The sequence below is a fragment of the Schistocerca piceifrons genome, chromosome 5, assembly GCF_021461385.2.
Source record: "Schistocerca piceifrons isolate TAMUIC-IGC-003096 chromosome 5, iqSchPice1.1, whole genome shotgun sequence".
NCBI classification, from domain to species: Eukaryota; Metazoa; Arthropoda; class Insecta; order Orthoptera; family Acrididae; genus Schistocerca; species Schistocerca piceifrons.
This window is the reverse complement of record NC_060142.1, coordinates 130522169-130594257: the sequence shown is the minus strand read 5'-3', so window position 1 is coordinate 130594257 and position 72089 is coordinate 130522169. Positions and strand designations below refer to the sequence as shown.

At 46.0% G+C, this 72089-nt stretch overlaps 2 non-coding genes and 1 pseudogene across 2 annotated transcripts; 2 read left to right on the top strand and 1 right to left on the bottom strand.

The window, feature by feature from the left end:
* The first annotated feature begins 2895 nt into the window (after positions 1-2895).
* On the top strand, positions 2896-2970 carry Trnas-cga. Its single transcript has one exon. It is a non-coding gene; the product is annotated as a tRNA-Ser (tRNA).
* Positions 2971-46619: 43649 nt separating this feature from the next.
* Positions 46620-46692, bottom strand: Trnaa-cgc. Its single transcript has one exon. It is a non-coding gene; the product is annotated as a tRNA-Ala (tRNA).
* Positions 46693-70615: 23923 nt separating this feature from the next.
* LOC124799544 lies at positions 70616-70733 on the top strand (annotated as a pseudogene).
* Positions 70734-72089: the final 1356 nt, after the last annotated feature.

The following is a 72089-nucleotide window of genomic DNA, read 5'->3' as shown; positions in this document are numbered from 1 at the left end:
GAATCACGTTCGTGTTCAATTGTTTCATGAGGATTTTCGAGCACCCATATACGCACATTATGACGGTGAACCTTACCGCTAATAGGGAAAGTTGCCTCATCGCTGAATATCAACCGTGACATAAAAGTGTCGGCTTCCATGTCCTCTAGAACAGCATTGCTAAAGTCAACTCGCTTCACTTTGTCTGTATCTCGAAGAGCTTATACCAGTTGTAATCCGTATGGTTTGAAGGCTAAACGACGCCGTAACACACGCCCCACTGTCATGCGCGGTAACGCAAGATCTCGGCTAGCACGACGCGTAGACTTGCGGACGCTCCGCTCAAATCCTCGTCGGATTTGTTCCACTGCTTGTTCAGGAACGCGCGGCCGGCCACGAGAGATTCGAGCGCGCACGGGGGCTTTTCCGCAGTCGTTCTTCCCCCGAACCATACGCGACTGGAACAGGAAAGGGAGGTAACGACAGTGGCACGTAAAGTGCCCTCCACCGTTGGGTGGCTTGCGGAGTATAAATGTAGATGTAGATGTAGATGTAGAACTACCGCAACACGACGTGGCATGGACACGACTAACGTCTGAAGTAGTGCTGGAGGGAATTGACTTCATGAGTCCTGCAGGGCTATTCATAAATACGTAAGAATACGAGGCGTGTAGGTCTCTTCTAAACAGCACGTTGCAAGGCATCCCAGATATGCTCAATATTGTCATCCTCTGAGGAGTTTCGTAGCCAGCGGAAGTGCTTAAACTCAGAAGAGTGTTCCTGGAGCTACTCTGTAGCAATTCTGGACGTGTGGGGTGCCGAATTCTCCTGCTGGAGTTGCCCAGGTCCGTCGGAACGCATAATGGACTTGAATGGATGCAGGTGATCAGAAAGAATGCATAGGTACGTGTCACCTGTCAGAGTCGTGTGTAAACATGTCAGGGGTCCCATATCACTCCAGATGCACGCGCCCCACACAATAACAGAGCCTCTACCAGCTTGAACAGTCCCCAACTGACATGCAGGTTCAAAAAAATGGTTCAAATGGCTCTGAGCACTATGGGACTTAACTTCTGAGGTCATCAGTCTCCTAGAACTTAGAACTACTTAAACCTAGCTAACCTAAAGACATCACACACACCCATGCCCGAGGCAGGATTCGAACCTGCGACCGTAGCTGTCGCACGGTTCCAGACTGTAGCGCCTAGAACCGCTCGGCCACCCCAGCCGGCCATGCAGGTTCCATTGATTCATAAGGTTGTCTCCATACCCGTACACGTCCATCCGCTGGATACAATTTGGAACGAGACTCGTCCGTCCAGGCAACTTGTTTTCAGTCATCAACAGTCCATTGTAGGTGTTGACGGGCCCAGGCGAGGAGTAAAGCTTTGTGTCCTGCAGTCATCAAGGGTACACGAGTGGGCCTCCGGCTGCGAACGCCCGTATCGATGATGTTTCGTTGAATGGTTCGCACGCTCACACTTATTAATGGCCCAGCATTGAAATCTGCAGCAATTTGCGAAATGGATGCACTTCTGTCACGCTGAACGATTCTCTTCCGACGTCGGTCCCGTTCTTGCAGGATCCTTTTCCGGCCGCAGAGAAGTCAGAGATGTGATGTTTTACCGGATTCCTCATATTCACGGTACATTTGTGAAATGGTCGTACGGGAAAATCCCCACTTGTTCGCTACCTCGGAGATGCTGTGTCCTATCGCTCGTGCGCCGACTATAACTCCACATTCAAGCTCACTCAAATCTTGATAACCTGCCATTGTAGCAGCACCTAACCGTTCTAACAACTGCGCCAGACACTTGTTGTCCTATATAGGCGTTGAAGACCGCAGCGCCGTATTCTGCCTGTTTACATATCTCATTATTTGCATACGCATGCCTATACCAGTTTCTTTGGTGCTTCGGTGTATATCTTCCTTGCTCCTGGAATAACAGCTTGAGATGTACATGCATGTGATTCATTTACTGTAAATTATCAATCTGTGTTTACAATAGTCATATACAATATGTACATTTTTGGGCATATCATGGCTTACACTTCTGTGAAAAAGATAACAACATCTGCTAAAGCAATACCAAGTAAGTTTCTGTAATACCCTTCCAACACTTAACGTAAATGTGTAGCCAAGGTATAAAGATTTATAGTATCTTGTAGGCTTCTGAAGGTGACAAATTAATTTGTCGAAACCGTTAAAGCGAAATAAAAAATGTTTGCAACTGAGGACTGAACTGTATTCTGAGAAATATATTTTACAATTTGCTGAAAAATAGTAGGTATGAATAAAACTGAAGACAACTGTGACGGAAGTGGAGGACCGGGTATTAATTGTCGAGGCTGAATTGAATGAAATCTCATTACTTCTTCAATCAGTTCCCTGCTCTGCCGTATCGCCGCCACCCAGAGGCAGATGGGAAGGCGTAAGGCGCCCTCTCGGTCCTGCTGGTGGAATTCTGAATCTCGGTCGAATCTCAGGGAGGCATCCCCCAGCACCGGCTAGTGAAACTTGACCCTGGCCGAAACTGCAACAAGCTGCGGCAGGACCCCTGAAACTACCACCTCAATCGCTGCTTTCGTCCAAACACGGCGACAACGAGAAGGAAACTTAAAATTCCTTTATCATAACTTACGCCAAACGTCTTGCACTATCCGTATGGTGATTATTTAATTAACCGACGCCATGCGTACCATGCAAAGGAACCAAAAAGATCACCAGTGACATCTATATGCGACTCATTGCAAGCATCTACTTGAGGTGAAACTTCCAGGCAGATTAAAACTGTGTGCCCGACCGAGACTCGAACTCGGGACCTTTGCCTTCACGCAGGAGAGCTTCTGTAAAGTTTGGAAGGTGGGAGACGAGATACTGGCAGAAGTAAAGCTGTGAATACCGGGCATGAGTCGTGCTTCGGTAGCTCAGTTGGTAGAGCACTTGCCCGCGAAAGGCAAAGGTCCCGAGTTCGAATCTCGGTCGGGCACACAGTTTTAATCTGCCAGGAAGTTTCATATCAGCGCACACTCCGCTGCAGAGTGAAAATCTCATTCTGGATCTACTTGAGGTGTTTACAATCGTTGGAAGTTGTGTAATACACATAGCTGTAGTATAATCATATAGCTGGAGCCTTATTTCCTTTTAAATGTACTCACATTTTGACAACAGAAGTGTTTTCAGATAAAAATATTTCGAGAGCTGTACATTCTCGTAGTAAAATGTTTCAGACGTCATTTGCTGCGAAAGCGACTCACAAGGCAGTAGCCGTACTAGTTTTATCCGTGCTGGCACTACACGCGGTGAAACGAAGTCATCTTCGTTTCTGAATGAGACTTCTTACTTTTTATGGTATATTATGATCCAGTGGTAAGAACTGAATAACTTTCCTTCGAAGTTTGTTTCCATTCCCTAGGGTCATCGTCAAAAATTTGACGAACATTTTTAATATATTTTCGCTATGTGCCATGATTCTATATAATAAGTAACCAGGCTCGCGTAGAGGTCCCGGCGGGCCATTCAGTATCTCTCGTCGTCCTTCTTCCTCCCCCCCCCCTTCTCCATGACGTCACTCGTATCCTGTAAGAAGGGGTAAACAGTTAGGACGCCGGCCGTTGCCAGGTTCACAGACCTAACGGTCTACTTCTCACCCAAGTAGCTCCGAAGTTACTGTCACGAGGCTGCATCCATCCTGCTCAGCCCCCTCACCGAGGAAGAATTCCTGACCGTACCGGGAAATGAACCCAGGTCATCCTTGCTGAACACTTCGCTACGGAGGCTGTCACCAACATAAAAAATCCATGTAAATAGTGTTTTGTGGAACTAAACTTTTTTAATGTCGTGACAATTAGAGTGAAATTAACTTGATGTGCGCAACAAGAACCTTGTGTGTACACTTCACACGCAATAAACAAAAAGGGAGGCAAAGAAAAGATCTAATTTTCAACCGATTACAGCTCCAATGAGGATGAAACTAAAACCATTACCTTGCGAGCCAATTCGTTCCTAATACGTTTCGCGTGAGACATTTGTTGTAGGATACGGAATTCTAGAGATATTATCCTACAAAGGTTAAAGTTTGACATCCATTGTAATGGTTAAAGTAGAGTTTTACTCAGTCCGAAGGGCGATGTGAGCAGCACACCGCTTTGCTCGGTATGTTCCTGTTGCACGTGGTATGCCCTTACCTTCCTACTACCTTTAAAGATTCCTAAAATAGCAGGACCGACTGATGATGGAACCTCTTGATCTAGTTTTGTGGTTTTTGTACTCTGTCTGTCACTCATATAATGCTACTGTTGACCTTTACTAAAGTAAAATTACGACTACAAAACTTCTTAACAGAGCATTATTCAGTTTAGATCTCATAAAAAAAGCTCAAGATCGTTAATAATAGATGTACATATTACTTTATACACAGAAGAGACAAAGAAACTGGTATAGGAATGCGTATTCAAATACAGAGTTGTAGAAACAGGCAGAATACGGCACTGCGGTCGGCGCCGCCTATGAGACAACAAGTGTCTGGCGCAGTTGTTGGATCGGTTACTGTTCCTATAATGGCACGTTATCAAGATTTAAATGAATTTGAACTTGGTGTTACAGCCGGCGCACGAGCGATGGACAGCATTTCCAAGGTAGCAATGAAGTGCGGATTTTCCCTTACGATCATTTTAGTGTACCCTGAATATCAGGAATCCAGTAAAACTTCACATTTCCGACATGGCTGCCGCCGGAAAAAGATCCTGCAAGGACTGGGCCAACGATGACGGAAGAGAATCGTTGAACGTGACAGAAATGCAACCCTTCCACAAATTGCTGCAGATTTCAATGCTGTGCTATCAACAAGTGTGAGCGTGCGAACCACTCAACGGAACATCATCGATACGGGCTTTTGGAGCCGATGGCCCACTCGTGTACCCTTGACGACAGTAGGGTAGTGTGGTTGTCACTCAACTTTTGATATCAAACTGAAACACAAATTAATTAAATTGATCAATTAATCAACCCTGCCCACAACCTCACCCATCCACTCCCGCCCTCCACCATGCCCGCCCCCACCTCCAGATGACGTCACGTGTTTTTCTCAGCCTGCACATAAGCCTCACCACCCTCCCTCAACCTTCACACTCTCAAGCTGCCCTATTGGGGGAAATTTCGAATTTTGGTGGGAATTTCTTTGTCCTAGGGCTGTGCTGACGTCTTACCCCACCCCCTTCAAGGAATTGGCGAGAAATTAAAATTGGCGGTTCAGGGACTCGAACCCTGGTCCTCCCAGGCTGAAAGCCCAAGTGCAACCCTATAACACAATTAAACCACCAGAGGCGCTTGGAACTGACAGGAAATTAAAAATGGCGGAGCCGTTTCCGGGACTTGAAACCAGATTCTATGGGATGGAAAGCCCGAGCGCACCCCGATAACACAATTATAACACCAGATGCGCTTGAAATTGGCAGTAGCCAATAGGAACGTAGCATCCGATCAGATTGGCGATACGAGGTGCATTCAAGTTCTAAGGCCTCCAATTTTTTTTCTCCGGACTGGAAAGAGATAGAAACATGAGCATTGTTTTAAAATGAGGCCGCGTTCATTGTCAATACGTCCCAGAGATGGCAGCACCTTACGGCAGATGGAATTTTACGCCCAGCGGCGAGAATGAGAACTGTTTTAAATACTTAAAATGGAGACATTTTCCTTACTTGAACAGCGTGCAATCATTCGTTTTCTGAATTTGCGTGGTGTGAAACCAACTGAAATTCATAGACAGTTGAAGGAGACATGTGGTGATGGAGTTGTGGATGTGTTGAAAGTGCGTTCGTGGGTGCTACAGTTTAATGAAGGCAGAACATCGTGTGACAACAAACCGAAACAACCTCAGGCTCGCACAAGCCGGTCTGACGACATGATCGAGAAAGTGGAGAGAATTGTTTTGGGGGATCGCCAAATGACTATTGAACAGATCGCCTCCAGAGTTGGCATTTCTGTGGGTTCTGTGCACACAATCCTGCATGACGACCTGAAAATGCGAAAAGTGTCATCCAGGTGGGTGCCACGAATGCTGACAGACGACCACATGGCTGCCCGTGTGGCATGTTGCCAAGCAATGTTGACGCTCAACGACAGCAAGAATGGGACTTTCTTTTCTTCAGTTGTGACAATGGATGAGACGTGGATGCCATTTTTCAATCCAGAACCAAAGCGCCAGTCAGCTCAATGGAAGCACACAGATTCACTACCACCAAAAAAATTTCGGGTAACCGCCAGTCCTGAAAAAATGGTGTCCATGTTCTGGGACAGTGAGGACGTAATCCTTACCCATTGCGTTCCAGAGGGCACTACGGTAACAGGTGCATCCTACGAAAATGTTTTGAAGAACAAATTCCTTCCTGCACTGCAACAAAAACGCCCGGGAAGGGCTGCGCGTGTGCTGTTTCACCAAGACAACGCACCCGCACATCGAGCTAACGTTACGCAACAATTTCTTCGTGATAACAACTTTGAAGTGAATCCTCATGCTCCCTACTCACCTGACCTGGCTCCTAGTGACTTTTGGCTTTTTCCAACAATGAAAGACACTCTCCGTGGCCGCACATTCACCAGCCGTGCTGCTATTGCCTTAGCGATTTTCCAGTGGTCAAAACAGACTCCTAAAGAAGCCTTCGCCGCTGCCATGGAATCATGGCGTCAGTGTTGTGAAAAATGTGTACGTCTGCAGGGCGATTACGTCGAGAAGTAACGCCAGTTTCATCGATTTCGGGTGAGTAGTTAATTAGAAAAAAAAATCGGAGGCCTTAGAACTTGAATGCACGTCGTATAAGGCGGGCCCAGCAGCCCTGCAGCCTCAGTTGCAGTCAGTCACCCAGAATGAAGCGGCAGTCAAGATCGTCCAGCGCCGTCCAACCACAGCAGCAACAGAATTCGAAGGAGCAGCGAATAAGTAGCCCCTGCTTAATGTGTGTTTACTGCCGTGTGAGGGTCTTTGTGCTTCTATCATCGCTTTTGACGGTTTTTCTTCTTTGCTCATCAGCGGATGCGACGTCCTCCAGCCTGTCGAGGTCTGCAACAGTGGTGTGTTCCAGCCCGTCGGGACCCGCAGCAGCGGCAGCATCCTGGGATCATATCGCGTACCTGGCCAGCTTGATGGAGCAGGACAGTCAGCTGCTATTGTCGGTTGAAGACACCCAGCCAGCTCCTGACTCGCTGACGTCCACCGGGGGTCGTAATCAGCATGACGCAGGTTGGTACTGGCCTCCATCATACGCGCCATCGCAGAATATTCCAGTGATACTGCATGGACACAGTGAGGATGTAGTGGATGAGAAGATATCTGTTAAGCCCTGTGCACCATTACTCTTCTCTTCAGTAGTTAATTTAACCGCTAGTGTTCAAAATGTTCAAATGTGTGTCAAACCTTATGGGACTTAACTGCTAAGGTCATCAGTTCTTAAGCTTACACACTACTTAACCTAAATTATCCTTAGGACAAACACACGCACACCCATGCCTGAGGGAGGACTCGAACCTCCGCCGGGACCAGCCGCACAGTCCATGACTGCAGCGCCCTAGACCGCTCGGTAACGCCTAGTGGTTCAAAACATTTGCATATTGGTATAGAAGCAGCCACAGACAGAGAGTGGCGTATTGTGACAGAGATCGATAATGCAGCCTCAAGTATTAAAGTGCGGTTTACGGAGGTGGAGTGAGATGAACTCTGTCGTGCAAAAGCGTGTATCATGCAGCTGCTGACCGCCGAGTATCACCCGAGCCGACCTCCTCCGGACATTTACTGTGCTGCTCTTATTATATCAATTACAACAGTGTACAATGACTCTGCACTCCGTGTGAAATCAGGTAACACATCACTTTATCTACAGCACTCCACCGTTCAATACCTTTTCGCTTTATAGATGGTACTATCCATTGTGTTGGAAAAACTGGACAGATGGCTGCCTTGTGTTAAAGGAGTGTATAGAGACATTGCAGAGTATCTTAAGTATGAACAGTGTGCATGTAGACGACTTCGAACAGTGGGTCACTATCGCGCCGGCGAAAACTAATGTACTGCCAATAAGTTTGAGAGAAATATATGCTGGATTCTGTGTGAACAATATTCTAAGATAAAGAAAGAGCCAGTTGATGCAGTGCATCCTGTGTATGATTACTGAGTAAAAAAATGTTTATCATGTACGTCTGTTTCATTTCTTACCTCTTATTATATTGCAAGTACTACAGCTATTCCCGCAGTATTTTCACTGGAAACATGCAACAGCAGAGAATTCTGTCATTTAACTATTCTCCGTAAAAGCCCATTGCACGCCAGTACCTGAAATGGTCGGTATCAGGGAAAGGGCATAGTGTTCATTATTTTCCATAAAAACCCGTTGCACGCCGGTGCCTGACGTAGTAGGTATTGTGGCAGGGTGGGTTCAGCATCAAGACTTTGTTGTAAGCGACTGGAGCTGTGACGGTGTGCAAGAAGACTGGAAGAAGAAGAATGGCACACTCCTTCCCGACAACGTAAGTGCAATAATCGTAGGTCCATCCAACTGCGGCAAGACAAATGTTATCATGTCGCTGCTAATACATCCGCATGGAGTCCGCTTTGAGCACGTATGTGTATTTTCAAAAACACTGTTTCAGCCGAAATACCAACTATTACAAGAGATTCTGCAGGGTGTAGACTGTGTGACATATACATACACGACATTCAGTGAGAGCAGCGATATCCCTCTAGCGGAAAAAGTAAAGCCAAACACAGTGCTCATACTTGACGATGTTGCTGTGGAAAGCCAAGATCAAATTAGACGATATTTCGGTTTCGTTCGCTATATGGCTGTTGATGTATTTTATCTGGGTCAGATATATTCCAGAATATCAAAACAGCTAGTGAGGGATAATGCAAACCTAATTATAGCATTCAAACAGGACAATCTGGATTTAAAACACATTTACCAGGCTCATGTAGGAACCGACATGTCGTTCAATGATTTTGTAAAGATACGTGCAGATTGCTGGAATCAGTCACAGTATGGGTTTCTCGTTATTGATAAAACAAGAAAACTGAATGATGGCAGGTACAGACAGAACTTCCAGGAATTCCCATATATAGCCACGCCAAGAGGCGAATACATCAGTATACGCAGCACCATGGATAAATTCGCACGCATCCCGGGAGCTCAGTTTGATAGGAGGGATGTACGTAGACAAAACATTCTCTTGTATGTGGATGCGAAAATTCAAACTCTCGAATATAAAGTTGGAGGTGTGCGCAAGGAAGTGGAGACGTATTGTGAAACCCTTCAGAGACTGAGCAATACACTGAATGATAGGGTCAATACAATCGAGAGGAAAGTAAACGGTTTAACTGAAGCGGAAATAGCTGTCGTTGAGAACGGGACACTGAACGAACGGGTGAACGCAATTGAAAATTAAATAGGCAGCTTAACTGAAGGGAGAGCAGCATAAGAAGAAGAGCGTATATATAAAATCTCACGCTGCATAGGTGTACGATTAGTATGCAACGAGATGTTGACTAAGCATAAAATCATCAGGGCACTGAAGGCCGTTCGCGAGAAGTTTTTGAGGTTAGGGCATTTGAAACGGGAGCAGACACAGCGAGAAATATTTAAACCAGTTACTGAATCTCTCGATGAACTCTCCGCGAAATTCTGCAGCGACGACGATAACACTATTGCCGATTTCATTAACCGTCACAGCGACGCTGGGATAGACAAAAAATTCGGTGTTAGTGGTGAGAAACCATACATGTTAGGTACACAGCCTATGACGTTAAATGAAAACACGATACACATCGGGGATAAACAATTTCAAGGAACACCTGGTCTGCTGAATCTTATTTTCCTACTACCCACAAAAAGTGTAAATTATTAGCCTAAAATCTGGAAATGTATCGTGAAATATTGCTTTTAACTGATCTGCATTAGAATGCAAAAAATCGAAGCAATGTGAAATACAAATCCATTATAAGACCTATTTTAGATGGTGAAAAAAATAGCGTTGGTGATGGTATTGACATTCAGCTAAAATAGTGAGCAATGGACTCCCACAGTATATTGTTCAAAGGGCTCTGAGCACTATGCGACTTGACTTCTGAGGTCATCAGTTGCCTAGAACTTAGAACTAATTAAAACTAACTAACCTAAGGACATCACACACATCCATGCCCGAGGCAGGATTCGAACCTGCGACCGTAGCGGTAGCCCGGTTCCAGACTGTAGCGCCCAGAACCGCACGGCCACTCCGGCCGGCCACAGTATATTATTAGACGTCCTCAATGAGCTAATAGACCGGCCACGATTGCTCATGGCATCAGCTGCCGCGGGTAATACAGCTCATTCGAATCAAGTTGTTTCAGTAATTTCTGAGCTTAGAGAGAGAGAGGCATCACCGAATAAGTTTGGAGACTATAGTTCAAGAACCGCACAAACCAGCACGCAAAACATATCCTCGAAGATATGATTAAAGGTTTGGACGACCTGTGGCAGGCGGATATTGCCGACATGAGGGACTGCTCACGTGTGAATAACGGATTCAAATGTATTTTAATGGTCACTGATACTTATTCTAAATATGCCTCGGCATTACCCGTGAAAGCGAGAACAGGGAAGGAAGTCGCGCGTGTGTTTGATGGATTGCTGCAGACGGGGACGAATCGAATCCCAGACACCCTTCAAACAAATCACGGCGGTGAATTTTATACTGTAATAAATATTTCAAGGCCATGATGGAGCGGTATGGAATAAATCATTACTCGTGGAATCTGAACACAACAGTGAAAACCCAGATGTGGATGCAATTCAATCTTCGTGGCTCACACAGATGGATCGCTATCCTCCCGCAAATAATTGCGCAGTGCAATCGAACCAAACGTCGTACAGTAAAAAGGAGACCAATCGATGTTCGCGATACTAGACTTCGAGATACAGTATACAATCGTATTAAAATGGTAGATCTGAGCAAACAGCAATTTAATGTAGGTGATTTAGTACGTATTTCAATATACAAGACAACATTTGAGAAGTCATATATGCCAAACTGGTCAACCGAGATAGTCACAGTATCCAAAGTGCAGAGAACGAATCTTAGAAGCTACCTCTTAAAGGACAGCAGTGGTACTGAAATCAGTAGTGGGGTAGCGCCACTTAGCAAATGACGATGGCTAAAAAGGTAGTGTCCAACACGCAGCCGAGTTAAAATAGCCTCCCAGTGCGAGGGCCGAGAGGAGGTCGTCGAAACCGCTGGGAGAGGCTTAATAAGACGGAGTTTATTCCCGTGAACGTAGGACCATTAGCGATGCCAAAGGGACAGCACCTACTGACAGACGCCAACACAGAGATCATCGGAGGGAATATAGGAACTCGCAGGCTGAGGTACAAGGACTGCAGCTTTGGCAGCAGCGTCAGCAGCCTCGTTTCCTGGTAGACAGACATAACCAGGAACCCACAGAAACATCACACTGGCTCCACCAAGAGTGAGCAGTTGACAGTTTTCTTGGACCCGTTGCACTAAGGGATGGGCGGTGTACAGCGCACATAAACTGTGAACTGCATAGAAGTTCCCGAAGAAGGTCGTGAAACTGAAGGTGATAGACCGAGGCTGGAGTAGTGTCCCTAGAAAGCGAATGAAGACCAAGATGAACATGCGCCGCTTCTCGAAGCCAAGGTGGTGAAGGGTTAACACCCACCGGGAAAACTGCAGGTAGTGTGAAGTTAAGCCACCGCGGCAAGTGCCGAAAGCGGACTCCAGGAGGTAACAGAGATGAAGAGCGATCCCCATACTGACGATTAAAGGAACCATCAAAGAAGGAGGCATAGGAGGGTGGCCATGCATGGCAGACAAACGGCATGCATACCTGCTGAGGAGAAAGTGACGGCAGTACGACAGTGGTAGTTGAGCAGCTTCAGCATACAGACTCTCAACGGGGCTGGTGTAAAGGTTGCCCGTGGCCAAATGGATGCCACGATGGTGGACGGCGTTGAGATGGCGTAAGAGCGGTGGGCGTGCAGGAGCATAAACAAAGCACCCATAGTCAAGTTTCGAACGGGCAAGCGACCGGTACGAACGGAGGAGGGTGGCTCGATCGGCACCCCAAGAAGTACCATCGAGGACACATTATTATGTTAACAATAAACTGCATCTGGAAATTAATGGTAAAGAAGAAATTGTACCTCGAGCAATTAAACAGAGAACCGACTCGTGGAGAAAAACATCTTGGACCTACTGATAACAAACAGACCCGAAATTTTCGACTCTGTAAGCGCAGAACAGGGAATCAGTGATCGTAAGGCCGTTGCAGCATCCCTGAATATGGAAGTACATAAGAATATAAAAAAGGGAGGAAGGTTTATCTGTTTAGCAAGAGTAATAGAAGGCAGATTTCAGACTACCTAGCAGATCAAAACGAAAATTTCTGTTCCGACACTGACAATGTTGAGTGTTTATGGAAAAAGTTCAAGGCAATCGTAATTTGCGCTTTAGACAGGTACGTGTCGAGTAAAACTCTGAGGGACGGAAAGAAATCACCGTGGTTCAACAACAAAGTTAGGAAACTACTGCGAAAGCAAAGAGAGCTTCGCTGCAAGTTTAAACGCAGCCAAAACCTCTCAGGGAAACAGAAGCTAAACGATGTCAAAGTTAGCGTAAGGAGGGCTATGCGTGAAGCGTTCAGTGGATTCGAAAGTAAAATTCTATGTACCGACTTGACAGAAAATCCTAGGAAGTTCTGGTCTTACGTTAAATCAGTAAGTGGCTCGAAACAGCATATCCAGACACTCCGGGATGAAGATGACATTGAAACAAAGGATGACACGCGTAAAGCTGAAATACTAAACACCTTTTTCCAAAGCTGTTCCTTCTCTAAGTCCTCGCACAAACGAAGAAATGGCTGACATCGAAATAAGTGTCCAAGGAATAGAAAAGCAACTGGAATCACTCAACAGAGGAAAGTCCACTGGACCTGACGGGATACCAATTGGATTCTACACAGAGTACGCGAAAGAACATGCCCCCCTTCTAACAGCCTTGTACCGCAAGTCTCTAGAGGAATGGAAGGTTCCAAATGATTGGAAAAGAGCACGGGTAGCCCCAGTCTTCACGAAAGAGATGCGCAAAACTATAGACCTATATCTCTGACGTCGATCTGTTGTAGAATTTTAGAACATGTTTTTTGCTCGCGTATCATGTCGTTTCTGGAAACCCAGAATCTACTCTGTAGGAATCAACATGTATTCCGGAAACAGTGATCGTGTGAGACCCAACTCGCTTTATTTGTTCATGAGACCCAGAAAATATTAGATACAGGCTCACGGGTAGATGCTATAGTCCTTGACTTCCGGAAGGCGTTCGATACAGTTCCGCACTGTCGCCTGATAAACAAAGTAAGAGCCTGCAGAATATCAGACCAGCTGTGTGTCTGGATTGAAGAGTTTTTAGCAAACAGAACACAGCATGTTGTTCTCAATGGAGAGACGTCTACAAAGTAACCTCTGACGTGCCACAGGGGAGTGTTATGGGACCATTGCTTTTCACAATATATATAAATGACCTAGTAGATAGTTTCGGAAGTTCCATGCGGCTTTTCGGGGATGATGCTGTAGTATACAGAGAAGTTGCAGCATTAGAAAATTGTAGCGAAATGCAGGAAGATCTGCATCGGATAGGCACTTGGTGCAGTGAGTGCAACTGACCCTTAACATAGACAAATGTAATATATTGCGAATACATAGAAAGAAGGATCCTTTATTGCATAATTATATGATAGCGGAACAAACACTGGTAGCAGTTACTTCTGTAAAATATCTGGGAGTATGCGTGCGGAACGATTTGAAGTGGAATGGTCATACAAAATTAATTGTTGGTAAGGCGGGTACCAGGTTGAGATTCATTGGGAGAGTCCTTAGATAATGTAGTCCATCGACAAAGGAGGTGGCTTACAAAACACTCGTTCGACCTATACTTGAGTATTGCTCATCAGTGTGGGATCCGTACCAGATCGGGTTGACGGAGGAGATACAGAAGATCCAAAGAAGAGCGGCGCGTTTCGTCACAGGGTTATTTGGTAAGCGTGATAGCGTTACGGAGATGTTTAGCAAACTCAAGTGGCAGACTCTGCAAGAGAAGCGCTCTGAATCGCGGTGTAGCTTGCTGTCCAGGTTTCGGGAGGGTGCGTTTCTGGATGAGGTATCGAATATATTGCTTCCCCCTACTTATACCTCTCGAGGAGATCACGAATGTAAATTTAGAGAGATTCGAGCGCGCACGGAGGCTTTCCGGCAGTCGATCTTCCCGTGAACCATACGCGACTGGAACAGGAAAGGGAGGTAATGACAGTGGCACGTAACGTGCCCTCCGCCACACACCGTTGGGTGGCTTGAGGAGTATAAACGTAGACGTAGATGTAGATGTGAATGGTGCATACGATATTGACGATTTAAACGAAGTTTTAAAACAGTCTGGAAAAGTAAATGAGCTCCGTGAAACATCAGTACACGTATGTCTGAAATAAGGACGGTGAATGCTTCAATTGACTTTAAGCAGAAAGGTTCAATAGGCCCACTACTGGGTTTTACAAAGGAACAGGTTTTGAAGATGGATCGCAATAAATTTTAAGAATCTGATCAGACAGTGGATATTTTCCCTGTCAGTTCAATCCGTGTTGAGGGTAACATTGCAACGAACTCATATCTCAACGATAGATTGGTTCATTCAATTTACGGATTCTTCCCACAGTTGGAACAGGGTATAAGATTGTTGAAACTCCTACCACCGCTATAATATACCTTCCAGTGTAATGCTGTTGCATTAATTTGTTCTAAAAGCGGTGCTGAGATTCAAGACCATAAAAGTGGGTTAAAAGCTGTGACCTACCTGAGGAAGTTAACCTTGCATTACCGCGCAACTGTTTCACCAGATATCCACTCTATCTTACCAAATTCCCAACCAGACTAACATTAATTATAATCTTTTAGTACTCATCTTACGATAACCGGTGATTATATATACATAAAGACAATTTAAATAAAAAGAAATAAATCAGTTTATATTTGGACATTTATTTTAACATTGATCATTGTTCCGTTAAAATTTCAGCATATCAAACTTGATTCATAACTAAACTGGTGCCTTGTTTAGGATAGTGAAAATGTGAGTTTGTAATCTTATGGAACACATCAAATAGGGAGCCAAGATTGGGAGACTACATACAACACTGCATTCATAAAATAACACACGAAGAACATTGAAACATATCCAAGAGGAAATTAACCACAACCAACCAATTCAATTTTCATCCAAAGAAGTTACATTTGTAGCGCAATCCTGTCCGTCATGAAATGACCACACACTGGTATACTAAATTCATACTAACTCCCTGTGAAACCTTCCCGAAAAGAATAGCTGAGGGCTACTTTGATGCTTACACCACATGCTTCACGTGGTCAACTTGGTTTACACAAAGAGTGTGACTCCACAACAATTTTGATAATTAAAATAAATTACATCGAAACGCAATTTACAAGAGAAAAACCTTGAACTGGTTACTATCGTCTTACTATTAACCTGATGGGTCAAACAATTGTATAAGCACGTGGTACTGGTCTCACAAAGTACACCCCACGTGGGTTGAACATAAAGAAAAGTTGCTATATTGAAAAATATTGTCAAGACGAGACGGTATAATCTCACGCACATTTGCATTTAAGATTGATGATCTTAGTTAGAGTTACTGATCAACACGTGGTTCCACTTTACTCACAAAGTAGTGACAAAGCAAAACCGGAAGATATTCTGAACTTCACACTCGAATTACACTGCGTTGCAATTTAAGATAACATTAGATATTTTAGAGCTAAACTTGAAATAAAGGTGATTAAATTTTCAGTTAGGCTGAACTTAAGAAATCCATTGTCCTACAGACTTATCAGATACGTGCTTAGCCGGAGATCTTACCACTTCAGACACTCGCTGCGGACAGACTGACCTGGGCCCCTACCGAGCGTGCTTAACAGATACAAACGGAAGTGACCAGAGAGGCAGCTTCCTATACCAACATGACAAGGGACGGACAGGACCATACTAAGAATAGAAACCTCTCCGCTTTTAGAAAGTGTAGCTACCTGTTCCGACGTTGGTCCTACTGTTCTCTAGCAGACAGGCTCATTCATCCTTTCACACAGAAGGGAAGGGGGTTGACAGTATCGTATCATATACAGTATATAAAAGAAAGCGGATGTAGGTTCCGTATGAGACTGTGTGACATGATTTACATATAAACTGTGTTTTAAAGTGTAGTAGTGTGACAGATCGTTCTTGTTTATGTGTAAAAGTAACAGGTTTCACTGCTCAGTCTCCTCCCAGATAGTCAGAAACACCACAGTAAATTTAGAAGAGGAATTTATGCCGTAAATGACAACAGATTTAAGAAATTAACATGAAAGGAATCCAACAGAGACCTTTCAACATTATAAGCACCTTTTACATTCTGGGTCCGCAGATAAAGCAGTTCAGTCGATCTTCCTGGTAGTTCCCCCACCCAGTCAAATATCTCCATCCCCTGCTCCAGAAGGGAGAGCTCGCACTGTCTTTCAGCAGCCACCATCTCACATTCCCACTCAAGCATCTCACCTTTGCCGGAATTGTTGTGGAGCCACAGATCCATCTCACAGAAGACGCCTACAAGATATTGATTATCAGAAACAACAAAAAAATGTGTATTGAATTTGACTACAGCGAGATATTGATTAAAGATCACTACGAAAAAATTAAATAAAGAGTTGATACCAAATGGGAGTGATGACTCCTGGTTATTATTCTTGATGCATACCCCTACACTAATCTCATCCTTCTCTTGAGCAGTAGCAACATCTACAACAATGAGTTTATATATACTTCGCCAGCCGATATGGTGGAGCGGTTCTAGGCGCTACACTCTGGAACCGCGCGACCGCTACGGTCGCAGGTTCGAATCCTGCCTCGTGCATGGATGTATGTGATGTCCTTAGGTTAGTTAGGTTTAAGTAGTTCTAAGTTCTAGGGGACTGATGACCTTAGAAGTTAAGTCCCATAGTGCTCAGAGCCATTTGAACCATTTGAACCATATATACTTCACACAACTGTATATGATGAAAAGAAAAGTCTAATGGCAATATATTACAACTGTACTTACTTCCTTGGTGAATTTCAGCATGTCCATCAGCTGCTGCTCTAATGCTGCAACAGCAACATAAAAAGTTTTATAAACACTTGTTAAGACCTGAATACATCAAAATGGCTGAAATGGCTCTAAGCACTATGGGAGTTAACATCTGAGGTCATCAGTCCCCTGGACTTAAAACTACTTGAACATTGTGAGCATGGGATTGATCTGAGATTCTGTTATTCTGTGCAACGGATTAATCTGGGACCTACCCTTTACCCTGTGGCTCCTGCAAGATGCAATTTCCACCCCCACACTACTACAGAAGTCAGACAGACGCTCCTAACGTTCTAAAGAGAAATGCCCGAAAAACTTTCAGCAATAAATATCTTCTGGAGTCGTCCGCTGTAAGGAAATGACACAAAAATTCACAAAATTTCTTACGTAACTAGTGGGATACTTGGGTACTGGGGTAGTGCTAGTTAGTGTAAGAAAAACATGAAACTAACGTTATTATTTATTTTGCAAAAATTCTAAGAAATCACAATGGCACTTTTAGTTATGAACTTAACAAGTTATTTCCGGATTCTTTTCAGAATGTAAAGTTACCTCTCAAGGATAGGATTCGCTAATGAAATTTCTGTACAAAGTTTAAGATTGTTGTTGACTTGGCAGAATGGCTGAGAGGCGCGCCTACTCAACTTGAATAATTACCCTTTAGAATGTTGCTAGGTACGGTCGAGGCTGTCGCATGTGAAATGCAGTGAAGTGTACTGTTGTGGAGGAAATGTGGGGCTCGCAATAGCTGTAGCGCACAATACCGTAAGCTGCGATGACTGCTGTCTGCGCCACTCGCTGCTGACAAATAAGATAACTCTCGTTCTATCTGGATTGACCTTCGCCAATCAAACTCTCCCTACGCCTTGATGAAGTCAAGGACTCCTATTCGCCCCTAGTCTAACTACTGGCTTGGTACACTGGTCAGATAACCAGTCCACCGCGATGCCACTCAAAAATTCGCTCGCAGGCGTTTAACTATAACTCTGTCCGTTCACACCGCACAATAAGTGTGTCGCCCAACACAGTTAACAACGCTTAATCGCAAGGACTCAATATAGAGAGTCGCACTTCGATTCGCTCTCGACAGAGGTGAAGTACTGAGGAGAGACTTGTTCCTAGCTCCAAGAGCGACAACGGAACGGCCCCTCTCCACGCCAGACGTGAAGGGGTATATCTTTCGGTCTCTTCCATTACTCCTTCAGCTCAAGGCGTCAGAAATATCGTCTGCCAATCAGCATTTCTCTTCGGAAACGGGAGAATGACGTTTCGTTCAAGGCGACCAATCCGGAAATCTATAGTTTCGGCATTTGGAGTTTGCTGTCTCCCTGTGAAAATCTGAAATTGCGTGCTATATGTAAAGAATGCGTAGGCTGGCCACTCCCACACAATGTAGCGGAATTTGCTTTTAAGCCGAACTCGGGATCGTTCCTCCTTTCCCTCGGGCGAACGCTGTCCACTCCACGGGCGGCCACCGACCGACGTAGATGGGTTGGGACTGGCGTCCTGGCGTGCAGTTGCCTCTCCCGTCGTGTCTGGAATGTGTGTGTGTGTGTACGCCAGCCTCGAGTATTTCAACCACGGTGTGCACTTGCGATTTATTAGTTATTTGCATATCGTTTACATGAATTCATACAACATTGACTTTATCTTATCGAGTTTTGGTTAGCATGAAGCGTCTTGATGTGCGGAATATGTAAGCAATGAAGGTCAGGAGACCACGACGTCTTACAACCTAACTTACCTAAGGACATCACACACATCCATGCGAGAGGCAGGATTCGAACCTGTGAGCGTAGCAGCATCGCGATTCCCGACTGAAGCGCCTAGACCCGCTCGGCCATAGCGGCCGGCCCTGAATACATCAAGAGCTGTTTTCTGAACATGTTAACTACTACACAGAATTTGGATATGTATTTACATGATGCTAGCACAAGCTCTTCCGCTTGATGGGGAGCTCAGTTTCCAGTTGCTGCTGCTCTAATGCTAGAAAAACAGCAGAAATGTTATAAGAACTTGTTACGATCGGAGCACTCTAAGAAACGCTTTCTGAACGTATAACTAACACATACAGAATTCTGAGATGCATTTACATGATGCTGGCACAACCTCCTCCGCTGGCTGGAGACTTTCAGCTTCCGCCTGGCGTTCTAATCGCAACAACATTTCGGGAATGAATGCTATAATAGTAAGAAAAAAACTTATAACCACTTGTTACGAAAATGTATCACAATCTGGAAAAATTTTGAATACTTTGCTACGATATTTTGTAACTGTCGTAACTTGATCTCAATTTCTTTTTTATAAACACTTACATGGTAATTGACCCAAGTTTGGCTGTTTCCCACCACCACTGTCGCTGGCATCACTACTGGCTGAGCGTTTCATGGTGTGCGAATTACGCTGACAACTATGCACTGTCAAAGACTGATGATGATTGCGGTGGGGGTTGGACTTTATATAGCTTCAGACTCCGCCCTCTATTTTGTAGAGGACCAATAGGAATTCAGAGTACCATACCAGCAAGTTATAACTCGCATTCTTTTTTTCTTCTCCTTCAAGCTGGTTCAAATGGCTCTGAGCACTATGGGACTCAACTGCTGACGTCATTAGTCCCCTAGAACTTAGAACTAGTTAAACCTAACTAACCTAAGGACATCACAAACATCCATGCCCGAGGCAGGATTCGAACCTGCGACCGTAGCGGTCTTGCGGTTCCAGACTGCAGCGCCTTTAACCGCACGGCCACTTCGTCAAGCTGGCTTGGTGCAGCTGTTTGAGGAAAATATCACATTTGTGGGGGGAGGAAAGAAAGACCTGAGACAAACATCCTGTGTTTGCCTGCAAGCGGATGGAATATTGGATGCAGCTGCTAGCTTTAGGAAAACACTCGAGTTCATTCTGGGACAGATGGATAGTTTGACACTACCAATGCCTGCTGCATCCCTCGAAATATACAGGGTGAAAAGTATTTAAACCGATAAACTCTGGGAGGTTGTAGGGGACATCAAAACAAATATTTTTCCCTAATGTCATTTTTTCCTATGCGGATTATTTAAACCGGTGGAGGCTGTATTACGCTCTTCAGTTGTTAGAGGCCGTATTACGCTGTTTAGTTGTAGGCAACTGCTGTCCACCAGTGCAGTAGTGCATTGTCTCTGTTTACTAGTGGAGCGATACACCTGGAGTGAGTACACTGACATGGTTGGTGCGTACTGCGTAGCGCACCACAACGGACGAGGTGCACAGCGGGTTTATCAACAACAATATCCTAATCGCCGTATCCCGCATCATACGACCTTTGCTGCTGTATACCAACGTCTGCGTGAGACCGGGTCATTTAGCAGATTACCTGGACAGGGGCGCCGTCGCACTGTAAGAACGTTGCCATTTGAGGAAGCTGTCTTGCAGCATGTGGAGCGGGATCCTTCAATCAGCACTCGTGCAATTGCACGTCACATGGGGACGAATCATACGAATGTAAGAACAGTCCTTCGAGAGCAGTTGTTACGTCCATTACAGCGTGTCCACAACCTGGAACCAGTTGATTATCCACCCAGAGCACAGTTTTCGCAGTGGTACCTGGAACAGTGCGAAATGCATCCTACATTTCCGTCCTCTGTGTTGTTTACCGATGAAGCAACGTTCGGGCATGATGGAGTCTTCAACTTGCACAGTTCGCATGTTTGGAGTGAGGATAACCCACAGGCCACAGTTACTAGCGCTCATAAAGTGCGGTTCTTCGTTAATGTGTGGGTCGGTGTTGTTGGGGACTGTTTAATTGGGCCGTATCTGCTACCTAGGCCATTAAATGGCAGGCACTACTACAATTTTCTCGCCAGAGCATTGCCAGAATTGCTGGAAGACGTCCCGCTCCCTACGAGACAACGCATGTGGTTCCAACATGACGGGGCGCCGGCACATTTGAGTCGTCGTGTGCATTTTTGAAAATGCTACAGTAATTGAAATTGGCTTGTGTTAATGTCTCTTGGTCATAAAAAATGGAAAAGTGTTTGTTGGTTTAATTAAATTACCGCCAGAGAAATCTTCCTCTACCGGTTTAAATCTCATAGGAAAAAATGACACTAGGGAAAAATATTTGTTTTCATGTCCCTACAACCTCCCAGAGTTTGTCGGTTTAAATACTTTTCACCCTGTATGTTGCTGTTTCCCTTAGGACAGAGCTGGGAAGTAAGACGCTAACCTTCGAAACCGGTAATGACCAACAAAGCGCGACTTTAGAGCGGAATTTTATGCAGATTCTAGCTGCTGGGTGCCGCCCCCCATCCTTGGAGGCAGATATGTGGTCATCAGTAGAGACCGCCGGACACGTGGCCGAGCGGCGCATGTGTCACGGTTGTGTCGGTTGTGTCGTTAGGCCGCCTAACGACACTCGCGTTAGCTCGTGTGTCGCAGCGCCTTTCACGTCTAAAGACCCGCAACAGGCCAGAGGGGTGTCGGGTAGGCATGTGGCGTGAGGCATCTGTGGCGGATGCCGCCGGGCTGGCAAGCTGCTACCTGATGGGAGGGGGCTGGATGCCGCACGGAAGCTACAATGGCGAAGTCCCTACACGAGGTGACAGCAGCAATGTGCAGGGGGGCTGGATGCCGCACGGAAGCTACAATGGCGAAGTCCCTACACGAGGTGACAGCAGCAATGTGCAGGGGGGCTGGATGCCGCACGGAAGCTACAATGGCGAAGTCCCTACACGAGGTGACAGCAGCAATGTGCAGGGGGGCTGGATGCCGCACGGAAGCTACAATGGCGAAGTCCCTACACGAGGTGACAGCAGCAATGTGCAGGGGGGCTGGATGCCGCACGGAAGCTACAATGGCGAAGTCCCTACACGAGGTGACAGCAGCAATGTGCAGGGGGGCTGGATGCCGCACGGAAGCTACAATGGCGAAGTCCCTACACGAGGTGACAGCAGCAATGTGCAGGGGGGCTGGATGCCGCACGGAAGCTACAATGGCGAAGTCCCTACACGAGGTGACAGCAGCAATGTGCAGGGGGGCTGGATGCCGCACGGAAGCTACAATGGCGAAGTCCCTACACGAGGTGACAGCAGCAATGTGCAGGGGGGCTGGATGCCGCACGGAAGCTACAATGGCGAAGTCCCTACACGAGGTGACAGCAGCAATGTGCAGGGGGGCTGGATGCCGCACGGAAGCTACAATGGCGAAGTCCCTACACGAGGTGACAGCAGCAATGTGCAGGGGGGCTGGATGCCGCACGGAAGCTACAATGGCGAAGTCCCTACACGAGGTGACAGCAGCAATGTGCAGGGGGGCTGGATGCCGCACGGAAGCTACAATGGCGAAGTCCCTACACGAGGTGACAGCAGCAATGTGCAGGGGGGCTGGATGCCGCACGGAAGCTACAATGGCGAAGTCCCTACACGAGGTGACAGCAGCAATGTGCAGGGGGGCTGGATGCCGCACGGAAGCTACAATGGCGAAGTCCCTACACGAGGTGACAGCAGCAATGTGCAGGGGGGCTGGATGCCGCACGGAAGCTACAATGGCGAAGTCCCTACACGAGGTGACAGCAGCAATGTGCAGGGGGGCTGGATGCCGCACGGAAGCTACAATGGCGAAGTCCCTACACGAGGTGACAGCAGCAATGTGCAGGGGGGCTGGATGCCGCACGGAAGCTACAATGGCGAAGTCCCTACACGAGGTGACAGCAGCAATGTGCAGGGGGGCTGGATGCCGCACGGAAGCTACAATGGCGAAGTCCCTACACGAGGTGACAGCAGCAATGTGCAGGGGGGCTGGATGCCGCACGGAAGCTACAATGGCGAAGTCCCTACACGAGGTGACAGCAGCAATGTGCAGGGGGGCTGGATGCCGCACGGAAGCTACAATGGCGAAGTCCCTACACGAGGTGACAGCAGCAATGTGCAGGGGGGCTGGATGCCGCACGGAAGCTACAATGGCGAAGTCCCTACACGAGGTGACAGCAGCAATGTGCAGGGGGGCTGGATGCCGCACGGAAGCTACAATGGCGAAGTCCCTACACGAGGTGACAGCAGCAATGTGCAGGGGGGCTGGATGCCGCACGGAAGCTACAATGGCGAAGTCCCTACACGAGGTGACAGCAGCAATGTGCAGGGGGGCTGGATGCCGCACGGAAGCTACAATGGCGAAGTCCCTACACGAGGTGACAGCAGCAATGTGCAGGGGGGCTGGGTGCCGCACGGAAGCTACAATGGCGAAGTCCCTACACGAGGTGACAGCAGCAATGTGCAGGGGGGCTGGGTGCCGCACGGAAGCTACAATGGCGAAGTCCCTACACGAGGTGACAGCAGCAATGTGCAGGGGGGCTGGATGCCGCACGGAAGCTACAATGGCGAAGTCCCTACACGAGGTGACAGCAGCAATGTGCAGGGGGGCTGGATGCAGCACGGAAGCTACAATGGCGAAGTCCCTACACGAGGTGACAGCAGCAATGTGCAGGGGGGCTGGATGCCGCACGGAAGCTACAATGGCGAAGTCCCTACACGAGGTGACAGCAGCAATGTGCAGGGGGGCTGGATGCCGCACGGAAGCTACAATGGCGAAGTCCCTACACGAGGTGACAGCAGCAATGTGCAGGGGGGCTGGATGCCGCACGGAAGCTACAATGGCGAAGTCCCTACACGAGGTGACAGCAGCAATGTGCAGGGGGGCTGGATGCCGCACGGAAGCTACAATGGCGAAGTCCCTACACGAGGTGACAGCAGCAATGTGCAGGGGGGCTGGATGCCGCACGGAAGCTACAATGGCGAAGTCCCTACACGAGGTGACAGCAGCAATGTGCAGGGGGGCTGGATGCCGCACGGAAGCTACAATGGCGAAGTCCCTACACGAGGTGACAGCAGCAATGTGCAGGGGGGCTAGATGCCGCACGGAAGCTACAATGGCGAAGTCCCTACACGAGGTGACAGCAGCAATGTGCAGGGGGGCTGGATGCCGCACGGAAGCTACAATGGCGAAGTCCCTACACGAGGTGACAGCAGCAATGTGCAGGGGGGCTGGATGCCGCACGGAAGCTACAATGGCGAAGTCCCTACACGAGGTGACAGCAGCAATGTGCAGGGGGGCTGGATGCCGCACGGAAGCTACAATGGCGAAGTCCCTACACGAGGTGACAGCAGCAATGTGCAGGGGGGCTGGATGCCGCACGGAAGCTACAATGGCGAAGTCCCTACACGAGGTGACAGCAGCAATGTGCAGGGGGGCTGGATGCCGCACGGAAGCTACAATGGCGAAGTCCCTACACGAGGTGACAGCAGCAATGTGCAGGGGGGCTGGATGCCGCACGGAAGCTACAATGGCGAAGTCCCTACACGAGGTGACAGCAGCAATGTGCAGGGGGGCTGGATGCCGCACGGAAGCTACAATGGCGAAGTCCCTACACGAGGTGACAGCAGCAATGTGCAGGGGGGCTGGATGCCGCACGGAAGCTACAATGGCGAAGTCCCTACACGAGGTGACAGCAGCAATGTGCAGGGGGGCTGGATGCCGCACGGAAGCTACAATGGCGAAGTCCCTACACGAGGTGACAGCAGCAATGTGCAGGGGGGCTGGATGCCGCACGGAAGCTACAATGGCGAAGTCCCTACACGAGGTGACAGCAGCAATGTGCAGGGGGGCTGGATGCCGCACGGAAGCTACAATGGCGAAGTCCCTACACGAGGTGACAGCAGCAATGTGCAGGGGGGCTGGATGCCGCACGGAAGCTACAATGGCGAAGTCCCTACACGAGGTGACAGCAGCAATGTGCAGGGGGGCTGGATGCCGCACGGAAGCTACAATGGCGAAGTCCCTACACGAGGTGACAGCAGCAATGTGCAGGGGGGCTGGATGCCGCACGGAAGCTACAATGGCGAAGTCCCTACACGAGGTGACAGCAGCAATGTGCAGGGGGGCTGGATGCCGCACGGAAGCTACAATGGCGAAGTCCCTACACGAGGTGACAGCAGCAATGTGCAGGGGGGCTGGATGCCGCACGGAAGCTACAATGGCGAAGTCCCTACACGAGGTGACAGCAGCAATGTGCAGGGGGGCTAGATGCCGCACGGAAGCTACAATGGCGAAGTCCCTACACGAGGTGACAGCAGCAATGTGCAGGGGGGCTGGGTGCCGCACGGAAGCTACAATGGCGAAGTCCCTACACGAGGTGACAGCAGCAATGTGCAGGGGGGCTGGATGCCGCACGGAAGCTACAATGGCGAAGTCCCTACACGAGGTGACAGCAGCAATGTGCAGGGGGGCTGGATGCCGCACGGAAGGTACAATGGCGAAGTCCCTACACGAGGTGACAGCAGCAATGTGCAGGGGGGCTGGATGCCGCACGGAAGCTACAATGGCGAAGTCCCTACACGAGGTGACAGCAGCAATGTGCTGGGGGGCTGGATGCCGCACGGAAGCTACAATGGCGAAGTCCCTACACGAGGTGACAGCAGCAATGTGCAGGGGGGCTGGATGCCGCACGGAAGCTACAATGGCGAAGTCCCTACACGAGGTGACAGCAGCAATGTGCAGGGGGGCTGGATGCCGCACGGAAGCTACAATGGCGAAGTCCCTACACGAGGTGACAGCAGCAATGTGCAGGGGGGCTGGATGCCGCACGGAAGCTACAATGGCGAAGTCCCTACACGAGGTGACAGCAGCAATGTGCAGGGGGGCTGGATGCCGCACGGAAGCTACAATGGCGAAGTCCCTACACGAGGTGACAGCAGCAATGTGCAGGGGGGCTGGATGCCGCACGGAAGCTACAATGGCGAAGTCCCTACACGAGGTGACAGCAGCAATGTGCGAGCCCCGCAGCGCAACGCCGAGCGTCTTAAGGGGGGTAGGACGTCAAATGGGCCGACTGAGCAGGAGAGGCACCACTGAACATTTTAATTTCCACTGTCTATACTTTTACAAATTCATAAAACTTTATCAGCATGACCAGCAAGGATTCAGAATTCACACTCTTAGCAGTCGAAGTTCGAAAACATACGAATTTTTTTTTTTTTTACATGTGAAATTTCATCATTTTTTCCATTTACTAATGGCAGCATTTGTTGCTGTAGGTACACATTTCTTCATAACTAAGAGAGATTCTTCTATGAATTTTGCACAGCATACAAACTATAATTAAAGGTGTATGAAACTCTAGAATTTTCCAAATCTATTAAAAACTGTGGTAAAAATTGAGGTAATTAACTATAAAATTTGTGTTTTTTCTAAACATGAAGTTTAAAATATAACAGTTCATTCGTTTTTTCAGAACTTAAATAATTTCTAGAGTTTTATACACCTGTGAGTATGGTATGTATGCTATGCATAATTCATCGAAGAATCTCTCTAACTTATGAAGAAAAGTGTGCCTATAGCAACAAACGCAGCCATTAGTAAGAAAAAATGATGAAATTTCGCACGTAAAAAAATTTATTGTTATGTTTTCGAACTTCCACTGCAATGGGTGTGAATCCTTCCTGGTGATGCTGACAAAGTGTGATGAATTTATTTGTAAAAGTATAGACACTGGAAAATAAAATGTCCTGTGACGCCTCTCCTGCTCCAAGTCGGCCCGTTTGTCGTCCTACCCCCCCTTTATGACTTCGCGATCGCAATATACGAAATGCGAATTATGTCCTTCTCAGAGCATAATTCTCAGATTTCCTGTTCTCTGTTTTTCGATTTCTACCACTTATTCCCGCTTCATGAACAATTTCCATCAATAATTGCCGTTAATACCATGTCCTCTGAGCCGACAATTTATTTGTACAGCGAAAATTTGGAATTGCCTCCAAAATACGAAATTCCTGCCAATAGGGTAGGTTGGGGGAGGGGGGAGGAGGAGGGGGCTGGGGAACAAATGCAGCTGAGAAAAACATGTGACGTCATCTGGGGTGGGGGTGGGCGTGGCCGGGGGCGGGGATGATTAACTGCTCAATTTAATTTGCATATCAATTTGATATCAAAAGTAGAGTGACAACACCACTACCTTACTACTGACGACTGCACGTCACAAAGCTTTACGCCTCGCCTGGGCCCGTCAACACCGACATTGGACTGCTGATGACTGGAAACGCATTACCTGGTCGGACGAATCTCGTTTAAAATTGTATCGAGCAGATGGACGTGTATGGGTATGGAGACGAGCTCATGAATCCATGGACTTTGTATGTCAGCAGGGGACTGTTCAAGGCTCTGTCATAGCGTGTGGCGTGGGCAATTTGATATGGGACCCCTGATACGTCTAGATACGACCGTGACAGGTGACAAGTACGTAAGCATCCTGTGTGATCACCTGCATCCATTTATGTCTATTGCGCAATCCGACGGACTTGGGCAATTCCAGCAGGACAGTGCGACAGCCGACATGTCCAGAATTGCTACAGAATCGATCCAGGAACACTCTTCCGAGTTTAAACACTTCCGGTGGCCACCAAACTCCCCAGACATGAACATTATTGAGCATATCTGGGATGTCTTGCAACGCGCTGTTCAGAAGAGATCTCCACCCTCTCATACTCTTACGAATTTATGGACAGCCCTGCAGAATTCATGGCATCAATTCGCTCCATTGTTTCAGAGAATAGTTGAGTCCATGCACATCGTGTTGTGGCACTGCGTGCTTGTGTGGGTGCTACACGATATTAGGCAGGTGTACCAGTTTCTTTGGCTCTTCAATGTGTATCAAGCGTTGCTGAAGGCAAAGGTAAATACACATCAGAAACTGAGGTCCAACTCGAAATCTAAGAAATCACTAATCTCATTTCATAACAATGAATCATCTTGATTAGCCGCTTACGTGTCCTAGTTACGACTGTGGACGCTACAATATGGTCCCTTTCCATCACCCAGTTTTGGTGGATCGGTTACAGTAACCTCTAGCAACTGGTCTCAATTTGGATTCTGCGACTTGTGAACAAACAATAGTCACTGCCTTTCCTCTTGGAGGGAGTTTGTCTTTACCACTGATGGGCTTCCGCCAGTCTCATAGCCACATTTTCTGCTAACAACTATTGTCTTAACAGTTTACACTATTGTACAGGGTGTCTGGGATACAAATATACGCAAACCAATCCTTATAACTTAACGTTGTGCGGCAACTACGTAATCGACAGAGGTACTCTCCAAGACGTGATCCCCGCCATTTCATGAACGGCACTGAGTCGCATGGGGCATGCACGCCAGTGACAGGGCACAGCTACGTCGATATGTTACCAAACTGTGCAGTTCCACTGATGCCTCCCGACGTCATTTTCCAGGAATATGGTGGCCTCACCCCCCCCCCCCCCTACCTAACTGTGGTGGGGATGTTTACAACATGTCTCCATGAGACGTTTCCTGAGCGTTGCATCAGAAAGGAAGGGGAGTTCCCATTGCCTATTAAACTCGGTCTCCCAAACTGACTACACCAGATTTCAATGCATGGCGGTTTATCAAGGACGTTGTTTACAGAACAAAGGTTTGATACATGGTAGTTTTGTTTTTTTGTTTTTTTTTTTGTTTTTTTGGTTTTAGGGCGCAAAACTGCTATGGTCATTAGCGCCCGGTCCGTGACTTAGGAAACAGTAAAAAACCGAAAATGGAAACCAGTAGCAATGGGAACGAAACTCAAAAAATTGGAGAAACTAAAAGCAGAAGGAAGGCTTAAAAATCCACTACAGAAAGGGGTTGGCTGTCCCCAAAAAAACTTCAAATGACTGACGTCACTTCACTGGCGAGAACGCGATCGGCCGAGCGCGTGTCATCTGCTAAAATTGACGATATATCGGGCGACAGCTGTAGACGGGAGCGTAACGGATTAAAATAGGGGCACTCAATTAAAAGGTGTCTTACCGTCCACAGCTGAGAGCAGTGGGGACAGAGTGGGGGAGGATCGCCGCTTAAAAGATGTCGATGGCTAAAAAGACAGTGCCCTATCCGGAGTCTAGTTAAAATTACCTCCTCCCGACGACGCGTTCGGGAGGAATAGGTCCAAGCACAAGGAATTTATTATGGGGAAGTTGTTTTTTTTGTGCAGCATTAGAAAAACTTATAACTAATACAAAATCAAGTAAGATATTAATAAACAAAACGAAATTAAATATTTAGAAAGAAGGAAGGAAGAGAACTGAATAGAGAAGTTATAGGTATAATATTGCCCGTCACCTGGTTGTGGGCGGCGGCCCGGGTCTTGGAATGACCCTCAAGACGCTGGCCGTTGCTCACCATGCCTTTAACATCGACCATCCTAAAAACTACCTTAACTAGAAGAGATTAGGGTACGATAAACCTAGAAACTAAGACTAAGACCTCCATGTCCAGCCTGCTAAACTATTTACGATATACAATAGAGAGGTAACTGATTTTGCGCTTGGCTCAAAGTTGCTAATGAAAGGGTACTCGTGGTAAAAGTAATAAGGTAATGACGCTAACGGTTTGTGTTGAGCCTACAAGGCTCCTAGTAGAGTACATCAGGCGCAAGCACCTCCCGGCCCCGCCGACAACACGACCTGAACGGTGGTTTTCCCCGATCTACCATAGGTATCCGTCGGGTTGGGCTCAAAAGAGAGGGACCACAATCAAGATCCTTCCATACAGACTGTGCGCTGCCTCTTAACGGAAGGCGTAGGTCCCTTGAAGAGGTACCTAGCTTTAAGCTCTTATTGGACATGGAGATGCTGTTAACTATTTATATATAAGGTGCAATCTCTTTTTAGGATTGTGTGTGACTTGTGCACCTCTTGTCGGTTGTTCCACTCTGTTCTTTGAATTTGACTTAGTTGACACTATGGATCATCCGCGCTGGACGCTTCAATATCTGTGTTGGTGCCCTGGTCTGTATCTGTTTCTTCTTCATCACCCGTGGTGCTGATCATATCTGTGTCCCCCTGGGCATAGTGACGTCTGTTTGGACCGACTTGCCTTCGGTAGGGTCTGTTGCGCAAGTATTCTATTTGTTGGATCTTCGGGATTTCGTCCGTTAGTTTGTTGAGTTCAGTCCACCTTTCCGGGTCGCGTATTATGGCATGTAGTTCGTTCTGTGTGTTCAGGCGATTTATGTGTACTGTGTGTCTTATGTTCGTGCGTTGTCCGCAGAAGAAGACAGTATGTTCAGGGGAACCTTCTTCCCCGCATGTGCATCTATTAGTCTGCTGCAGACTCACGCGGTACAGGTGCGTGGGATAAGGGCCATGTCCTGTGATGAAATGTACCATACCGCGGCTGGGATCAATATGTTTTAGTTTTAGTCTTTCCCGGATGTCAGGGAAGAAGTTGTATACACGGCGGCCCTTATCGCTGTTGGCCCACTCGCTCTGCCAGGTATCCACTAGCCATGCTCTGAGTTGGCTTGTTGTCTCAATCGGTATACCAGTGATCTGCCGAACCTGGTCTATTCTCCCCATCCTAAGCCAGTACATTGCTGCGCGGTACCTGATGGTGATATCTATGGGGAAAATTCCCATGACAACACATAGTGCGTCATTTGACGTTGTGTTGAATGTCCCTGTTAGCCGAAGTAGGACACTTCTTTGGCCTCGACGTACAATGGTTCTGTTGGTTGAGAGATTTAACCTGTGGGCCCACGTACTGGCAGCAAAGCATAGCACTGACTCGAAGAGAGCGCAATGGTATGTTCGTATCACTGACAGGGGTAGTCTGAATTGTTCCGAATTTAGCCTAGCCAGTTTGTGTAGTATCTTTTCCGCTTTGTTTGTGTGTATTCGCATGTGTTCGTGGAAGTTAAATCGTTCATCAATGTATACTCCTAGATAGCGTGTGACTGCTAGTCTTTTTATGTTTGTGTCCCCGATTTTGACTATTGGGTTCCTGCGCAGGATACCCTTTAGCAATGTATAAGTTGTTTTGTTTCCTGCTATCTTTAATTTATTATCTGTACACCATTGGGTTATTGTCCTAAGTGTTCCATTGGCTCTTTCTTCTAGCTGGGCACGGTTATTTGCTGAAACTACGACGAGTAGATCATCAGCATAAGCGACAGCTCCATCTGTCAAGATGTGCTCCTCTAGTAACTGTAGGAGCGGTTCTATAACTATGTCCCAGAAGATGGCGCCGCAGATCGACCCTTGTGGACAGCCTTTTGTAATTCGTTTAATCACTTTCTGGTTGTCCATTTGCCAAACGACCGTTCTGTCTCTGCAGTAGTCCATGAAACTATTATAGAGAGACTCCGGTACCTGCAGGTGTCTGAGCCTCTTGAACAAGGCCGGCCACCAGAGGTTGTCGAAGGCACCTGAGATGTCTATCATAATTGCAAGTGTGTATTTGGAGGGTGTGTCGTGTACTATTTGGAGTGCTCTGTTAATTGCGTCGTCTATAGATTTCCCTTCCCTGAAGCCGTATTGGTGTGGTGTCAGTCCCCGTAGTGTTCGGTGTGCTTGTAGTCTTTTGCAGAGTAGTTTTTCTTGTACTTTACCGAGTGTATTGATAAGGCAAATTGGTCTGTATGACTTGGGGTCTGATGGGTCTTTGTCTGGAGCCTTTTTGATGATAACCGCCTTCGAGGTCTTCCACACTGCAGGGACACGGCCCAGCCTTAATGCATCGTTTAACAACGTTGTGAGAAACGGGGTGATCTGCGGTGCAGTTTGTTTCAGTACCTCAGAGTGGATACAATCCGGTCCAGGCGCCTTTTTGTTTTTGAGTTCTGAGATCGCTGTCGCCACTTCTTCCTGCGCAAATGGACAGGTGACGGTTGGTGTGGTGTATACTGTGTCTACTTCGCGTCTCAGTGCTGCATGTTGTGGTGTGTCTGTGTCTGCGATGTCGTCGGGCAGGAGTTTGCTCAGCAGGAACTCCGCTGTGCGTCTCCAGCCCTTAGTCATCTCACCATCCTCCTGTCGCAGTGTTCCCAGAACCAGTGGGCTCTTAATTTTCTCTGTCACGATTTTGTATGGTTCCCCCCAAATGTTTAGTTGTGTTTGTGCTGCTACATGGCTGTTCCAATGGACTTTCCTGGTCTTATTCAGCTCAAGTTTATATTTATCCTTGGCAAGCCGGTAGTCGTGTAGTCGTAATTGTCTTCCTCTATCTGAAATTGCTCGTTGGTAAAGTTTACGTTTACGTTTACGTTTTGAGTCTTGTTTGAGTCGTGTTAATTGTGTAGTCCAGGGAATATTTTGGTGTTTTGTCATTCTTTGTGTGGGTATGCAGATGATCTGTGTGTGTGTGTGTGTGTGTGATGATGTATGTCAGCATGTGTGCTCTGTAATCAACACTGCCGGTGATGTCTTGCGGTATGTGCTCATGTATTTTTTGTCTGACCCTGTCCCAGTCTGTTTTGTCAAATAATAGTCTTTTTGGTAGTGTTTCTGTGTTGACGTTTGGTGTGCCACTTAAGGTTAGTCTGATGATGTTGTGGTCGCTAGCAGTGATCTGGTCATGTACGGTCCAGTCTCGTACGTGGTTGATGGCGGCATTATTAACGAGGGTGATGTCTATGTTTGATGAATGACCGTTGTGTCCGATGTGATTCGGGTGATGTCCTTCCTTGTTGAGTACGTCTAGTCTGTTTTCTTGGATGATGTCATTTATTATTCTGCCTCTGTCGTCAGTTCTGTCTGAATGCCACAGGGTTGATCTGGCATTTATGTCTGCACAGATGAGAAGTTTTTTGTTGCCAGCGTATTGCGCAACATCTCTGATGAGGTCTGCGTATGGTTTGATGCAATGACAGAATTGGGCGTACAGCGACGCGATGATCCAAGTATCCCCCTTGTGTGTGACTTCAACTGTAACTAGGTGCTCGGAACAGAGTTCTGTAATTTTGACTGGATTTATTTCTTTGTTTAGGATTATGACAGATGCCATGCAGCCTGTCCCCTCTGCAACTGTCACCGCACTTGGAGGAAAGTTGGGGATATGCCCTTGTCTAGTGTAGGGCTCCTGTATGCACAGAATGTCACTTTTTAGTTCACCTAGGACCCATGGGAGCTCCGAATTTACAAGTATACTCCACATAGCATTAAGCTGTGCTATTAGCAGTTTGGGTGTTTAACTGTGGCGTAGCACTTGCTGCCAGTTTGACTGTAATCGAAGTAGGTTCTCCCATGAGCTCTTACGTGATCCTTGTAAAGCTTGTCCATATCGAATGTTTCCTCCCTGCGGGCGCACACCTGCATGAGCAGGTCTAGTAGGCTGTCTGGATCTGTTGGAATATTCTCCGTTTTGAGAATCAGTCTATCGGTTTGCTCTGATGTACGGAAACAAACAGATTGGCCGTACGGGTGTAGGGTGCGGATGAGCATCCGCTGTGCCGTCTCTAAGATGTCTCTTTTTTCTAGCCTACTTAATTTTACATTTATATCTAGCTTGTCGTAACTAAAACTATCGGTGTCGATGGCGTGTGTTGGCGTCTCTGCAGCCGTGACGTGTCGTGATGGTGTAGTGGCGTTGCTGTGCACCTCTGCGGGGGGCGCTGGATTGACTTCCTCGTTGGTTGTTGTGGGGGTTTCCTTGGGCGTCGGCATTGAGGTTGTTGGTTGGGGGGCTGCGAAGGTGTTGGTATCATCAGGGGTATGCACTTTCGTATCACTAGGTTTTGAGGCAGCCTGCGATTGCCGCGATTGGTCATCACACGCTTTCACTTTCGGGACTCTCTTAGACTGTTTGGGTTTTCTATGCGGTTTTAGTTTCCTAAAGGCTGCGATGATTCGTTTGTTTTTTGTGTGTGTTTCGTTTGTGCAGTCTTGATGTGTATCAGATGTGTTGGTTGTTTGTGCCTCCATTCTGCATTGATTTCACGTGATTTGGTTCCCACTTGACTGCTCGTCTACGCTACCCGTGACAGACATAACAGCTTTTGGTATGTTATGCGCACTGTCGCCACTGTTGCCAGACCCTCCGCAAACTTTTGTTGCGGTTGTTGCTGCGGCTTTTTGTGTGGCATTCGTGGTGTCTGCCGGCGCTGTGGCCTGTTCAAGGTCGGTATTACGGTTTCGAATATCATTGTTATGAACACTACAATCTCTGGCGTAAGGGCAATAATAGACGTCGTCTTCTTCCTCTGTCAGTGAGTCAGAGAGAGCTATTTTGCGTTTGATTTGATTACAGTCTGAAGTGTCTGATTTGTCCATGTTTTCCGTTTGGACTCCAGTTGTGTTTGCTTGCGTTACGGTTGTGTTTAGCACCGTTGGGTTCAAGGTCTCACCTTGTATGAATTTGATTGGTTTGATGCGTCCTTCGCATTTTGTAGTGTCGTATGTGCGTCGTTGTGCTGGAGTGGATGGGTGATCTTGAGTGGTTAGCAACGCTGTTTTGTGCAGTTGCTTTGGTTGGTCACGTGTGGTATGGTTTTCTGGTCTGTCGGTATCAGGATTTGGGGTTATCATGTCTATTCTCCGTAGTTCGTCTTCGAGTTCGTCTATCCTGTTCATAAGAGTCGTCTGGAATGTCATCCAGTAAATTATTTGTCTTTTGATTAGTTTGGCGGCTTCTGGTGACATTTGTCCTGTGAGTGTTAGGTCGTCTATGTATTCAGTGATTGGATGATGGCTGTCCTCCAGGTTTGTATTGTGTATCAAGCCTGGAATGTGACCATTGTTGGGGTAGTCGTCAGGTAATAGTTTTTGCCTCTTACGCCAGAGTATTGCACGTAGATGGTTTCTGTGCCTGGTGGATGGCGACTTGTATGATCTTATTTTTTCAGGGGTTGATTTATGGAGCTTGTTGTTTGACTCAGGGGGGTGTTCAGTTGCCATAGTCAGTACCGTCAATTAGTCTATGGGGAAGTGTCGACCAATGTGCATGCCATAAAAGAACAACATGACGACATAAAACGCTCCGTAGATCGGCGAAGGGAATCAATCGAATAGCTGGCCGAAGAAGAGAGACTGCAGCCTTGGCCGCTATATCGGCCGCCTCATTTCCACAGATACTAACGTGTCCCGGGAGCCAGAGGAACGCCACCGAGACGCCCCCCAGGTGGAACAAGCGCAGACAGTCCTGAATCCAGTGGACTAGAGGGTGGACAGGGTAAAGAGCTTGGAGACTGAGGAGAGATATGAGAGAATCTGAACAGATAACATACTGTATCCGCTGATGGTGGCGGATGTAGTGGACAGCCTGGAGAACTGCGTAAAGCTCCGCAGTATAAACCGAACACTGGTCGGGAAGCCGAAATTGATTTGGGGTGTCGCCAACAATATAGGCACTCCCTACACCTAACGATGTTTTTGAGCCATCAGTGTAAATAAATGTGGCTTCCTTCAGTTGTGCACATAGAGCAGAAAATGCCTGACGATAAACAAGTGAAGGGGTACCATCCTTGGGAAACTGACAAAGGTCACGGAGCAGGTAGATCCGGGGACGGAGCCAAGGCGGTGCTGTACCCCAAGTTGACAACAAGGTTTTAGGAAAGCGGAAGGAAAGAGAATGGAGCAGTTGACGGAAGCGGACTCCCGGTGGTAGTAGGGAGGAGGGGCGGCCTGCATACCGTACATCAAAGGAGGCGTCGAAAAAGATGTCATGGGCTGGATTAGCAGGCATGGAAGACAGATGGCTAGCATAACGACTCAGAAGGACTCCTCGCCGATTGGACAGCGGAGGTTCAGCAGTCTCAGCATAAAGGCTTTCCACAAGGCTGGTGTAAAAAGCTCCAGACACTAAACGTAATCCACGGTGGTGGATAGAGTCGAGACGCCGAAGAATAGACGGCCGAGCAGAGGAGTAGACTATGCTAGCATAGTCCAATTTCGAGCGCACTAAGGTGCGATAGAGGCGGAGAAGGACCACTCGGTCCGCTCCCCAGAAGGCACCATTCAGGACACGGAGGGTGTTGAGGGAAACGTGGGAGGACCAGCACAGTTTTCTGTCAAACATAAGACCCAAGAATTTAGCGAGGTCCGAAAACGGAAGGTTGACAGGTCCTAGATGTAAGGAGGGTGGAAGAAACTCCTTACGTCGCCAAAAATTAACACAAACAGTCTTACTGGGAGAAAAACGAAAGCCGGTTTCGATGCACCAAGAGTGGAGGCGATCGAGACAGCCTTGAAGACGTCGTTCAAGAAGGCTGGTCCGTTGAGAGCTGTAGTAGATCGCAAAATCGTCCACAAAGAGGGTGCCCGAGACATCAGGAAGGAGACAATCCATAATTGGATTTATGGCAATGGCAAACAGTACAACACTCAGCACGGAGCCCTGGGGTACCCCGTTTTCTTGGGAGAAAGTACGGGAGAGGGTAGTGTTCACCCGCACCCTAAATGTGCGCTCTGCCATAAATTCGCGAAGAAAAAGGGGCAGCCGACCTCGAAAGCCCCAAGAGAACAGTGTGCGGAGGATGCCTGTCCTCCAACAGGTATCACAAGCTCTCTCCAGATCAAAAAATATTGCTACTGTTTGCGTTTCCGTAGAAAATTGTTCATGACATAAGTGGAGAGAGCAACAAGATGGTCAACTGCAGAACGATGCTTTCGGAATCCGTATTGGGCAGGTGTTAAAAGACTGCGGGACTCCAGCCACCAAGCTAAACGGCAATTCACCATACGCTCCAAAACCTTATATACACTACTCGTGAGAGAAATGGGGCGATAGCTAGAGGGGAGATGTTTGTCCTTTCCAGGTTTCGAAACAGGAACGACGATAGCTTCCCGCCATCGTCTGGGAAAAGTACTGTCGGTCCAAATTCGATTATAAATGCGAAGGAGGTAACGCAGACTATGGGTTGATAAATGCAGCAACATTTGGATGTGGATACCATCCGGTCCTGGGGCGGAGGAGCGAGAAGAAGAGAGTGCATGTTGGAGTTCCCGCATGGAGAAAACAGTATTGTAGCTTTCGCGATTTTGAGAGGAGAAAGCAAGAGGTCGCACTTCCGCTGCACGTTTCTTCGGGAGAAACGCTGGCGGGTAATTTGAAGAGCTCGAAATCTCAGCAAAGTGCTGACCCAATGAGTTAGAAATTGCGACGGGGTCTACTAATGTATCATGCGCGACAGTGAGCCCAGAGACCGGGGAGAAACTAGGCGCGCCTGAGAACCGTCGAAGCCGGCTCCAAACTTCCGAGGAGGGAGTGAAGGTGTTAAATGAGCTAATAAAGAATTTCCAGCTTGCCTTCTTGCTATCGCGGATGACGAGACGGCATCGCGCACGGAACTGCTTATAGCGGATACAGTTAGCCAAAGTAGGATGGTGGCGAAAAACGCGAAGAGCACGTCGCCGCTCACGTATTGCGTCACGGCACGCCTCGTTCCACCAAGGAACTGGGGGGCGCCGGGCAATTCGGAGGTGCGTTGTATTGAACGTTCCGCAGCTGTAAGAATAACGTCGGTAATATGTGTGACCCCATCGTCGACGCTAGGAAAGGGACGGTCATCGAATGTCGCTAGAGACGAAAAAGGTGTCCAATCTGCTTGGGTAAACCTCCAGCGTCGCGGGCGCATATATGGCAGTTGAGGCTGCAGTCTAAGCACACATGGAAAGTGGTCACTCGAGTGTGTATCATCAAGGGCGAACCATTCGAAGCGCCGAGCTAGCGGAACAGTACCGACCGCAAGGTCCAAATGAGATAAATTTGTCGTGGAGGCAGACAAAAATGTAGGGACCCCAGTGTTGAGGCAAACTAGATCCGCTTGGTGGAAGACGTCTAGCAATAGTGAGCCACGTGGACAAGGATGTGGAGATCCCCAAAGCGGGTGGTGGGCATTGAAGTCCCCAACCAGCAAATAGGGGGACCAAGAAGATGAAGATCAGCTCGTGCCATTGGTGTGGACGATGGAATGTATCCAGTACAAAGAGAAAAGGTATACCCAGAAAAGGGAAAGACGGACAGAAGGAGATGAACTGGGTTTCTTAGTAGCCTTCTTGGAAATACGATGTTTAGATGAAGGAGGAACCGATGGTTGTGAAGTTGGGGTACATAAAGAATCTTCACGAGTATGCTCTTTTTTCGAAGTCTTGGTGTCTGACTTTTGGGCTCGAGATATAGAAGAACTGGATGAAGGGTTAGCCATAAAGTGGGCAGGCGAAAGTGGTGAAGTTGAACGGGCGATCTTAGCGCTGACTGATCTGACGACCGTGGCACTAAAGGTGAGGTCGCAAGTCTGCATGGCCGCTTCCTTTGTTGGCCGAGGAGAAGCAAGGACAGTGCTGTATTTTCCTGTGTGAGGCACGGTGGGCTGTCGACTGACGAATAATTTTCGAGCAGGAAAGGTCGGCACCTTTTCCTTTACTCTGATTTCCTGGATGAGCTCTTCGTCTTTAAAAATGGGGCACTCTCTAGAGGAAGCAGCGTGGTCAACCATACAGTCGATGCAGCGAGGGGATGGAGGTGGACAAGCACCCTCATGGGCATCCTTTCCACACGTAACACATTTGGCCGGATTGGAACAGGACTGGCTGGTGTGATTGAACCGCTGACACCGATAGCAACGCGTAGGGTTTGGGACGTAAGGGCAAACAGAAATTATCTCATAGTCTGCTTTGATTTTCGATGGGAGTTGAACTTTGTCAAATGTCAAGAAGACAGTGCAGGTTGGAATGATGTTCGTGTCAACCCTTTTCATAACTCTATGAACAGCCGTTACACCCTGATCAGACAGGTAGTGCTGAATTTCTTCGTCAGACAATCCATCGAGGGAGCGTGTATAAATGACTCCATTCGAGGAATTTAAAGTGCGGTGCGGTTCAACCCGGACAGGGAAGGTGTGGAGCAGTGACGTACGCAGCAATTTTTGTGCCTGGAGGGCACTGACTGTTTCTAACAACAAGGTGCCATTCCGTTATCTGGAACAAGACTTTACACGACCTGCAATTGCGTCGACAGGTTTCTGAATAATGAAAGGGTTGACCGTGGAGAAGTCGTGACCTTCGTCAGACCGAGAAACAACAAGGAACTGTGGCAACGATAGAAGAACTGACTGTGGCTGAGACTCAGTAAACTTACGCTTGTGAGCAGACATAGTGGAAGGTGAGGAAACCATTGCAGAAGAATCCCCCATGATTACCGGCGTCTCCGATGGCGCGCTCCTCCCTTGTGGGGGCCCTCTCTGAGGGCACTCCCGCCTTAGGTGATTGTTCACACCTCAGGTCACACCTCCCGACAAACGGACGGAGGGACCAATCGGCACTTTCGGAAGGTATCAGCTCGGGTAATCACCCCTCCCTGGGCCTGGCCGTTACCAGGGGGTACGTACGTGTCCTACCTGTCTGCCCAAGGCGGGGAATTACGCGTTACCCCGTCACCGGCTATGCACAAAAATGCGTGGGTCGGCCTTCAGACACGCACAGGGAGGAAGAAAGAGAAAGGGAAAGGAAAGAAGAGAGGTCTCAAACGCCGCAGCGGAGAAAAGGGTAAAGAGAAGAGGTACGGAAAAGAGAAGGACAAAGGAAGGATGAAGACATACAAGCAGAGAAGGTGAAGAATGCGTTACATTTACGAGCGTTCGTCTCTGGACGTAGGCACAAACCATACTCCCAGAGGGGGAGAAAGGGAAGGAAAGAGCCAGAGGTGAGGGGAGGGGGGAGGGGGGGCGAAGATGGGGGATAGGGAAGGATGAGGAAAAGGAAGGTACGCAGCCCGGAAAGGAAGGAGGGCCACATTAGCTCGGGGTCCTGTGCTCGCTACGCGCGTATCCACAAAAGAGTTGTGGAGCCCCTGGGTGGTGATACATGGTAGATTTCAATGGCTCTATGCTACAGCATAGGCAATAACTCCTATCATGCTCCTTGTAAGCATACACCTTACTTGAGGTGTTTACAATCGCTGGAAGTTGTATACTACACATATTTTTAATATATACGCATCAGTTTGGACTCCATAGAAATGTTGGAACACGTGAGGCAATACTGACCCTACGACTTATCTTAGAAGAAAGATTAAGGAAAGGCAAACCTACGTTTCTAGCATTTGTAGACTCGAATACTCTTTCAAATTCTAATGGTGGCAGGGGTAAAATACAGGGAGCAAAAGGATATTTACAATTTGTACAGAAACCAGATGGCAGTTATAACAGTCGAGGAACATGAAAGGGAAGCAGTGGTTGGGAAGGGAGTGAGACAGGGTTCTAGCCTCTCCCCGATGCTATTCAATCTGTATATTGAGCAAGCAGTAAAGGAAACAAAAGAAAAGTTCGGAGTAGGTATTAAAATCCATGGAGAAGAAATAAAAACTTTGAGGTTCGCCAATGACATTGTAATTCTGTCAGACAGGAAAGGACTTGGAAGAGCAGTTGAACGGAATGGACAGTGTGTTGAAAGGAGAGTATAAGATGAAGATCAACAAAAGCAAAACGAAGATAATGGAATGTAGTCTAAGTTGGGTGATGCTCAGGGAATTAGATTAGGAAATGAGACACTTAATGTAGTAAAGGAGTTTTGCTATTTGGGGAGCAAAATAACTGATGATGGTCGAAGTAGAGAGAATATAAAATGTAGACTGGCAATGGCAAGGAAAGCGTTTCTGAAGAAGAGAAATTTTTTAACATCGAGTATTGATTTAAGTGTCAGGAAGTCGTTTCTGAAAGCATTTGTATGTAGTGTAGCCATGTATGGAAGTGAAACATGGACGATAAATAGTTTGGACAAGAAGAGAATAGAAGCTTTCGAAATGTGGTGCTACAGAAGAATGTTGAAGATTAGATGGGTAGATCACATAACTAATGACGTATTGAATAGAATTGGGTAGAAGAGAAATTTGTGGTACAACTTGACTAGAAGAAGGGATCGGTAGGTAGGACATGTTCTGAGGCATCAAGGGATCACCAATTTAGTACTGTAGGGCAGCGTGGAGGGTAAAAATCGTAGAGGGAAACCAAGAGATGAATACACTAAACACATTCAGAAGGCTGTAGGCTGCAGTAGGTACTGGGAGATGAAGCAGCTTGCACAGGATTGAGTAGCATGGAGAGCTGCATCAAACGAGTCTCAGGACTGAAGACCACAACAACAACATGCATATACGACTTTGTACGCAATGGTAAGGGGAGTTGGGCTACAGTGATGCAGCAACTGTCGTCGTAGGAATGCCAGACTGGAGCAGAAATTATTAACGAACAAGTTAACACAACAAAGAGAAGATTTACTTAACTTTTATTTCTCCGAGTATACGAAGACTCATTGCAAACAATGCAGCACGAAACACGAGTGCAGCACACGCAGTAGCAACCAGCAGGAGTCTCCAGAAAGAGGCTCCAACAGCAAGTGGGCTGAGTGGCTGCGGCCGGCCGCCCTACATCGCAGTGGCAGAGCGCGCTCGTAGTCCAGAGCCGCTGGAGGCGTGGCTCAGCAGGTGCGCACCACTGGGTCTGCCACACCCCGTGCGGCCACTGTCAGCGTGAGACGGAAACTTGCTGTTCCGTTGCCAGCTGTAGAACGCCGGTGGGATGGTACTGATATGTGATACCACACTTACGAACATGTGGCGATTTGGCACATTGGTCTTTACCGACGTGCATAAAAATGTTTGAGCTCCTCTGTACAATGTTGGACAAACTTTTTAAACCTTGATAGGCACTGAAATACAAATGTTATTGCATACCTCTAGCCCAGACGTCTCGTAGAATGTATTTGAATGAGTTCTTCTTTTCAGTAACAACTAAAAACATTGCTGGCCAGTTCTGAAATCTTTTGTATTGTTGGAGGTCTGCTACGCTAAATTTTTATTTCCGTTTATTTTTTTATTTGATATTTCATTCCCTTCGCAGGCACACTGACAGAAGAGGGAGGGAGATGGCAAAGGATGCAGGGCAGGAGAGGGAGGGGGGGGGGGGGGAATCAGTAGTCAGACAGAGTAAGAAATCGTAAAACTGATTTAAAAATAGTAATTAAATTACATAGGGTATGTAAGTAAAGTAGCCATGATTATCTTGGAGTTTTTCTTGGACCGTAACGGGGGAACTGTGGAGGAGAAATGGGAGCTGTTGATCTGATTAAGAAGTCATCAGTATGTGATAAGGGTTGGGGTTGGGTTGTTTGGGGGGGAAGAGACCAAACAGCGAGGATTAGGGAGGGTTCAAAATGGTTCAAATGGTTCTGAGCACTATGCGACTTAACTGATGAGGTCATCAGTCACCTAGAACTTAGAACTAATTAAACCTAAGTAACCTAAGGACATCACACACATCCATGCCCGAGGCAGGATTCGAACCTGCGACCGTAGCGGTCGCTCGGCTCCAGAATGTAGCGCCCAGAACCGCACGGCCACTCCGGCCGGCTGATTAGGGAGGGACGGGGAAGGAAGTCTGCCATGCCCTTTCAAAGGAACCATCCCGGCATTTGCCTGGAGCGATTTAGGGAAATCACGGAAAACCTAAATCAGGATGGCCGGACGCGGGATTGAACCGTCGTCCTCCTGAATGCGAGTCCAGTGTCTAACCACTGCGCCACCTCGCTCGGTATATGTAATAAGGTTTTGGCGTTTTGGAAAGAGTACTGGAAGGAAAGGATGGGATAATGTTTGGTTTATGGGGCGCTCAACTGCGCGGTCATCAGCGCCCGTACGAAGTCCCAATTTTTACACAGTCCAATCTAGCAACTGTCACGAATGATGAGGATGAAATGATGAGGACAATACTAACACCCAGTCCCCGCGCAGAGAAAATCACCAACCTGGCTGGGAATCGAACCGGGGACCCCATGATCCAGAGGCAGCATGGCTAGACACTATACCACGAGCTGCGGACTGAAAGGATGGGTTAAACAGCTGCAAAGGGAGGACGAAGTCTGAACAACACAGCAGAAACATTCGTTCCCATCCGACTGAAATCCTTTTCAACCCACTCCATCCCTCTTACCCTTTCTCAGTCATTTTCATTAGCAGGAATCCCATTCTGGAATGACCTTCCTCAGTATTTCATAGGACTAAACAGCTTCAGCTTCAAAAGACACTTAATGAAACATCTATTGGAGCAATAACAATGTCTGCCTTTGCCCTGCACGTACAGTCGTAGCTGCTCCACTAAACAGACTTTGCCTGTCAGTGTAGACTAACCGTTTTGTGTCCACGTATTCACACTGCAGCTCCTGAGCTACTGCCCAGAGGAAAACAAACATTAATGGCTTGCACTTGGCACATGTGTTTGGGCATATTACCCACTCTAGAAACATGTAACTTGTAATTTCTATAATTATTAGTCTGTAAATGACGTAAATAATGATGTAATGTTGCTCAGTACACAGTCGTCAGTCACCAATAGAGGTATCTACACGTACACTCTCCACCTTCAATGCGCATAATATTCAGATGTCTCATATTTGGAAGCAACCATTATTGTACAGCTACACGCTATGTCTGAGCCGTCTGCTCAATCTCAAGTTGACGGATGACTGCCAAGAAAATTTGAAAACCACTTCACAACAAAATATCATTAAATATTATTGTTGAACGCTAAAATTAAGTGCACGGCACGTAAGAGATAACTTGGAATTAATGTCTTACTGATCTGTATTCGCCTTATCACACAATGACTTCTTTATCTTCCCTTATATCAAACAAGAAATGTGATTTTCCTCTATTTTCGAAGTTACCTAACCCAACCAAAACTATGTTCTTGAGGCACCAACATCAAAGGGAGACATCTTGCCTGGAAAACTTGTAAAAATGTATACATTTTAAAGGTGAATATTCGAGAAACAGTAAAACGAACGGATTTGAAAAAATCTTTTCATTTACAAGCCGTGTCATTTCGAATAAGATACTCGAGCTTTCGACAGATGTCTTTTCCGCAGCTATCTAACGCTCGTGCGTATTATTTGAGGTAACGCGGCTTGTAAACCGAGAAGATTTTATTTAAGAATGCCATCGCGAAAGAGTCCGAGAGCACAAAACGCACAGATTTTTAACTTAAGGTCAATAATTCCCTGCAAAATGCAAGCCAGACAACCTCTAATAGTATCAGTTAATAAATGTGCTTTCTTGTTATATTAAAATTCCAGAGTCCGAATCTCTCAAAATCAATCATAATTCGTAAACTCTGATAAATATTTTATCTAAAGCGAAATTTACGGGAGAAGTATCTCAGTAATTTGAAATAAAAACTAGTGTTAGTGTTTAACTGCGATTTAGAAAAGAATGTAAGGATTTGGAATACGGTGTGTAATATTAGACTTTCCGTCGTAAGAAAGCTATAAGTACCCTTGGAAAGGAATTCACCAAGCTACTTATTAAATGATGAACTTATAAGATGAGACCTATTGTTTGAAAGACGTTTGGTTTATATAATTCACGTAACTGTAAAGACGCGCATCTAGCGCAAACGCTAATACATCGACTGCGCAGTCAGGGAAACATTTTAACAGAAGCTGAACTGAGCGTTCCGCTTCGATCTAAATAAAAAAGATGACTAAAAACTTATGTAGATCTTCAGATTTTATCGCACTTCTTGTAATGTGAAAGGGTAAAAAGTAGATTGTGAGCCATAAAAATGAGCGGTCTTGCCAGCGTGCAGACAACAGTTAATTAGTAAAATTAATGTTCGATACTGTAAATCGGCAAGTTATTGTTATGAAGGTGTTAAATAGTGAAGGAATTGCATCGAAAGAATGATAATGAGTGTAATTTGTGATATAGAGATGAACCAAGAAGCGATCACAAGACAGACTGAAATCTTATCCCACCAACGTAGTCAGAAAATTATTTGTGTAAGTTATACCGTTTATAAATAAGCCCTAATTGCTTGTGAGAATTATTTGAATATATTTAGTGTTTACTAGAATTCTTATTCTATTCTTTTCCCTTTTTTACCTCCATGCCATGTTTTTATAAATGTCAATCCGCCTCTACTACAGCAGAGAATACTTCGGCATCCTGGTCGTAGACAGAAGGCCGTTCCTTGTTTTCTATACAACTCTCAGACGCCCCATTTATTAATGATTCATTTGCAAATGCACTTTTAATTGTTCATTGTTAAAGGTCCCTTAGGAAATTAAATTCATACTGATTACGTAAGGAAATCCGGGTTGTTCTTTTGCTAATAATAGGAGCCTTTGCTTAATCAAAAACTAGCCTCCTCCTGAGAACGATCAGGAGCCGACCAGAAGACGGACGTCTTCGGCCTCTTTCGTGTTTCCCGTGGCAAGGCCGTGTCAAACTGGGAACACGACATTCCAATATGAAATACAACACCTATATAAGTATTAGATTAAAATGGAAAAAAATTGAAGTATATCAATATTTATTTTTATCATATTAGAGGTGCTGAAAAATCACATGTATGAGCCAATAATTCAAGGAAGGAAATCAAAAGGAATTAACGTAAACTGGTTCGCTTTTGCACACGATTTTGCAATACCTGCATAAAACGTGACAGAAATAGTCCCTAAACAAAAAACTTCTGGGAAGTGTAGCCCTTACAAATGGTCTCAATATTAGATAAAGTTAGAGACATGAAAAACGCATAATACTCAAACAGGTAAAAATATAGCGTGTTAGTAAATTTAAATATCTTGGATGAACTATACAAAGGAATTGTCTGAGGAAATCTGCAATAGATGTAAGAATTAATAAAATGGAACCATATAATTTGACAAAAATCTACAAAACTGCGTATCTTGGCACTTCAGAGAGTTAAGTAGGATATCTTGTTCCAAGCTCAGATCATTGCATAACAAGGGTGGTGCTTTATCGGAAGGGAGTAGAAGTTCTGGATTCCCTGCAGACAAAGTTCTGCTGCGTTACAGATAACGGGTGCGTCAGGGTTCGCTTTGGTACAGCACGTAATTGGAAACTTACTCCAAACTCCAAAACAGAAATGCGGGGGACAGTAGGATTCTTGGTGGGAAAAACGAGTAGATGCACACAGACTGACCGTTATATTCTGGCGCTATATGGTCCAAATGCAAGATCGAGTGCAACTATAGGAATGTGCTGCCAAAAATTTGACCAGGGCCGAGCAGTCGCGGTTGATGCTGATCGAGAAGTCCAGATCTTACACCATTTCGTGAATACATTTAAAATTTTCCTTTGCAATGGAATGAAGCAAAAAGTCAGTTAACAACAATGCATAATCACAAATCGACAGAAGTCTTATAATTTACTTTAAAATTGTTAAAAAATTTCCAACAAGATCAAAGTCAATACTCACCAAGCGCCAGAAGGGCTAGAAATTTTCTTTGAAATTTTTAAGTATTATAACAAGGAAGAATCCTAAGGAAATGCAGTCCGAAAACAAAGGAAGTAGGTTACAGTACCCTTGTTCGCCCACTGCTTGAATACTGCTCACCGGTGTGGGATCCATACCACATAGGGTTGATAGAAGAGATAGAGAAGATCCAACGGAGATCAGCGCGCTTCGTTACAGGATCATTTAGTAATCGCGAAAGCGTTACGGAGATGACACTGGTGGTGGTGGTTAGTGTAACGTCCCGTCGACAACGAGGTCATTAGAGACGGAGCGCAAGCTCGGGCTAGGGAAGGATTGGGAAGGAAATCGGCCGTGCCCTTTCAAAGGAACCATCCCGGCATTTGCCTGAAACGATTTAGGGAAATCACTGAAAACCTAAATCAGGATGGCGGGAGACGGGTTTGAACCGTCGTCCTCCCGAATGCGAGTCCAGTGTGCTAACCACTGCGCCACCTCGCTCGGTCGATGATACATGAACTCCAGTGGAAGACTCTGCAAGAGACGCTCAGTAGCTCGGTACGGGCTTTTGTTAAAGTTTCGAGAACATACCTTGACCGAGGAGTCAAGCAGTATATTGCTCCCTCCTACGTATATCTCGTGAAGAGACCACGAGGATAAATTAAGAGTGATTAGAGCCGACACAGAGGCATACCGACAATCTTTCTTTCCACGAACAATACGAGGGTGGAATAGAAGGGAGAACCGATAGAGGTACTCAAGGTACCCTCCGCCACACACCGTCAGGTGGCTTGCGCAGTATGGATGTAGATGTAGCGTCTACTTTGTCTTCTTACGAGGTCGGAAAACAGGTCTGATACCTCGTCTTCGCAAGACTCAGCCTACTTTGCGTGATGCAACGCCCGAAGGAAAGGAATGCAATCGGCAGCTCATGACGTGAATGTTCAACATTTGGACGTTTTCTTTACTTGGAGAACGCTGATTTCATATCATCTGACTCATAGCCGTTCTTTCGGAACACATACTTCCAATGCTAAATTTCGGACTCCAAGTGGTCCACTTCAGACGCTGTTTTTACTCTGTGTACCAGTTATTTAAAGCTTCGCGATTGAGTGGTGGAAACTCTGGGCGCCAAGACGTAAACCGGTACGCGTCGGCTTGCAGTACTCTAAGCGGCAGAGACGTTCATTTGAGTTTCGTTGTACCAAAACATGTAAAAACGGCAGCCTTCCCTCTTCCTCTGGCTAGAAGGTGAACTGGATGTTTGGGTGCATGCTGTTCAAATGTTTCCGAGATGTCGAAGTCGCAGTGAAACGTTCCTTCGATATGTCTTCCGTAGCTTCTGTGGCAACGCGAGAAATCACTCTCGTGTCCGCTGTGCGGCCAGAACCCGCCCACTTACGGCGATGTGCGACGCGCAGGACAAATTACGCGATTAGTTTATCGGGCGACCGCAATTAATTTTCTGCCATCCTACACGTTTAGTATCAGTCTGAATAAGGGTCGACAGCCTCACTTGGGCCCTACGCAGTGTTGGATTTCTGACTGCTCTCATGCCACTGCCCTGAAACTACCTATCTACACTTCTGGCCATTAAAATTGCTACACCAATAAGAAATGTAGATGATAAACGGGTATTCATTGGACAAATGTTCTAGAACTGACATGTGATTACATTTTCACGCAATTTGGGTGCGTAGATCCTGAGAAGTCGGTACCCAGGACAACCACCTCTGGCCGTAATAACGGCCTTGATACGACTGGGCATTCAGTCAAACAGAGCTTGAATGGCGTGCACAGGTACAGCTGCCCGTGTCGCTTCAACACGATACCACAGTTCATCAAGAGTAGTGACTGGCGTATTGTTGCGAGCCAGTTGCTCGGCCACCATTGACCACACGTTTTCAATTGGTGAGAGATCTGGCCAGGGCAGCAGTCGAACATTTTCTGTATCCAGAAGGGCCCGTACAGGACCTGCAACATGCGGTTGTGCGTTATCCTGCTGAAATGTAGGGTTTCGCAGGGATCGAATGAAGGGTAGAGCAACGGGTCGTAACATCTGAAATGTAACGTCCACTGTTCAAAGTGCCGTCAATGCGAACAAGAGGTGACCGAGACGTGTAACCAATGGCACCACATACCATCACGCCGGGTGATACGCCAGTATGGCGATGACGAATACACGCTTCCAATGTGCGTTCACCACGATGTCGCCAAACACGGATGCGACCCTCCGCCACACACCCTCAAGTGGCTTGCAAAGTATTGATGTACATGTAGAAGGTCAAGATCTACAGAGTCCCAAAAGAGTTAGACATATTCTCTTTTAAAAATTAAAAAACACTAACAAATATAGATCAAAATATTTTACACGTCTTCCAAAACAATTTACAACAATAAATGCCCCACTTCTGAACAACTAGGCTCCGGTGGTGGCCAACAGGAATACAAAAAATGTAAAAACAATGACAGCAAGCAGGCCTGTAGGGGCTTAAACGTTTGGTAAATTGGCAACCATTCCATATACCAGGTGTACCGGTATGAAATGAGCGTTAAGATACAAATGTGTCGATAGGGAACATTTGTTGTGAACGAGCCTTAATTTTTTTTGTTTGGTTGGTATGACATCTGTCAAAGATATTTAGTATACATCAAGTCATGGAACAAACAACATCATATATTTTCATCGTGTTAACAATGTCGAATTTCGTACCAGAAAGTGATGATTTTCGGAAAGCATTAATTTTTTGTTTTCATTTGAAAAAAAAGTGCTGCAGAGTCACATCGAATGCTTGTCGAGGCATAAAGTGATCATGCTCTATCAGAAGCAACATGCAAAAGATGGTTTCAATGGTTCAGAAATAATGATTGTGATGTAAGAAATGAACGTGGAAGACCACCAAAAAAGTTCGAAGACGCCGAATTGCAAGCAATATTGGATGAAGATGATACTTCGAGTCAGAAGGAAATGGCAGCAATGCTAAATGTTGCCCAACAAACAATTTCCGACCGTTTGAAAGCTATGGGAGGGATCCAGAAGTGTGGAAAATGGGTGCCACATGAATTTAATGAAAGATGGAAAACCGAAAAACCATTTGTCGAATTTTGCATCGAATTTTTACTGGCGATGAAAAATGGATTTATTTTAAGAATCCTAAACGGGAAAAATCATTAGTTAATCCGGGACAACCATCAACATCGACTGCAAAACCAGATCGATTCGGCAAGACAATGCTTTGTGTTTGGTGGGATCTGAAAAGTGTGTATCATGAGCTTCTAAAACCCGGTGAAATTGAATACTAATCGCTACGGGCAACAAATGATCAATTTGAACTATGCATTGATCGAAAAACGACCAGAATGGGTCAGAAGACGTGGCAAAGTAATTTTTTTACACGACAATGCACCTGCGACAAAGCAAACCTGGTTCAGGAAACAATCAAAACACTTGGCTGGGAGCTGCTACCCCACCCGCCGTATTCACCAGACTTGGCCCCTTCCGACTACCATTTGTTTTCATTAAAGGGACACGCATTGGTTGAGGAACACCGATTCCTACGAAGTAGTCGAAAATTGAGTGTCTGGTTTGCTTCAAAAGACGAACATTTCTATTGGCGTGGTGTCCACAAATTGCCAGAAAGGTGGTCAAAATGTATAGAAAGCAATTGTCAGTACTTTGAATAAAATGTTTTTACTTTTCAATTCAAAATTAGTGTTTCATTTTCACAAAAAAAACGCTCATTTCATACCGCTTCACCTGGTATATAAACCTGCAATAGAGTTTAACTTGGGGAAATTTAGGAACTTTTTTTTTGTTTTGGTTTTAGGGCGCAAAACTTCTATGGTCATTAGTGCTCGGTCCGTGACTTAGGAAACAGTAAAAAGCCGAAATTTAAAACCAGCAGCAATGGGAACGAAAGTCATAAAATTGGAGAAACTAAAAGCAGAAGGAAGGCTTAAAAATCCACTAAGAAAGGGGTTGGTTGTCCACAAAAAAAAGCTTCAAATGACTGACGTCATTTCACTGGCACTAATAAACTTGAGAACGCGGTCGGCTGATCGCGTGTCATCTGCTAAAATCGACGATATATCAGGCGAAAGCTGTAGACGGGAGCGTAACGGATTAAAATAGGAGCACTCAATTAAAAGGTGTCTTACCGTCCACAGCTGAGAGCAGTGGGGACAGAGGGGGGGGGGGGGGGGGATGATCGCCGCTTAAAAGATGTCGATGGCTAAAAAGACAGTGCCCTTTCCGGAGTCTAGTTAAAATTACCTCCTCCCGACGACGCGTTCGGGAGGAAGAGGTCCAAGCACAAGGAAGAGCTTTCACGTCCCGCAATTTATTATGGGGAAGTGTCGACCAATGTGCGTGCCATAAAAGAACAACACGACGACATAAAACGCTCCGTAGATCGGCGAAGGGAATCGATTGAATAGCTGGCCGAGGAAGAGAGACTGCAGCCTTGGCCGCTATATCGGCCGCCTCATTTCCACAGATACTAACGTGTCCCGGGAGCCAGAGGAACGCCACCGAGACGCCCCCCAGGTGGAGCAAGCGCAGACAGTCCTGAATCCGGTGGACCAGAGGATGCACAGGATAAAGAGCTTGGAGACTGAGGAGAGAGCTGAGAGAATCTGAGCAGATAACGTACTGTATCCGCTGATGGCGGCGGATGTAGTGGACAGCCTGGAGAACAGCGTAAAGCTCCGCAGTATAAACCGAACACTGGTCTGGAAGCCGAAAGTGATTTGGGGTGTCGCCAACAATATAGGCACTCCCTACACCTAACGATGTTTTCGAGCCGTCGGTGTAAATAAATGTGGCGTCCGTCATTTGTGCACATAGAGCAGCAAATGCCCGACGATAAACAAGTGAAGGGGTACCATCCTTGGGAAATAGACAAAGGTCACGGAGCAGGCAGATCCGGGGACGGAGCCAAGGCGGTGCTGTACCCCAAGTTGTCAACAAGGTTTTAGAAAAGCGGAAGGAAAGAGAATGGAACAGTTGACGGAAGCGGACTCCCGGTGGTAGAAGGGAGGAGGGGCGGCCTGCATACCGTACATCAAAGGAGGCGTCGAAAAAAATGTCATGGGCTGGATTAGCAGGCATGGAAGACAGATGGCTAGCATAACGACTCAGAAGGACTGCTCGCCGATTGGACAGCGGAGGTTCAGTAGTCTCAGCATAAAGGCTTTCCACAGGGCTGGTGTAAAAAGCTCCAGACACTAAACGTAATCCACGGTGGTGGATAGAGTCGAGACGTCGAAGAATAGACGGCCGAGCAGAGGAGTAGACTATGCTTCCATAGTCCAATTTCGAGCCCACTAAGGTGCGATATAGGCGGAGAAGGACCACTCGGTCCGCTCCCCAGGAGGTACCATTCAGGACACGGAGGGTGTTGAGGGATCGCAGACAGCGAGCCGAAAGATAGGAAACGTGGGAGGACCAGCACAGTTTTCTGTCAAACATAAGACCCAAGAAATTAGCGACGTCTGAAAACGGAAGGTTGACAGGACCTAGATGTAAGGAGGGCGGAAGAAACTCCTTTCGTCGCCAAAAATTAACACAAACGGTCTTACTGGGAGAAAAACGGAAGCCGGTTTCGATGCTCCAAGAGTGGAGGCGATCGAGACATCCCTGAAGACGTCGTTCAAGAAGGATGGTCCGTTGAGAGCTGTAGTAGATCGCAAAATCGTCCACAAAGAGGGAGCCCGAGACATCAGGAAGGAGACAATCCATAATTGGATTGATGGCAATGGCAAACAGTACAACACTCAGCACGGAGACCTGGGGTACCCCGTTTTCTTGGGAGAAAGTACGGGAGAAGGTAGTGTTCACCCGCACCCTAAATGTGCGCTCTGCCATAAATTCGCGAAGAAAAAGGGGCATCCGACCTCGAAAGCCCCAAGAGAACAGTGTGCGGAGGATGCCTGTCCTCGAACAGGTATCGTATGCTCTCTCCAGATCAAAAAATATTGCTACTGTTAGGCGTTTCCGGAGAAAATTGTTCATGATATAAGTGGAGAGAGCAACAAGATGGTCAACTGCAGAACGATGCTTTCGGAATCCGCATTGGGCAGGTGTTAAAAGACTGCGGGATTCCAGCCACCACGCTAAACGGTAATTCACCATACGCTCCAAAACCTTACAGACACTACTCGTGAGAGAAATGGGGCGATAGCTAGAGGGAAGATGTTTGTCCTTTCCAGGTTTCGGAACAGGAACGACGATAGCTTCCCGCCATCGTCTGGGAAAAGTACTGTCGGTCCAAATTCGATTACAAAGGCGAAGGAGGTAACGCAGACTATGGGTTGATAAATGCAGCAACATTTGGACGTGGATACCATCCGGTCCTGGGGCGGAGGAGCGAGAAGAAGAGAGTGCATGTTGGAGTTCCTGCAAGGAGAAAACAGTATTGTAGCTTTCGCGATTTTGAGAGGAGAAAGCAAGAGTTTGCACTTCCGCTGCACGTTTCTTCGGTAGAAACGCTGGCGGGTAATTTGAAGAGCTCGAAATCTCAGCAAAGTGCTGACCCAACGAGTTAGAAATTGCGACGGGGTCCACTAATGTGTCATGCGCGACAGTGAGCCCAGAGACCGGGGAGAAACAAGGCGCGCCTGAGAACCGTCGAAGCCGACTCCAAACTTCCGAGGAGGGAGTGAAGGTGTTAAATGAGCTAATAAAGAATTTCCAGCTTGCCTTCTTGCTATCGCGGATGACACGACGGCATCGCGCTCGGAACTGCTTATAGCGGATACAGTTGGCCAAAGTAGGATGGTGGCGGAAAACGCGGAGAGCACGTCGCCGCTCACGTATTGCATCACGGCATGCCTCGTTCCACCAAGGAACTGGGGGGCGCCGGGGCAATTCGGAGGTGCGTGGTATTGAACGTTCCGCAGCTGTAAGAATAACGTCGGTAATATGTGTGACCCCATCGTCGACGCTAGGAAAGGGACGGTCATCGAATGTCGCTAGAGACTAAAAAAGTGTCCAATCGGCTTGGGCAAACCTCCAGCGTCGCGGGCGCATATATGGCAGTTGAGGCTGCAGTCTAAGGACACATGGAAAGTGGTCACTCGAATGTGTATCATCAAGGGCGAACCATTCGAAGCGCCGAGCTAGCGGAACAGTACCGACCGCAATGTCCAAATGAGATAAATTTGTCGTGGAGGCAGACAAAAATGTAGGGACCCCAGTGTTGAGGCAAACTAGCTCTGCTTGGTGGAAGACGTCTAGCAATAGTGAGCCACGTGGACAAGGATGTGGAGATCCCCAAAGTGGGCGGTGGGCATTGAAGTCGCCAACCAGCAAATATGGGGGTGGAAGCTGACCAAGAAGATGAAGGAGATCAGCTCGTGCCATTGGTGTGGACGATGGAATGTATACAGTACAAAGAGAGAACGTGTATCCGGAAAGGGGAAGACGGACGGCGACAGCTTGGAAGGAAGTGTTTAAATGGATTGGGTGATAATGAAGAGTTACATGGAGAAGAATCATGAGTCCTCCATGCGCTGGAGTGCCTTCAACAGAGGGGAGATCATATTGGACAGACTGAAAATGAGGGAGAACAAAGCGGTCATGGGGACGCAGCTTTGTTTCCTGAAGACCGAATATGACCGGCGAGTAGGATCGTAAGAGGATCGGCAATTCTTCCCGATTGGCTCGAATACCGCGGATATTCCAGTGGATAATGGACATAGGGTGAACAGAAAATGGAGGAATGTGACCAAGGTCGCTGTCAACTCAACGACTGCTCTGAGCTTGCGACCGACAGCATGGAATGGCATTCAGCCGAAGGCAGAAGATCCTGATCCATAGGTTGGTCAGGAGCAGCTCCTGCCACCAGCGATCGGCCGGTTGATCGGCCGCCAGTAGTGCGCCTCGGCGACACAGAAGACGGCCAAGGGCGATTTCCGCCAGGTGGTGCTGTAGATGGGACACGCCTTGGCGGAGAAGGAGAGGAACTGGGTTTCTTTGTGGCCTTCTTGGAAGTATGATGTTTAGAGGAAGGAGGAACAGATGGTTGGGAAATTGCCGTACGTAAAAACTCTTCACGAGTATGCTCTTTTTTCGAAGTCTTGGTGTCTGACTTTTGGGCTCGAGATTTAGCAGAACTTGACGAAGGGTGGGCCAGAGAGTGGGCAGGCAAAAGTGGTGAGGTTGAACGGGCGATCTTTGCGCTGGCCGATCTGACGACCGTGGCACTAAAGTTGAGGTCGCAAGTCTGCATGGCTGCCTCCTTTGTTGGCCGAGGAGAAGCAAGGACAGTGCTGTATTTTCCTTTCTGAGGCACGGTGGGCTGTCGACTGGCGAATAATTTTCGAGCAGCAAAGGTCGACACCTTTTCCTTTACTCTAATTTCCTGGATGAGCTTTTCGTCCTTAAAAATGGGACAATCTCGAGAGGAAGCAGCGTGGTCACCCATACAGTTGATGCAGCGAGGGGATGGAGGTGGACAAGCACCCTCATGGGCATCCTTGCCACACGTAACACATTTGGCCGGATTGGAACAGGACTGGCTGGTGTGATTGAACCGCTGACATCGATAGCAACGCGTAGGGTTTGGGACATAAGGGCGAACGGAAATTATCTCATAGCCTGCTTTGATTTTCGATGGAAGTTGAACTTTGTCAAATGTCAGGAAGACAGTGCGGGTTGGAATGATGTTCGTGACAACCCTTTTCATAACCCTATGAACAGCCGTTACGCCCTGGTCAGACAGGTGGTGTTGAATTTCTTCGTCAGACAATCCATCGAGGGAGCGAGTATAAACGACTCCACACGAGGAATTTAAAGTACGGTGCGGTTCCACCCAGACAGGGAAGGTGTGTAGTAGTGAGGTACGCAGCAATTTTTGTGCCTGGAGGGCACTGACTGTTTCTAACAACAGGTTGCCATTCCGTAATCTGGAACAAGACTTTACAGGACCTGCAATTGCGTCGACACCTTTCTGAATAATGAAAGGGTTGACCGTGGAGAAGTCGTGACCTTCGTCAGACCGAGAAACAACAAGGAACTGTGGCAACGATAGAAGAACTGACTGTGGCTGAGACTCAGTAAACTTACGCTTGTGAGCAGACATAGTGGGAGATGAGGAAACCATTGCGGAAGAATCCCCCATGATTACCGGCGTCTCCGATGGCGCGCTCCTCCCTTGTGGGGGCCCTCTCTGAGGGCACTCCCGCCTTAGGTGATTGTTCACACCTCAGGTCACACCTCCCGACAAACGGACGGAGGGACCAATCGGCACTTTCGGAAGGTATCAGCCCGGGTAATCACCCCTTCCTGGGCCTGGCCGTTACCAGGGGGTACGTACGTGTCCTACCTGTCTACCCGGGGCGGGGAATTACGCGTTACCCCGTCACCGGCTACACATGGAAGTGCGTGGGTCGGCCTTCAGACACGCACAGGGAGGAAGAAAGAGAAAGGGAAAGGAAAGAAGAGAGGTCTCAAACGCCGCAGCGAAGAAAAGGGTAAAGAGAAGAGGTAAGGAAAAGAGAAGGACAAAGGAAGGATGAAGACATACAAGCAAGGAAGGGCAAGAATGCGGTACATTTACAAGCGTCCGTCTCCGGACGTAGGCACAAACCATACTCCCAGAGGGGGAGAAAGGGAAGGAAAGAGCCAAAAGTGAGGGGGAGGGGGGGCGAAGATGGGGGATGGGGAAGGATGCGGAAAGGGAAGGTATGCAGCCCGGAAAGGAAGGAAGGCCACATTAGCTCGGGGTCCCGTGCTCGCTACGCACGTAGCCACAAAAGAGTTGTGGATCCCCTGGGGGGAAAATTAGGAACTGTCTGATGGCTTGAAACGTTCTTATTTGCACAATTTTGATGCTTGATTCCGGGAGGGGAGTGAAAGGCAGGCAAGAGCAAATGTAACGAGGATCGAAGAATTAAGAAGATCCCCGGTACAGAGCTTCGCAGTAGACATAAGAACTTAATTTGAGTGAGCGACGGCCCGCAACAGCAACGCGGCACGGAATAGCGGTGCCTGTGAGGTTCCAATACCGACCTCCGGCCAGAACGGCGTCCGCTTGCTCTCCCGTCATCAAGTCAACCGGCTAGCGAGGCAATCCGGAACAGTTTGTTGGCGAGTCGGACAACCAAGAGCTGTACGCTTATATGGTGTGTGTTCTTTCGGACATGTCCGAAAGAACAGACACCATATCCATGTAAGTGTACAGGGTGTTACAAAAAGGTACGCCCAAACTTTCAGAAACATTCCTCACACACAAAGAAATAAAATATGTTATGTGGACATGTGTCCAGAAACGCTTACTTTCCATGTTAGAGCTCATTTTATTACTTCTCTTCAAATAACATTAATCATGGAATGGAAACACACAGCAACAGAACGTACCAGCGTGACTTCACTTTGTGACAGAAAATGTTCAAAATGTCCTCCGTTAGCGAGGATACATGCATCCACCCTCCGTCGCATGGAGTCGCATATGCGCTGATGCAGCCCTGGAGAATGGCGTATTGTATCACAGTCGTCCACAATACGAGCACGAAGAGTCTCTAAATTTGGTACCGGGGTTGCGTAGACAAGAGCTTTCAAATGCCCACATAAATAAAAGTCAAGAGGGTTGAGGTCAGGAGAGCGTGGAGGCCATGGAATTGGTCCGCCTCTACCAATCCATCGGTCACCGAATCTGTTGTTGAGAAGCGTACGAACACTTCGACTGAAATGTGCAGGAGCTCCATCGTGCATGAACCACATATTGTGCCGTACTTGTAAAGGCACATGTTCCAGCAGCACAGGTAGATTATCCCGTATGAAATCATAACGTGCTCCATTGAGCGTAGGTGGACGAAACTAAAGTGAGCTCTAACATGGAAATTAAGCGTTACCGGACACATGTCCACATAACATCTTTTCTTTATTTGTGTGTGAGAAATGTTTCCTGGAAGTTTGGCCGTACCTTTTTGTAACACGCTGTATAGTTCTGGCAATACCGGCCATGACCTGTGCGGATGCACACATATTCCACGAACTCTTACGGTACTTGGTAAGAATGTCTTCCACGAGTAGAGTGTGTTGGGCTGGGACACTACGAATGTAGTGTGTGGACATACGAGGTAATAATGTGTGTTTCGCGGGAAACGTGAGCGAGATAGTTGCCTGCAGTCGCGCTATCCTCTGTGTCCACGGTGGCTCAGATGGATAGAGTGCCTGCCATATAAGCAGGAGATCCCAGGTTCGAGCAACACCGACTCAAAGGAAGGCCTCGGCGCTTGTTTGTGACGTCACGTCAGCCAGGCACGGCGAACGCCAGGTCTGTTACAGGCAGAAACGCTTGGGCGTGCTTATCACTATAAATCTCTTCTTTTTGGACAAAATGTTTGGTATTGTTTTGGATTCTGCAGTTTTCAAATGGTTCAAATGGCTCTGAGCACTATGGGACTTAACATCTGTGGTCATCAGTCCCCTAGAACTCAGAACTACTTAAAACTAACTAACCTAAGGACATCACACACATCCATGCACGAGGCAGGATTCGAACCTGCGACCGTAGCAGTCGCGCGGTTCCGGACTGAGCGCCTAGAACCGCTAGACCATCGCGGCCGGCTCTGCAGTTTTATTTAGATCAAAGATTTTCTTACTATCGTAAAGCTACAAATTAAGATCATAGTTCTACATTACTGAATCCTGTCGGAATAAACTTAGTTCAATATGAGAAGATGCTTTGTCCCGTTGCAAGCTTCGGAAATTTTACATTCAAGTAACTATATTTACTCGATCCATTTTGCTATCGAAACTTACCCGAACCCCTTACAATTAACTCGTTTTATTTATTTATTTATTTTCGTTTGACATCGTCACTGGAAATGTTAACTAATTTACATGTGTAAATGTCCAACTGTTGCAAGTCATTAGATTACAGTAGTTTTCAACAAAAGGAATTCTAAACAAGAAACAAAATAGCTTCATACATCGAAAATACTGCTGAGCTTAAACTTTTTTGAACATGCGCATTAGAAAAGATAAATATTCACCTCTTGCAACTGAAAGGAGAAACTGTATAAGATAAAAAAATTATTTGATGAAACAAGTATCTCTCTTTTGCCTCTTCTTCTGTCCTCCACCTCCTCCCCAACGTGTACAATCGCAAGATATTTCATTAACACTCAGTGCTCCTCACCCCATAGTCAACCAAGATACCTAAAGAAGAGCACCAATATGTTCACAGTTTCTTGTAAAAGCAACCCAATACAAACTTAACTTCCTCAGATTTACAAATAAGGTAAAGAAGCACGAATTCTGTTGCTGCTGGACCATGAAGTTGTTTTTGTATGTCAATCCGTAAAACAGGTGGAAATTGAAGTTCAGGTTTACACTACTTTTTTAGAAGTGTAATGAATTGCACAATTAATTGATTGCAGAAATCTCTCAGAACAATGTGTGTTGGTCACCTACCGCCAATAGTTTCACATTTTCCTGTGTCAGAGAGGGAGACACGACCATGAGTATGCCTGCAACAGACCTGGCGTTCGCCGTGCCTAGCTGACGTGACGTCACGAACAAGCGCCGAGGCCTTCCTTTGAGACGGTGTTGGTTCGAGTCCAGGTCGGGGCACACATTTTCACCTGTCTCCGTTGATATATATCAACGCCCGTCAGCAGCTGAAGGTATTAAATAAATTCGAATGTCAACCACGAGCATATAATATAGCTAATATAGCTAACTAGGCCAGCCTGCAAAACTGACAACCTGGCATTAGTGTTAGTGAAATACAAAAATAATTCACTACTTTAACCTTCTGCGAACTTGTTCCCCTTCTTTAAAAAATACAAATACTTAAGTTTGTAACACTTAAGCCCAAGGCATAATCAAAGGTTGTTGTTGTTGTGGTCTTCAGTCCTGAGACTGGTTTGATGCAGCTCTCCATGCTACTCTATCATGTGCAAGCCTCTTCATCTCCCAGTACCTACTGCAACCTACATCCTTCTGAATCTGATTAGTGTATTCATCTCTTGGTCTCCCTCTACGATTTTTACCCTCCACGCTGCCCTCCAATGCTAAATTTGTGATCCCTTGACGCCTCAGAACATGTCCTACCAACCGGTCCCTTCTTCTTGTCAAGTTGTGCCACAAACTCCTCTTCTCCCCAATCCTATTCAATACTTCCTCATTAGTTATGTGATCTACCCATCTAATCTTCAGCATTCTTCTGTAGCACCACATTTCGAAAGCTTCTGTTCTATTCTTGTCTAAACTGGTTATCGTCCATGTTTCACTTCCATACATGGCTACACTCCATACAAATACTTTCAGAAACGACTTCCTGACACTTAAATCTATACTCGATGTTAACAAATTTCTCTTCTTCAGAAACGATTTCCTTGCCATTGCCAGTCTACATTTTATATCATCTCTACTTCGACCATCATCAGTTATTTTACTCCCTAAATAGCAAAACTTCTTTACTACTTTAAGTGTCTCATTTCCTAATCTAATTCCCTCAGCATCGCCCGATTTAATTTGACTACATTCCATTATCCTCGTTTTGCTTTTGTTGATGTTCATCTTATATCCTCCTTTCAAGACACTGTCCATTCCGTTCAACTGCTCTTCCAAGTCCTTTGCTGTCTCTGATAGAATTACAATGTCATCGGCAAACCTCAAAGTTTTTACTTCTTCTCCATGAATTTTAATACCTACTCCGAATTTTTCTTTTGTTTCCTTTACTGCTTGCTCAATATACAGATTGAATAACATCGGGGATAGTCTACAACCCTGTCTCACTCCCATCCCAACCACTGCTTCCCTTCATACCTCTCGACTCTTATAACTGCCATCTGGTTTCTGTACAAATTGTAAATAGCCTTTCGCTCTCTGTATTTTAGCCCTGCCACCTTCAGAATTTGAAAGAGAGTATTCCAATCAACATTGTCAAAAGCTTTCTCTAAGTCTACAAATGCTAGAAACGTAGGTTTGCCTTTCCTTAATCTTTCTTCTAAGATAAGTCGTAAGGTCAGTATTGCCTCACGTGTTCCAACATTTCTACGGAATCCAAACTGATCTTCCCCGAAGTCGGCTTCTATCAGTTTTTCCATTCGTCTGTAAAGAATTCGAGTTAGTATTTTGCAGCTGTGACTTATTAAACTGATAGTTCGGTAATTTTCACATCTGTCAACACCTGCTTTCTTTGGGATTGGAATTATTATATTCTTCTTGAAGTCTGAGGGTATTTCGCCTGTCTCATACATCTTGCTCACCAGATGGTAGAGTTTTGTCAGGACTGGCTCTCCCAAGGCCATCAGTAGTTCTAATGGAATGTTGTCTACTCCCGGGGCCTTGTTTCGACTCAGGTCTTTCAGTGCTCTGTCAAACTCTTCACGCAGTATCTTATCTCCCATTTCGTCTTCATCTACATCCTCTTCCATTTCCATAATATTGTCCTCAAGTACATCGCCCTTGTATAAACCCTCTATATACTCCTTCCACCTTTCTGCCTTCCCTTCTTTGCTTAGAACTGGGTTGCCATCTGGGCTCTTGATATTCATACAAGTGGTTCTCTTCTGTCCAAAGGTCTCTTTAATTTTCCTGAAGGCAGTATATATCTTACCCCTAGTGAGACAGGCCTCTGCATCCTTACATTTGTCCTCTAGCCATCCCTGCTTAGCCATTTTGCACTTCCTGTCGATCTCATTTTTGAGACGTTTGTATTCCTTTTTGCCTGCTTCATTTACTGCATTTTTACATTTTCTCCTTTCATCAATTAAATTCAATATTTCTTCTGTTACCCAAGGATTTCTACTAGCCCTCGTCTTTTTACCTACTTGATCCTCTGCTGCCTTCACTACTTCATCCCTCAGAGCTACCCATTCTTCTTCTACTGTATTTCTTTCCCCCATTCCTGTCAATTGTTCCCTTATGCTCTCCCTGAAACTCTCTACAACTTCTGGTTCTTTCAGTTTATCCAGGTCCCATCTCCTTAAATTCCCACCTTTTTGTAGTTTCTTCAGTTTCAATCTGCAGTTCATAACCAATAGATTGTGGTCAGAATCCACGTCTGCCCCTGGAAATGTCTTACAATTTAAAACCTGGTTCCTAAATCTCTGTCTTACCATTATATAATCTATCTGATACCTTTTAGTATCTCCAGGATTCTTCCAGGTATACAACCTTCTTTTATGATTCTTGAACCAAGTATTTGCTATGATTAAGTTATGCTCTGTGCAAAATTCTACAAGGCGGCTTCCTCTTTCATTTCTTCCCCCCAATCCATATTCACCTACTATGTTTCCTTCTCTCCCTTTTCCTGCTGACGAATTCCAGTCACCCATGACTATTAAATTTTCGTCTCCCTTCACTACCTGAATAATTTCTTTTATCTCGTCATACATTTCATCAATTTTTTCATCATCTGCAGAGCTAGTTGGCATATAAACTTGTACTACTGTAGTAGGCATGGGCTTTGTGTCTATCTTGGCCACAATAATGCGTTCACTATGCTGTTTGTAGTAGCTAACCCGCACTCCAATTTTTTTATTCATTATTAAACCTACTCCTGCATTACCCCTATTTGATTTTGTATTTATAACCCTCTATTTACCTGACCAAAAGTCTTGTTCCTCCTGCCACCGAACTTCACTAATTCCCACTATATCTAACTTTAACCTATCCATTTCCCTTTTTAGATTTTCTAATCTACCTGCCCGATTAACGGATCTGACATTCCACGCTCCGATCCGTAGAACGCCAGTTTTCTTTCTCCTGATAGCGACGTCCTCTTGAGTAGTCCCCGCCCGGAGATCCGAATGGGGGACTATTTTACCTCCGGAATATTTTACCCAAGAGGACGCCATCATCATTTAATCATACAGTAAAGCTGCATGTCCTCGGGAAAAATTACGGCTGTAGTTTCCCCTTGCTTTCAGCCGTTCGCAGTACCAGCACAGCAAGGCCGTTTTGGTTAATGTTACAAGGCCAGATCAGTCAATCATCCAGACTGTTGCCCCTGCAACTACTGGAAAGGCTGCTGCCCCTCTTCAGAAACCACACGTTTGTCTGGCCTCGCAACAGATACCCCTCAGTTGTGGTTGCACCTACGGTACGGCCATCTGTATCGCTGAGGCACGCGAGCCTCCCCACCAACGGCAAGGTCCATGGTTCATGGGGGGGTAACTACAATAAAACTATTGTGTATCCTCAAAACTCTGAATAATTGACAAACTTTTATACAAGAGGGTAATATTTAAACAAGATTAATCCAAATTAACTACAACAAGTTGCCTCCACAAACGCGGTACTCTGACAGCGTTAAGACTGACTGCTCATTCAAAAATTTCGCTACATACAAATACTGCAACAGTCCACAGTGTCTGCTACATGATAGCCGTCTCCCCCGTGCGGCTAGGGAAGGCCAACGTAATTATAAAACAATTCAACAACTATACTCTGTTCTTCATAAGAATAAACCTGATGTAAACATTACATGTATTCCCCCGCGTTTGCTTGAATGTCATTGGATTTCGTTGCACGTGGAGCGAAAGCCAAGCTGTGACGAGTGCAATCAAGAACGATGGTAAGGATACGTTTTATGCTGTGTTACACGGACATCGACTGAGTGATAATGTGCGGAACATCAGCTTCACCGACGCGTTAAACTTTGACAGCACTGGCCAACCAGCGCTCCAACCTGCAGTTCTGTGAGCAGTTGCAGTTCAAATGTAAAAAAGAGACGGAGAAAGAAACAATATAGCTTCGAATGAAATTTAATTTTTAAAGAAAATGAAATAACATAAAACTCCAGCACTGCCGCGCGCTTCTTAGGTGACGAGACGGAAAGTATAAAATGCTCTCGTTCTCACCTGACATAGTATTCTAATTACAAACAAGTCTGATGAAAATTCATAACTTAACACAAGATAATTTTTCTGAGAGCTATGAGCTAAGCAAAAGCATACTGCAGGGATTTCACCGTACTCTCGAACACTGAAGCCACTGAAGGTGTTAATTACGGTCAGTCGTCTAGTAAATTCTTAGCTCCTTTATTGGAATCCGAGAAACATATTACAGTACTTGAAGCGTCATCTGCTACGTTGATAAGAAGTCAACCAACAACAATCCACGAAGCCACCCGGGCGCCACATTTTCTCCTCTTTTCTATATCCCGCCAACATTCGGCAGTGAAATGCGAAAAACATGCGTGCGTCAATTCCAGTACATCTCGCAGCTTAACAGTCTTGTAATTTCTCAGGTGAAATCCAGTAAGTTGGCTCCAGATCAGTTCTGTTGGGTTCATATTGCAATGGCACAATGGCAAATGCACCCGTTTTATGGTGTGCTCGATGTTGTGAAAATTATTTTTCATGTTTCTACGACACATATCTACATCTGTGGTATAAAACACTGGAAATAGTCCAAATAAATATCATGTAGTGTTTCAGTTTTGCCTTAAAAATTAAACTTATATTTCATAATTTAAGCAACCTTTATTAATATTCTTTCATAAAATATCGATAATTGAAAATTTTTATTTGAAATTGAGCCAGGGATTTCGCGTGCAGTATGTAATTAAAAACAAGAAGACGTGCGTTATTCCAGGGATTTCGCGTGCAGTATGTAATTAAAAACAAGAAGACGTGCGTTATTCATTGACGATGATATTTACAATTACGGGATGTAGGTAATTCAAACTGAACGAAAAACAAAATTGACTCAAGCGACGCTTGAACCGGCGAACTGCTTACTGCAACGAATTGTTAAGCTACAACGATACATTTTTTTCCGCCTACCGGTTCCACTTTACACGCATGTGCACGTGAGTCACAACTATCTAATACAGTCCGTCGGAAAACTTCAAAGCCGAGTAGCTATAAACTTATGACAAACAAAGAACAACCTACTCCTCGGCACTTTTTTAAGAGTGTTCCACGCGCATGTTTTCACTAGGAAACAGGAAGCAGCCTCAGCCATTTTCATACTGCGTATTAAGAGGGCGGCAATCAGAACACAGCAGTACAGAGGCTGTAAAAATAAACGTAGATGTCGTTTGACTAGGGCCTCCAGTCGGGTAGACCGTGCGCCGGTTGTGAGTCTGCCGATTTGACGCCACTTCGGCGACTTGCACGTCGATGCGGATGAAATGATTAAGAAAACACAACACCCAGTCCCTGAGCGGAGAAGACCTCCGACCCAACCGAGAATCGAACCTGGGCCCTTAGGACTGACATCCTGTCGCGCTGACCACTCAGCTACCGGGAGCGGACAGTACAGAGGCTGTGACTATACACGATTTTAAAAATAAAAACTAAATGTTTTTTATTCCAGTCTTTGATCACAATATCAATTCTTTAGACGATGACCGGTTTCAGTCCGTAATGACAGTCCTCAGATCTTTTTTTACACCATGTCCTAAAGAGAAGGTCATAATGGCAAGGTCAAAACATTTAAATGTAATCAGCACAGCATCGTCACATAGATCTAAAATAAGGTGTAGAATAGGCCACATCGTCCACACAGTCATCATTTGAGTTGCAATGATGACTGTGTGGACGATGTAGCCTATTCTACACCTTATTTTAGATCTGTGACGATGCTGTGCTGATTATATTTATATGTTTTGACGATGCCATTATGGCCTTATCACCTTAGGACATGGGGTAAAAAAGATCTGAGAATGATCATTACGGACTGAAACCGGTCATCGTCTAAAGAATTGATATTGTGATCAAAGACTGGAATAAAAAATATTTGACAGTATTGGATCATTGTATACGCGACCATGTCGCAGTTGGTGAAAAACTACGTAACTAAAGCGCGATTAAGAGGAACGTTGATAGCTGCCAATGCATTTGAATATATTGAAGTTTCTGTTAACGTTGAGAGGCACCCACTTGCCTTTCTCATACTGTGGCATCAAGCAGTCAGGCCTGCAAGATGAGTGGTTTGCCAAGCGAGTGGAATCTTCCTTAATTTATCGAGCAACATGAATTCTCGTATCTTACTATTTAGTTACAAATTATCCTCCTGTATGAATAATACGCAACGGAAACACGCATCTGACTATCAGTGATTTATAGAACTCTGACTGTACACTACGCACTGGCAATACCACATTTACCTTTTGCCTTTGATTTAACGGCTTTTATATAAATTCGGGACATTACGATAACATACAATTTAATGAAAAAGGCCACCAATCTCTTTCTTTTCACTATTTGATTTATTCCTAAACACACAAATTCTACAACCTACACAAAATCACATGAGAAATTCCGCCCAGTGGGCATGGCTTTACGTTAGTGAATCTCTATACTATGGTCTCGTAATCTATTTACCGCAACAGTGCACTCCCTGGATCGGATGGTGGATCTTTTATTATACCTCACACTTCGCCTCTCACAATAATCCTCACGAAACTTTCCTCCAGATCGAGCGATACAGAAGGAACAGGCATACCCACAAATCTTTCGAAACTACCTTGCTACTCCCATGCAAAACACACATACCCAAATTACAAGACATACACAACACAACAATATGAAATATTACACAAAGAACGGTTACAACTTCATCACTTTCCGCTTTCCCACTTCAATCAATATTTATCCCACTTTCACACGACACTGCCCCACCTTGTAATTTCTACTTTCCTACTGTGAACTCTGGAGATAAACGCACGTCTTCCTGTGCAATGCAAGCCAAGTGGCGTTGCTGGAAAAACGGCCGACTCACCTTGATTCTCAGAGTTTAAATTTAGCGTCACACGGAATGATATTTCTTAAATACTTCAACTTATGATACACACGCTATTTCTTAAATATTTCAGCTTATTGTACACACGCTATTAATTCTTAAATATTTCAGCTTAAGCTCACGGAAGTATCTCAACTTATAACTACACGTGGGCTCATTGTGACCGTTAGTTTACTACAATCCCCTTAAAATTACCTGCCTCACTTTGTAATTTTCCCCACAAAAGGTCCTGTGAAAGAGAAATTATTAATTCTAACTACTCTTAAATATTCCACATCCATACCATGCCTCCACTCTTTCATTACGGAGCACAACAAAAAAAAAAAAAACAGGTCTTTACAGCAGAAGGTTCAGCGGCAGAGTAGCTGAAACATGGCCGTATTCCGATTCTCTCGCACCTCTCTCGAAGTGGGAGAAGCACCTTGCTACCTTATTGGTCAGCCACATTTCAGACGCTCAAAGCTCTGGTAACTTCCATCTCTTTGGTCTCACCAAAGGTAGCCAAAGGATCGACTCAAAGATGATCATATATTCCGATTCACTATCTGTGGTTAGCAGACGACCATACATTCATTCCTTTCACAGATCTCACCAAACTGGATGTAGGGATTTATTTTGAGGGAGTGCACATGTGATCAATTAAATAAATAAATTGTCATTCTTTCCCACACTGGTATCCGGCTTCGCTGTATTAGTTGAAATTGAGTTACTTTTACACAAAAAATGTGTTGTTCTGACAAGAATTTCGTACCTATTTTCAATGTTGGGCGGTACTGTACCCTTTCAACGTAACAATACATAAATAGCACCTACTTCCCAGAGCGTAACACCTGGGTACGTGCGCTACGGTTTCTGACCAATCATCGCGTTTGTGTTTGTTCAAAGGTGTGTGAAATCTTATGGGACTTAACTGCTAAGGTCATCAGTCCCTAAGCTTACACACTACTTAACCTAAATTATCCTAAGGATAAACACACACACCCATGCCCGAGGGAGGACTCGAACCTCCTCCGGGATCAGCCGCACAGTCCATGACTGCAGCGCCTAGACCGCTCGGCTAATCCTGCGCGGCGTTTGTGTTTGTTTACATCAGGTTTATTCTTATGATGAACAGAGTATAAGCGCAATAATTGCCTTGTCTATCCCAGTAGGACTCCTATTAGTTGAACTTCCTCACTGATCCACCAAAAAAAAAAAAAAAATGTACCACAAGCAACTCAAGACAAGTACCAGTCACTGTGAAGCTACAGGAATGCACTGCAAGTAATCAGGGGCACAGAGACAGAACCCAGAAGCGGCCAAAAGACCCAATACACGTCGTCCGCTGAGACGACCGATCGACCAACAAACGGTCGTTTCCGATGAAATCGCAGGAAAGGGAAAAGGTTGCAAGTGAATAGCCAGCTTATAACTTGGTCACTTCGACGGAGGGCAACACAACGGGCGGCGGCGGCAAGACGCTTTCGACAGAAAGCCAATAGCCATCAGCCTCTCGCAGAACGCAGTCTTTAGTCACTTCCCGCACAACCAGACAACCGTCATCCCTACCGCTTCAGCTCTGAGCCCCAACTTCCTCCCAGCGCTGTCCAAATGAGACTCGCACGCCGTGAAAATTAGGCCCATCGGCCGCGGCGCGGCGGCAGCGCCACCGAACGGCCAGAGGAGGAACTAAGCGGTGGAAGGCGCCTGGAAGTGAAATCGATACGAGCTGAGACGGCTCAAGTATTATCCCAATAGCTGGAAGTGGTCTGCAGAATCTCCGTAGTGTTACAGAGATGGACTCGCTCATCTTTGGCTGTGTGAGGGCGCTACTATTTACAGTGTGTGTGTGTGTGTGTGTGTGTGTGTGTGTATCTTTTCAGAAATGCTCTGCGTATCGAGGTTTTAAATTCCCCTGCACAGAGTTTCCTTGCTGTATTTGTGCCTCGTAAATGACAGGACGTGCACCTGTCCGAAATATCGGCGGGTGTGTAAGATTTTGTAAAGTGTGTATGTAGAACTGCAAACGGATCCTAGCCAAGGCTCGACATACATTACGTACTAAGAATAGTGGAGATGTAATCCTTTTGTGCAATTTCTGGTTAAGGCACCTCACAAGGTCACTACAAATTTAAAAATTACAGGGTCGCCACCAGCCCAAGTCCTTCCCAACCATTAAGAAAAAACCAAACTGGAAATTATCAGTTTAATTTAATTAAGTATTTAATTATAAGAATGCAATATATTTAAAGAAACTAAGAAGATGAACAGCATTGTATGTATATATCAATGAGCTTGTTTAATTGGATGTGATAATTTCTTAATTTTGAAACAGTACACCGTTCACTTTGATTTTTCCTCCCATTTTTGTTCATCACAAGCAAGCAGATTAACTTAAAAAAATCAGGGAATAGAACATTAATTTGAAAACTGACATCAGTGAGAAAGGTAAAGGACGCAGAGTTTGTCTTTTACGTAGCACATTTATTTCATTGCTGAATTTGATGCTCATCCTATGAATACACATGACTGGTGCCTGAATAAAAAAGTTTAAGTAAATAATTCGCAAAAAGTTTTAGAATCGCGCAATTAAAAAGGAAAAACACACAAAAGGGAAATGGAACACAATAATTCAGTCATTCCATCTACATACCCACGACTGTCCGAAAGGAACAAAGCAACTTCCACACTTTTAATTTCAACAATCATCATCGCCGATTTTGAACAAAATAATTATGCCACATTCCGAAAATACAAAACCACAGATGCTTCAGTTAAGCTGGAGTACTTAAATATGCTATGAATTTAACATAGGGAAGTTCTAATTCGATCCACTTCCTATCAGCAGAAACTTTCTCTAGGAGCTACGAACTTTACTCATAACCGCTAGCTGCAGAGTGTCCTTTCTCCATGTAGCTTCGCCTAACTACCGGTGCAACGGAAGCTACCAGAGAGGCAGGCTTCCGCCACCAACCTGACAGACAAACCAACCTCAGACTAAAAGGGGTAAACTTCTCTGACCAGGTACTGGGATCCTAAGTTGGTCATCCTGTGCTACCCTCCAAACGAGAAGCAAACATCACCTGCTCCTAGCAGACGGCAACTGACTCGGCGACCCCCACAAAAGAAACCCGAAATCACACGTAAAAACATTCATTCAGTGACATTCACGCACACATAGAGTAGGGCGAAGAGAAAAACGTTATAAATACAGGTCATGATTTCCTATGGAACACAAAAGAATCAAACATAATATCATTTAATAAGCCTTAGTTTGATTGCTCAGTCTTTCTGCGAGAATTAATAAATTAAACCGCATTCAGGTGATCGACAGAATGGGATGCACAGAATTCAGTGAAACAGGTGTCTTATGAAACGACTCCACAGAGACGGTTCAACTTCACTTGGCAGCATTCCCGTAGGCTATTCGAGCAACAGAAAGAAACTTCCTTAAGCAAAGATACTAAAATCAGAAAGGCTTTCAAGGCAGAATAAATACGAAATCGTGGGGAACAAGGACAGAAGAATGGAAAGGACAGGATGGATAGAAGATGAAGGAGTACTGGAAAAGTGGGAAATAACAAAGAGGGAACACACTGGTACGGTTACACTTTCGGATGTAGGTCCTGCTTATGCATTAGATATCTTGTTACTATGTTGCTGCAAATGAAACTTTAAGTTGTTGTATTAACAGCCATCAACTTTTTCTCTTTAACACGCAATAGCAATGTAGCTTTTATTTTAAAAATCGCGTACAGTCGCAGTCTCTGTACTGTTGTACTCTGATTGTAGAGCTGTTAATACGTAGTGTGAAAATGGCTGACTCTGCTTCCTGCTCCGCAATGACACACGTGCGTTTGATACCGCTAAAAACAGGTGAGAAACAAGTTGTTATAATGTTTTCACAAGCTTACAGCTGAAATTTTCCGATGAATTATTATGTTTTAAAATTAAAATCATCATTTTAATGGAAAACGAGCGTCGTCTTGTTTCTAATTACATATTGCACGCAAATTCCAATTTTTATCGCCAATGTTGTTATTGTTGTTGTTGTCTTCAGTCCTGAGACTGGTTTGATGCAGCTCTCCATGCTACCCTATCCTGTGAAAGCTTCTTCATCTCCCAGTACTTACTGCAACCTACATCCTTCTGAATCTGCTTAGTGTATTCATCTCTTCGTCTCTCTCTACGATTTTTACCCTCCACGCTGCCCTCCAATGCTAAATTTGTGATCCCTTGATGCCTCAGAACATGTCCTACCAACCGGTCCCTTCTTCTTGTCAAGTGGTGCCACAAACTCCTCTTCTCCCCAATTCTATTCAATACCTCCTCATTAGTTATGTGATCTACCCATCTAATCTTCAGCATTCTTCTGTAGCACCACATTTCGAAAGCTTCTATTCTCTTCTTGTCCAAACTATTTATCGTCCGTGTTTCTCTTCCATACATGGCTACACTCCATACAAATACTTTCAGAAATGACTTCCTGACAAATTTATACTCGATGTTAACATATTTCTCTTCTTCAGAAATGCTTTCCTTGCCATTACCAGTCTACATTTTATATCCTCTCTACTTCGACCATCATCAGTTATTTTGCTCCCCAAATAGCAAAACTCCTTTACTACTTGAAGTGTCTCATTTCCTAATCTAATTCCCTCAGCATCACCCGACTTAATTAGACTACATTCCATTATCCTTGCTTTGCTTTTGTTGATGTTCATCTTATATCCGGGCAACGGCCTTGCCGCAGTGGATACACCGGTACCCGTCAGATCACCGAAGTTAAGCGCTGTCGGGCGTGGCCGGCATTTGGATGGGTGACCATCCGGGCCGCCATGCGCTGTTGCCATTTTTCGGGGTGCACTCAGCCTCGTGATGTCAATTGAGGAGCTACTCGACCGGATAGTAGCGGCTCCGGTCAAAGAAAACCATCATAACGACCGGGAGAGCGGTGTGCTGACCACATGGCCCTCCTATCCGCATCCTCACCGAGGATGATACGGCGGTCGGATGGTCCCGATGGGCCGCTTGTGGCCTGAAGACGGAGTGCTTTAGTGCTCGTATATCCTCCTTTCAAGACACTGTCTATTCCATTCAACTGCTCTTCCAAGTCCTCCGCCATGGACTTTAATATCTACTCCGAATTTTAGTTTTGTTTCCTTTACTGCTTGCTCAATATACAGATTGAATAACATCGGGGACAGGCCACAACCCTGTCTCACTACCTTCCCAACCGCTGCTTCCCTTTCATGCCCCTCGACTCTTATAACTGCCATCTGGTTTCTGTACAAACTGTAAATAGCCTTTCGCTCCCTGTATTTTACCCCTGCCACCTTTAGAATTTGAAAGAGAGTATTCCAATCAACATTGTCAAAAGCTTTCTCTAAGTCCACAAATGCTAGAAATGTAGGTTTGCCTTTCCTTAATCTATTTTCTAAGATAAGTCGTAGGGTCAGTATTGCCTCACGTGTTCCAACATTTCTGCGGAATCCAAACTGATCTTCCCCGAGGTCGGCTTCTACCAGTTTTTCCATTCGTCTGTAAAGAATTCGTATTAGTATTTTGCAGCTGTGACTTATTAAACTGATAGTTCGGTAATTTTCACATCTGTCAACACCTGCTTTCTTTGGGATTGGAATTATTATATTTTTCTTGAAGTCTGAGGGTATTTCGCCTGTCTCATACATCTTGCTCACCAGATGGTAGAGTTTTGTCAGGACTGGCTCTCCCAAGGCCGTCAGTAGTTCCAATGGAATGTTGTCTACTCCCGGGGCCGTGTTTCGACTCAGGTCTTTCAGTGCTCTGTCAAACTCTTCACTCAGTATCGTATCTCCCATTTCATCTTTATCTACATCCTCTTCCGTTTCCATAACATTGTCCTCAAGTACATCGCCCTTGTATAGACCCTCTATATACTCCTTCCACCTTTCTGCTTTCCCTTCTTTGCTTAGAACTGGGTTTCCTCTGATCTCTTGATATTCATATCGCCAATATAAATTCATAATTATCGACATTTTATAACAGATTTTTAATATAGGTTGTTTAAATTAAGAAATTATAACAAGTCAAATTATTAGAACAGAAACGAAAAATCAAATACTTTAGGTTTGGACTATGTCCATTGCCTTATGCCACATATGTGGTTTCACACGGTTCTAGGCGCTTCAGTCTGGAACCGCGTGACCGCTACGGTCGCAGGTTCGAA